The 72,089-nt window shown below is 34.9% G+C and overlaps 3 protein-coding genes across 3 annotated transcripts; 2 read left to right on the top strand and 1 right to left on the bottom strand.

Annotated features, from left to right (window-relative positions):
- Window positions 1-39,964: 39,964 nt before the first annotated feature.
- Window positions 39,965-43,017, top strand: LOC132633018 (probable WRKY transcription factor 40). Its single transcript, XM_060349203.1, has 5 exons — window positions 39,965-40,152; window positions 40,259-40,321; window positions 40,627-40,980; window positions 41,252-41,368; window positions 42,248-43,017. The coding sequence occupies exons 1-5, from the start codon at window positions 40,078-40,080 to the stop codon at window positions 42,689-42,691; spliced, it is 1,053 nt and encodes a 350-aa protein (XP_060205186.1). The 5' UTR covers window positions 39,965-40,077; the 3' UTR covers window positions 42,692-43,017.
- Window positions 43,018-44,147: 1,130 nt separating this feature from the next.
- Window positions 44,148-53,070, bottom strand: LOC132633017 (uncharacterized). Its single transcript, XM_060349202.1, has 5 exons — window positions 52,219-53,070; window positions 46,000-46,057; window positions 45,813-45,896; window positions 45,561-45,702; window positions 44,148-44,667 (listed from the first exon to the last, which is right to left on the bottom strand). Exons 1-5 carry the CDS (start codon window positions 52,754-52,756, stop codon window positions 44,293-44,295), a joined length of 1,197 nt encoding a protein of 398 aa, XP_060205185.1. The 5' UTR covers window positions 52,757-53,070; the 3' UTR covers window positions 44,148-44,292.
- Window positions 53,071-60,198: 7,128 nt separating this feature from the next.
- On the top strand, window positions 60,199-66,390 carry LOC132633016 (photosynthetic NDH subunit of subcomplex B 1, chloroplastic). The gene is made up of 6 exons (XM_060349201.1): window positions 60,199-60,916; window positions 61,806-61,996; window positions 62,122-62,379; window positions 62,820-62,925; window positions 65,862-65,947; window positions 66,079-66,390. The coding sequence occupies exons 1-6, from the start codon at window positions 60,320-60,322 to the stop codon at window positions 66,242-66,244; spliced, it is 1,404 nt and encodes a 467-aa protein (XP_060205184.1). The 5' UTR covers window positions 60,199-60,319; the 3' UTR covers window positions 66,245-66,390.
- The last annotated feature ends 5,699 nt before the right edge of the window (window positions 66,391-72,089 follow it).

Raw genomic sequence — 72,089 nt, 5'->3', positions numbered from 1 at the left:
TTCCTCGTTATTAGTTTCTATGACTTATTCAATGGAGCCTCTTTCTGTTTGGTGGTTTTGGTTTCAATACGTCGGTGTTTGATTGGACATGAAATTTAAAAATAAAAAAATAAAAACTTATAATTTAAAATAGATCATAAATATTTTAATGATTATAAATTATATCATTAAGACTAAAATTTAAATTATATTAATTTTAAATAAAACTATAATTATTTTCTTAAATACTACTCTCTGTGTTTCAATTTATCTGAACGTATTTCCTTATTAGTTCATCCAAAAAGAATGACTTCTTTTTATATTTGAAAACACTTTACCTTTATGCAATGATTTATAGTTACACAAAATATATGTGACTCATTTAGGATTACAAGTTTAAAAGTTTTCTCTTTTTTCTTAAATTTCATGTTCAATTAAATAAATTCACGTAAATTGAAACGAAAAGAATACATATTAAGAGAAAAATATGTCACCTAAATTGAGACTAGACAAGTGGCCACATGCTTTTCCAGCACGCAAAGCATCTCAACGAATACGAATCACGAGACCCTGTGATTCCACGTCATTAAAGATGAAAGGGGACCCACTTTGTCTTATGTGGCGAATTGTCGATTCTCACCACACAAGTGTACTGTTTTAGAATTGGATCCTCTTCTTTTGCAGCGTTCGTTTTCTCCGAGCAGTTGATTGGCTAACTGATTCCAAGCCCACATTGAACGGTCCCTCTTTGTTCGCTAAGGGGGCCCCATCATCTTGACTTAGAGGACCTAACTTTTGTGTAGATCGAGAAAGCCCATATTGGGTTGGACATCATTGAAGCCCAACTAACGTTGTCAGTATTAACGTGTTGTCTAGCTAATTTTATGGGGCAGATGAGACACTATCGGGTCATCTGGTACGCAGACTGAATTATCTCAAAATTATAGTCCTTGGACTAATTTATCTCATTGAGAGATGAGACAAAATAATCTCAAGTTTGATAGGATAAGGTGGAATATCACAGCATTATGTTTGGGCTTCATTTTATATTCTGTTTGGTAATCTACCAAATAGAGTATAAAATTATTCACAAACTTAATTTTATACTCCAGCTTATCCCGTGTACCAAACGACTCCTATGGGGGTCCCCGCCTCTCCTTGAGTAATACGGATTATTCTTTTCAGGGTCAATTTTGTCGCTTAATGATCAGAAATATTAGTAATTTAAACTATATAGAAGCATCGGTTTGCACCCATGCTTCGTCGTCCGTTAAGCATTAAAAAAAAAAGTGTGGTCCCTATATTAAACACCAACCAATATTAAAAAATAAAAATAAAAACACCAACCAATATTAAAAAAAAAAAAAAAAACACCAACCAATAATTAAAAAAAAAAAAAAAGTAAAAAAAGTAAAACCCACCATCTCCAAGCTCACGGGAAAAAATAATGGACCCCATATTAACAAAATTAAGCAATATAAAAAAAAGTGAATTCCATATTAAAAAAACAAACAATGTCAAAAAAAAAAAGTGCAGACTTTGTATTCGTAGCAAACACTAATATAATAAAGTTTAGATACGGAGCACAAACTACAATGTTATATTAATCGTGTTTTGAACATAGTATCCCATATTGACAAAATCAAGCAATATAAAAAAAAAGTGAATCCCATATTAAAAAAACAAACAATGTCACAAAAAAAAAGTGCAAACTTTGTATTCGTAGCACACTGATATAATAAAGTTTAGATACGGAGCACAAACTACAATGTTATATTAATCGTGTTTTGAACATAGTATTCCATATTGACAAAATCAAGCAATATAAAAAAAAAAAGTGAATCCCATATTAAAAAAATAAACAATGTCAAAAAAAAAAAATGCAGACTTTGTATTCGTAGCAAACACAATATAATAAAGTTTTAGATACGGAGCACAAACTACAATGTTATATTAATCGTGTTTTGAACATAGTATATATATATATGCATAAAAATAGTGCAAACTAATAATGTCCAAAAGGGTGGGCCCCATACTAAACAACACTAAGCAATATAAAAAAAAAAGTATATAAAGCATGGGTTTAGTGAACCCCATATTAACAAAATCAAGCAATATAAAAAAAAAAAAAAATTAACCCCATATTAAAAAAAAAAAATGTCAAAAAAAAAGTACAGACTTTATATTCGTAGTAAACACTAATATAATAAAGTTTTAGATACGAAGTACAAACTACAATGTTATATTAATCGTGTTTTGAACATAGTGTGTGTATATATATATATATATATGCATAAAAATAGTGCAAATTAATAATGTCAAAAAAAAAAAGTGCACCCCATATTAAAAAATCAAACAATATTCATGTAATTTCCAAAGTATCTTATTAAGTCAATAATGATGGATTCATTGCCACGTGTTGAGAAGATGAAGTTGAAGAGGAGTCCTTAAAAGTTTGGAAAAAAAAGAATTCTGAAGTCCCACCCATGTTTCTCCATAGTTGGAACAAAAGATGAAAGAACTTGAAAGATTCTTCTAGAATTATGTTGAGAAAAGCTAAATATCTCCATAGATTGGAAAAAAGTGCGGTCCCCATATTAAACACCAACCAATATTAAAAATAAAAAAATAAACACCAATCAATATTAAAAAAAAAAAAAAGTAAAAAAAATGGAACCCACCATCTCCAAACTCACGGAAAAAAAAAGTGCACCCCATATCCATCTCCAAACTCACGGGAAAAAAAAAAAGTGGACCCCATATTAACAAAATCAAGCAATATTCATGTAATTTCCAAAGTATCTCATTAAGTCAATAATGATGGATTCATTGCCACGTGTTGAGAAGATGAAGTTGAAGAGCAGTCCTGAAAGTTTGAAAAAAAAAGAATTCTGAAGTCCCACCCATGTTTCTCCATAGTTGGAACAACAAATGAAAGAACTGGAAAGATTCTTCTGGAATTATGTTGAGAAAAGCTAAATATCTCCATAATTTGGAAAAAAGTGTGGTCCCATATTAAACACCAACCAATATTAAAAAATAAAAAAAACACCAACCAATATTTAAAAAAAAAAAAAGTAAAAAAAGTGGAACCCACCATCTCCAAACTCCCAGGGAAAAAAAAAAGTGAACCCCGTAGTAACAAAATCAAGCAATATAAAAAAAAAGAAGTGAATCCCATATTAAAAAAACAAACAATGTCAAAAAAAAAAGTGCAAACTTTGTATTCGTAGCAAACACTAATATAATAAAGTTTTAGATACGGAGCACAAACTACAATGTTATATTAATCGTGTTTTGAACATAGTATATGATGGATTCATTGTCATGTGCGTATCAATCCATTAGTGAGAGCAAATGAAATTGCTTTTCTTCAAAAGGTTAAGTAGTCAAACCATACAATTTTTTTTTTATTTATATTAGCCTTCGATCTAATCTAGATATTAAACTGTTGTATTTGTTATTTTGCCATGTCATTTATTTGTTATGTTTACTAAAATAAATATACTTAAAATATTTATATTTTAAAATAAGATAGAATTTAATTACTTTTTTATTTTTATTCTTACTCTAATAAATGTGAAAAAGGATTAATGTCGTAAAAAAAAATATATCAAATGGAGATCAAATAATGAATAAGGTAAATTAGTCAAATTATAATTCTAATCGACGTTTTCTTAAAAAATCATGCAAAAGACAATATGACAAGTAAAATGAGCTAAACTGAGAATATTTACCAAAAACTAAAAAATAGTATTTCTTTGTTTAAATAGAAAATCAATTTCTACTTTGTTTCATTTTAAACATGTAAAATTAATTTAATAATTTGAATTAGAATTATCCAAATCAAAATTTGATAAAAAATAATAAGTATTTTACACCTTTAAATTAATCGAATTACAATTGAAAGTATCAACTGATGCTTAAATATTGCTATTGTTTTATCCCAAAGAGAGGAGAATAGTTTCCTTTTAAACAAGTCTTCTCTTTTAAAAAATATTAATAAATTTGCCGATTTTGTATTCGTAGCAAACATTAATATAATAAAGTTTTAGATACGGAGCACAAACTACAATGTTATATTAATCGTGTTTTGAACATAATATATATATATATATATATATATATATATAATCACTATTTAAAAACAATTACATACACATAAATGCACTATAATCTAAAGTATTGGATCCGTGCACAGCACGGGCATAGATCGTCTAGTAATTAATATATATAAAAGAAGATCTTTTGTTTTAGTCGTCCTTACACGGCCAATATTGTAAAATCACTATATTGTACTTTATGAGTTATTATTGACAAAGTAATAAATGTGGGTCCCTATGTGGACGATGTTGACGGTTGCTTTTTCCAAAGGCTTTTTGCTCCTATCTGTTCATTTCTTACTCAGCCAATTTGAGATTTTTTTTTAGTTTTTATATATCCAAAGAGATATAATTAACCTCTGATATCAATTATTTCCTCCGTCAAATTTTAATAGTCTCTTTAGTTCGAAATAATTGTCGCTTAAGAATTTAAGATTAAAGTTGATAATTATGTTCAAATTTATTATTAAAATTTTAAAAATAGCTCTTTCTAATATTACACAATTCTCAAAAAATCTAATATATAGGGATAACTTAATAAATTGTACCGTACATTTTCTATTTTTCTCAACGACGTGAAAAGAGGTAAAACTACAGTTAAAAGCAAAGATTTTGTAGTCCTTAGTTGGATCTCAACCATTTAGTTGTGTGCTTGCTAACTAAAAGGATTCTCTTCCAAATCTACCCTTGTACTTGTTATTTATTGCATGATATACCAAAGTATGTTCCAAATAAATCAAGATACTTCCAAACCTTTTTTTGGTAATATTGTACATGGCCCCTTTGTTCAACTTTTTGTAAGTGAAAAATGTACCGTAACTTTTTTTGTCATTTATTTAGCCCTACTTTATTACTTAGCTTGCCATATTCAATTTGGTAAATATAGTAAAGTTTGAGACCCTTTAAAATGCTTAAAAAGTTGTGAATAATAATGATGTCATCTAAAAGAACCAACTATCCATAAAGATAAATAAATAATAGTACTCCCTCCGTCTCAATTTATGTGGCACTGTTTGGCTAAACACGGAGTTTAACACATTTGTGAGCAAAAAGTTTGAGACTTTTGAAATTTGTGGTCCAAAAAAAGTTTTAGATATTAGTGTGGTTGTAATTCACTTCATAAAGTTAAATTGTTCCTAAATATAGAAAAGTAACATATTTTTTTGATAAACTAAAAAGAAAAGTGTGTCATATAAATTGTACATAGTGAATAGTAACTTTGAAGAGTTCATTTGGTATTGAGAGAGAACTCTGTAAATGATACTTTCACTTTGTAAATTTTAGGATTATAGTTAGATTTATCCTGATCTTATCTCTTAATAATCTTTTTATTTTGAAAATATAAATTAAGTATGATATTTTAACATAATTTTGCATAGTAAAGAAAATTAAAATTGATCCTTTAGAAAAATAAAAGCGAGAAGGAACAAAATTATTAGGTACGTCGTTGCATTGAGACATGATTTACTTATTAAAATTTAGTTGATCCTAACATTCTTGGACTGATAACATAGTTATAATATTATTATGACGTAAATTATCAAAATAATATTCTACTTAGATTTTTAAAAAAGAATGGAAAAGAAATGTCATTTCCTCACATGCATCTTTTGAAAAGAAAAAGATAGTTTAAATTAAGAAAAGTAGTAGTTTTTCATATTTTGTATGATTTAATTAGAATTAGCATATATTAATATCATTTTAAAGTGTCAATTTTTAAAATTTAAAATTTTATCTTTATTTACAAGTAAATTCACCTATTTCTCAATAGAAGAATAAATGTAAAATGTATGGTTTGATATTTTTTTCTTGAACTAAATTATATATTATTATTCTTTTTTTTTTTTGTGTAAAAAGTACTATAGTTCATAAAACATGGTTTTTACTAATCATGCATATGTAAACCACTAGTCCTTCTAGCAATTTTCTTTTTTTTTTGAGATTTTGAATTGAATCTTAGTTTTTTCTAGTGCAATAGCTTTTAGTAAATTATGGTATCAAAGCTTTTCAAGAATTAATATATTAGTATCTTTGAAAAAAAAAAAAGAAGTTTTAAGGTTTATTCGATGTTCTTAATTAAGTGGAGGAAAGAAGAGGGGGGGGGGGGGGGGGGGGGGTCAGAGGAGAGTAAAAAGGAGAGAGATGTAACTGTGCCTACTAAGTGATCGGCTCCTTAATCTATTTTTAATAACTTTTATCCTTTTTAATAATTTTGATTTAACAATTTTGTAACTTTTGAAGTTTAATTTTGTTATTTATCTTTTCTAACTCTTAAACCATTTTAGTTTAGCTAAACATAGGCTTTTACGGATATCAATATGATCTTTTTTTTGAAGAAAATGATGCAAGAATTTGTGGTGAAGAATTAAAAGGATCCTTTTACTTATTAAAATCTCAGCTGAAAAATAATAGATTTCTTTGAATCACTATGAAGAAGAAGCAAAACACAATGGTCGACTACTCCTATAGTCAGTTTGAAATTATTTTAATTACTTCCAGCTATGTTAGCTTACAATACATCAAATTATCTTTTTTTTAATTAAACTATTATAAAGTTTTTTACATTGATCTTGGGCCCGGACTCAGCACGGGCTTCACAAGACTAGTAACAACTAGGGGAAAGGACACTATGTGTCAAATGGCCCAAAGTAATGCCACATTTGGCTAATATTTGGGCCTAATACCCTCAGGAGTCCGCTCGGCCCAAAATAATGCCAAGGCTGGGCGGCCCAACAGCCCAGGCTGCTACAGCATATATACATATGTTGGATTATATATACACTTTATATACAAAAATTATACATTTTATATACATATGCTGTAATTAATCATACGTTTATTTTACATAAATTATACGTTAATTATACATTTATTATACACATATTATGCAATAATGATATGATTTTTTTTTTTTTTTACATATACATACATATTATATACCACAATGATATGGTTTCTATTATACATTTTTTATACGTATGATACATTTTCTATACAAGACTGATACAGTTTATATACACATGCTGGAATTATATATACACTTTCTATACAAAAAATGATAAATATTATATACAAAAATGATACAATTTTATATTCTATACAGGACAGTTGCATTGTGCTGATACACATTATATACACAAATGATACATATTATATACAAAAATGATACATACCTTAGTGATTCATATTTTATACAGTTTTTATACATTACAGATAGGTACTGATACATATTTTATACATAAATGACACATATTATATATAAAAATCACCTCAAACATTTTTGTGTTTGGGTTTTTATTTGAAAATTGTCTTATTTAAGTTTTGATTAATGGATGAGATTAGGTTAGAAGGTATAATTTGGATTTGGGAAAAATTGGATTAAAGGGTGGAATTATTTATGACCGACCGTCCATATATGTCCTTTTCCCTAATAACTATATATACTCTCCATTTGATTTTAATAATCCCAAGAAGAGACTCTCTCCATTACTCAAGTAGGCTTACTCATATCCTTCAAAACAAATGAACCTTCACTAATAGGGTCACTTCCAAACTATGCAAATTGAACAACTTTACCTCGTTAATAGCTGGGGTCACTTGTGCACTCACCGTCAAAATGGCTCAATTTTGTCATTATTCACTAACGGATCAAGTTTGGAGGCACTTATACCTCTAACTAATCTAATTAGTCCCGTTAAAAGATATGTGTCCCAAATTAAATTTAACAATTAGGTAGCGTTAAATTAAATCAGATAATCTGCTTATGAAACTCACTGTATATCATTATTTATTGATATCTTTTATCAATAAGCACATAAGTCTCTAACAGTCAAAAGCAAAGGTGATTATTAGTTCTATTTTATTTAAATCGATATGTGAGTTGATCATTGTATGGGATAATCAATTCTCAGATACTGTAAACAACAAGGTAGTTAGTATTTTTTTCTTAAGCTCATCAAAACCATTCAAGAGGGAATTTTATGACCTTTTTTTATGGTATGTTGAGAAAATGAGAGCCACATACTGTGGGGAAGACGGCCGAATCTCAAATTAATTACACGATATATACTGAAGGGACCACGACAAAAGCTTACTTTAAGAAATAAATTATAAAAAGGCCAAAGGTTTAGTGCAATGATACCAATACTCAAGTTAATAGTAATTAAAACATAAAATAGTGATATAGTGGAGGTAGGAATTAGTCCAGAAGATTTGTAATATAAAGTTTGAGAATAAGGATATGTGCCCTATTTATCCGTTCTATGAAGATAATAATGCTAGTACAATTCCACTGGCTTCGGTTAAAAATTCTTATATTCTTCGGTAGCCATCATTTACAGTGTGGATGGGCGACACGCTTTAAGCAAAGAGTTTGAAGGGAGTTTTGAGAAATGACATCTTTATTATTTTGTTCTATTTATTTGAGGATTAGTAATTTCAAAATCATTATACTACATTGAGAGCAGTGGTGGATTCAAAATTTTCATTAAAGGGATTAAAAAATATAAAATAATAAACAAACGAAGAAGCTAAAGGGTTCAACATCTACTATATATACATAAAAAAATAATTTTCACCTTGTATATACAGAATAATTTTCGCCGAAGGGGGTTCAGAACCCCTAGCCATTACCTGGCTCCGCTCTTGATTGAGAGTCGTATAAGTAATTCCAAATTGCTTATATCAAAATAAAAAAATTCAATCAAATGCGAAATAAATTAATTTCACATTTTATCTCGAGATTATCCCTCATCTTTGTACTCAAACAAGGAGTTAGGACATTTTGTTTGACCCAGGGGTGACCAGACAATTTTTTTCTATAAAGTCCGATAATTACTAAAAGGAGTGGTCTATGAGATATTGCGTTCTATACTACCTTGTCTGTCTCAAGTTAGCTGCTTGTTCACTATTTTAGATTATTCTGAAATTCTTTCTGCTTTTGCGAAAATGAGAACTTCTGATCACACTAAAAATGAGAACATTTTCTTCAAATTTGTCGATTTATTTACGTTACTTTATGGAATACTAAATATTTTCGAACTCTCTCTTTTACATTAAATATTGTTCTAGTATTCACGCAGAAGTATAAATATGGTGTCATTGACAAAATTAAAGTGTTTATCTGATAATTGGTGCGCTAACTTAAAAAGACCATCGATGTATTTGGCCAAAATAATCGTATAATCTCCCTTATGTGCACTCTGAGGCTGGAATAGATGCCTATAAGAAGGATAGAAGTTGCCATAGGCCATTACCATTCATATATAAGGAATCGTGCCCTAATATGCTCAGGCGTGGAGGGTATTATATCCAAATCCGTCTATTATATCCAAATCCGTCTTAGACATAGATGGTTTGTTGTATATAGCCAAGAAGGAATACTACAAGTCCCACCGCCCCCACAAAGTGGCTTGACTTGACCCTAATATGTGGACCACATTCTGGGGCAGTAGCTTTCCCTAGCCACCAGTTCTTCACCACATATTCTCATAGATAAGATCGTAAGAATATAAGATTGTGTTACACCGAAAACTAACTCAAATAATATTAACAGAGTCCCGTGGTTCCATTATGTATAAATTACAACTAAAGATTAAACTAGAGCATTTTTTCCAAGAAGAAAAAAGAAAAACAAAGAACCAAAAGAAAACCACAAAATAGGTCAAAAAAGCGACATTCTTGTTCCCAAAATGGTGCAGTGACACAGACACCCAAATAGCTAATGGTGTACGGTCAAACCTCTATATAAGAGCATTTTTGAGTCCGAAATTTTTGAGCTGTTATAGAGAATGACTGTTATATACCTATAACAACATTGACATTTAAATAATACTTCGCTGTTATAGGCAAAAAAGATGCATAAAATCTAATTTTTATTTTTAATTGTCAAATTCTAAGCTTAATCACATTTTGTTAACGAAGGAAAATCGTTTAATGATGAAAATATATATATTCATATTATATTCTCTAGTCATAAATAGTGTATTAAATAATCAAATATTTGGTCAAAATTTCTACACTAATTATTGGTAATCATAGATATTCTATTTTTATAAGGATAGTTAACTATTATATTACCAAAAAAAAGGTAGATAGCTATTATATGGGGGTTAATTTTACGAAGAGCGTACTGTTATAAGGTTGGTTACTGCGGTTACAGGTGAAATGCTGTTATAGAGAAATAAAATATAACATAAAAAATCAATTCCGAAAACACTTGGCTGTTGTATAGAAAGGTAATGTTATATGCGGATGCTGTTGTAGAGAAGTTTGACTGTATATACAAACATAATCGAACACCCAGAAAAGATAAGGTGTTTGAAGATGATCGATGGGTGGGAGGCAAAAGAAATTGTAACGGAAGGATAGAATCACTACAGTATCACGATCAATTCATTTGAACAAAAAAAGAGGTGTTTAAGTGAGCTTATTAACTGGCTTAAACTGTGATAAAAGATATTGGTGTGGTTAGGAACTTGCGTTAAAGTTAATTTAAATCCAACATGGACATAATTTACATGGCATATCATTTCAGCTGATCTTAGCAATTACACTCACCTTGCCATGTCCGAAAATAGAATCCGAAAATTCAGCTTCTTGGCTAAAAATGCAAGTGATATGGAGTGGATTTCGCACTTTGCTCTAGGAAACATAGAGTAGAGACAGAGCACTTTACTGTTTTGATTTTCAACGGGCTTCCGAAATGTTGTCAATGGGCTCCAATAACTCCTGCTATAATGGGCTTGGATATGAAAAGGCCGGTTGATGTACATAAATGTTCCTAGGCCACCATTTAGATTTTGTCACTATCTTTAAAAGTTGGGTAAATATAGCTCTAAGAAATTACCGTTCCACATAATATTAGACTAGAGTTCTAATGTATGATCACATGTTACTCAATTTTATAAACAAAACATTAGACTATGAATAACTTACAAAATTTTAGACCAAGGTCTAATGCTTTCTCATACGATTTCAGTTTGCACAAAAGAGATCTTTAGACTGTGGTCTAAAATGTTCATAAATTGAAGAGAAAGAAAAGATGATCATTTATTAAACACCTGTCTAAAAAGGAATAATTAGTGAAAATTCCTGGAAAAGGCCGCATCACCAACTAACTATAGTTGCGGATAAAAACAGGCCCCCAATGCATGGGTTCTGAGTTTAAAGCACTCTATAGTCCAAGTTTTAAGGGCCCATATATTTCCTTAAATGAGAAACTACGACTCCAGAATCAATGTGAATTTATTTGACCATTGGGGAAAGTAAAATTAAAATATAGAGTTCAATGAACAATGATAATATTTCTATTTGTCTAGAAAAATAATCACATGATTTTGATATCTATACAACTAATAAAGAGTTGATTTAAAAAAAGAAAGTTGTTTCCAGTAAAATTAAAATGTAGTCCTCGTCTGGTCCCCATCAATTAGCATTAACCTTATGCAAGTTTAAAACTAGGGTTGTCAAATTTGGCTCGTTTAATTGTACTTTTTTCAACTGACTTAAGTTTTGGCGGGTTAAGTTGATAACAACTTCATTACTGAGAAAAAATATAGATCAAGTAAATTATACAAAACAAATCTATATAGATCCAAATAAATTTTAGACGAATTGAATCATAATCCATCTATTGACTCAGTTCAATAGAATTCGAATAAAATGACCTAACTCGTCGATTTGACATTCTTAATTAAAACTTTCCCAGAGAATATATAATTTGTTCACACTCTCTATATACAAGCAAAGTGCCAAGTGTACTTGGATAAGTATGTGTTCTCATGGAGATAGGGATGGGGGACCATAATGTGTCCATACTATATACTCCATAGTCCACAAGAATTTATGAGGCATTAGTTCAATTTCATTGACTTGCTATTATCTCGAAGAAATCAGTGAGAATTTTTTTTTTTCCTAATCTTGAAAAAAAAACTCTTCATTTTTTATATATAGATCTCAATAACAACACAGATTCTATATATAAGGCATAGGTTCAATTTCATTGACTTGAAATACAAAATTTTTAGTCGCTTAAACTACTGTTGGAGAACTTCTTAATTTTTTTTATTTTTTTTTCAAAAAAACAAACTTTGCAAAAAGAAAACGTACTGGCAAGTTGTTTCAGATTCGAAAATTTATGAGCATTTTGTGAGTGGACAATGAAACATAAAATAAACTCCTAGCCAGAACCACTTCTTAGCAATTTTTTATGAAAAAACATTTTGAATAAAATATAAACAAACGTTTGCTTTGCCCCTATATAGTTTATGATCATTGACATCGACAACGTGCTACCCACAGCACGCTAATTAATTTAAGGGATCAACAACAAAGAAGCAAGTGCTATATTTATGTTATAAAATTTGTTTCACGTGCTGCTAAAAGTATCATAGGTTTCACGCAACTAAATTTTGTTTAAAGAACTTATCTGCGCACGCAACTATTAATTTGGTGACTAAAAGTTGCAATCAGCAGACTGCATAAAGATAATAATCATGGAAGTTTAATGAATTTACCTTTTCCTTTTATAATAAATTAAATTAATTGTCGCTTGAATTGCGTATCTAATAATTGTGAGTTGCGCTTGCAGCAATCAATATAAAGGCGAACGTAGAGACAAGGCACTTCACAGTAAGTAGACCGCTAGTTTCGTATTAAAAAGCACATCAAAAAAGTAACAGAAACTACATTAAATGAACAAAAGTAAGCTGCTACAAACACTCAAAAAAAAAAAAAAAACTTTCAAGTTTCATCACCAAACATATCATGTCAGTTTTTCCCCACCAACAGCTAGGACTTTAGCTCGACAAATGAAGAAATGTGCTAAAACTCCTTCACTAAAACGTGCACAAAAACACATGTATCCTAATTATTTTGTCTAGCTAGGTACTACTAACTCCAAATCAAGAATCTTTCTAGTTAAAAAACAAAAAGATAAGGTGGGGATCGATTTAATTTTCTTTGTAGAAAGTCTATAGCTTAAAGGACGTAATTTTCCATGTGTTGAAAATGACCATATTTTATTCTGTTCACTTGTAATTGACTTAGTCTAGTAGACTATTGATGATGAGGAAACGTGGGCGTATCAACATGCTTACACGTGTATAAAGCTTAAGGCCGTGACCAAAAGTGTTATTGAAAAGTTAGCTTTAATTTCTTCATTTACGTCAACGCTTACAGTGTAATATTTCGTGTTAGTATTTGACAATTTTCGACAATTCCAACAAACCCGTGCGCTCCTGTTCCGATGTCGGCTGTATTATTTATTTGTTTTTTACGTGTTTCATTTCACACGTTAGATTAAGCAATTGAATAATTTAGGAAAAGTAACACTCTATGTATATTTGGAAAAAATATTTACAAGAGCAGCTCTTGAAAATATTTTCTGTAGTCCAGAACGACATTTTTCCGACATATGAAAAAGGAGATACATTGTCATATACAAGATTGGGAGATGTATCACCACTATGTCAAAATTAATTGCTGATTTGTTTTTTAATAATCAAACATATCAACATTTTGACGTAATGGATAGAGTAATTTACAGTAGCATTTTTAAAAATCTCTTATATGCACTTGTACACGTGACAAGATATATTCTATAACTTTACACTTAGCATTACAAATTGAGGGAAAATAGTGAACATAATCCTTTACTATTTGAATGGAAGAAAGTCATTCTGCAAAGACCTCTTATATGTATTATTTTTAGATTTTTGTATATGTAAAAACGAAGATTATTAATGAAAAAAGACATAAAAATAAAAATAAATTTAGAGAAAATGATAAAATCATTGATTTTGCAGTTTATACCTAGATTTGCAATACTCCACAAGTAAAACAATATGCTAACCAAAATTGGCTCTTATAACACAACTTTTCTCCAAATGTAGTTTCCAATTGCAATTGAACTTTACAAAATGATCTAACTTTACCATCTGTCAATAGTTGAGGTAAAATATACATTTGTCATTATCGTATTAGTTTAAATATGCCATTATTTATTAACATCAGAAGCATTCCAACACGTGGCACTTTCTACAAGAGAAAAAGGTCAAATATGTCCATTAACCATGCAAAAATGACATACATATATGTATTCGCCCCTAAACTTTGGAGAAGGACGTAATCTGGCAGCAGCAACATTGTCTTTTTCAAAACTCAGAACCTCCAACGACAATATCTCTATCCCCAAAGTTCAAATCACCCACCCTCAGCTCAATCCCTATATTTAGCTCGCTCACCTACCAATCATAGAGGATGGAGTAAGCTCAATTGGAAGCTCGCTTCCCATCATTCGCTTTGGGTGTACCACACAATACATAGATGAAAGTCAGAGGGCTCATACAATACTTGTCTAACCACACCCTTCGCTATGAGATACCGTAAATAGGAAAAAGCCTTCAAACCACACCATTCACCCCTCCCCCCCCCCCCCCCCCCCCCTAAAAAAAAAAAAGGGAAGGAGCCTATGATGCGCCATTAATTTCCTATGGTTAGTGTAATACTTCTTTCTCTTGGGGGTCTCCTTGTACTTGGCGAAAGCGTGACACATTAGCCTTCAAGTAAGTAGTGCAACAAAGGGGTTGTTGCTCACCCGACACGATCAAATTAGGCTATTGGCATTTACTTCAGCTACTAATAAGGGAGTTGGGATTTGGCAAATAAAGATCGAGGCTTCGTTTAACTGCTTAGGTAGTAAGAAAAATTTACAAATAAAACTCAACAATGACCAACTAAGTGCATTATCAAATTAAATTTCTACCTCTTCTAGAATTCCATCGACACAACTTTAGCATCTAAATCATTTGTAGCAGTATTGTGGCGATCAAGGTAAGGTTTCAGTGGTTGAGGTTGTCTTAGATAGAGGTAAAATGGTGATTGGGAAAAATGATAAAGATGAAGGTGTGAGAGATTGTTTGAATGTAGTGGTTTTGTGTGAAATTTTTATGTGTTCTTTCGGTGAGTGCTTGCTGGCCATTAGGGTATAAAGTGGTGGTAGATTAAAGTGACAATGATCTTCAAGCTGTTTCTTTGGGAATGGAGATAGGTAATAATTGTTATGGTGGTAATTGATTTAAAATTATGATGCATGTGATCCAGAAAAATAAAATCTGTATAATTTCACAAAGCTCTGACGCAAATTTGGATCATTTTGCATAATTCGGGGACAAATTTAATTTGATCCTTTTATCTTGTGAAAAATGCTCATGTCACGTCCCAAAATACCCCTAGACGTGATTGGCACCCAGCACACACCACCGGCCAGGCGAACCACATTTTCATATCTTAACCATTTACGAAAGCACTAAAAGAAAATAAGTGCAGGTGCAACAACGTTATTAATGATAAAAATGCGAAATAGTCGCCCACCAAATCGATAATCGATTTATGAAAACCAATCAACGCTACGATAAAAAAAAAATCTCTAGCCCACATCCCACGCTAAGACCATGGAGCATCTAACAGAGTTACATGAGTTTGAGTATCGGGCATGTAAACCCAAAATAAAAGAAATAACTGGAAATAAACTAGATAAAGCTGAAATGGCTGCCTCCACGAACAATGCGGTGGCTCACCTCAGCAACAAAATCTACTCACGAAGTCTTCAATTACCAGCCTCGTTCTCAACGACAGTATCTGCATGGACATGCAGGTAAGGAGTGAGTTATACATAAATATAACCCAGTAAGATCCTCGACCCGCCACTTCAAATACCCCTGGAACAAGTGTTAGAAAATACAAACACACAACAAGCACAAAAAATATTATGCACATGAATATATCATTATATAATAGCAACCAAGGTTCAAACCACTGTTTATCAAATATATTATATATCTCAACACAATTTACACTACGAACTGTCATAAGTGGCAGTTAAATAATTAGTCAACACTATGAATCTACGGCAACATACACAATGTGCCAAATATGTCAGGAAGCATACAAAATGCCCCAATATCATCAAGAAGCATACGCAATGCTAAGGGAAGCATACACAATGCCCCAATATAATCAAGAAGCATACACAATGCTAAGGGAAGCATACATAATGCCCCAATATAATCGAGAAGCATACACAATGCTAAGGGAAGCATACACAATGGCCCAATATCATGGCTCACAACTATATCACATCACAAAATAATTTATAAAGAGAGTTTTAGATTATTTGAAAATAAAGTATATGCGGTTGGCCTTAAGGACCACCGATTCTGCCAAGCACACGCTCGTCCCAACACATGGACCAGGCAGACAAAACATATTTTTAAAAACGGGTTTTGAAAAGCAAGTACCCAAAGCTTAAAGCCTCACTTACCTCAAATTCATAATTCAAGCACACTTCCCAATAAATCAAAACTGCGTTCTCGAGTCTCCGGATTGCCTCAAACTACACAAAAACGGATTTAGAATGGTCAAAACCCTTAGGGTAAACCACTTCTATATTTTTAGAGGCTTAAACGGTTAAAGTCAAATTTTAAAGGATGAAAACCCCCTCTGATCAATGTGTTCAAAACCCGACAAGACTTATGTTTTCGGAAAGGCCTTAACGAGAGGATTCCAACGATATATCCGACGCTATTTTCCCTTTCAAATCAATGATTTTGGTTGAAGAACCCTCGAGCTAAACTTTCTCAATTCCTCAAAATATCCCCATGTTTTCTCCACAAAAATTCACCCATAATTACTTAATAAACTTAAATAAAAGATTAGAAGCATTACCTTGATGATTAGGGTTGAAAATCCCTATTTTTCTCTTTTCTTTTCCTCTCTTTTTCTCCCTTTCTTCTACTGCATTTTTTTTTCTCTGTTCGGCTTCTATTGCTTTTGCTTCTGCAATTCACGTCTGACTCTCTTATTCCCTTTTACTCTTTATATATTTTTCTTTTTTTTTTCTTTTTGTGGGCTTGGCCTACATCTCTTTTTCTTTCTAAAGGACCCTTAATCCTCCTTTTCTTTTGTTTTGTACCACTTAATTCTTCTATATATATTTTTTCTATTTTGATTAAATGCCAAAATAACCCCTAATTTAATATGGGTTATTACATTCTCTACCACTTAAAATGACGTTCGTCCTCGAACGGGTCTAATTCATGCCTGTCGCGTCAAATAAATGAGGATATTTATCTCGCATATTCGCCTCGGACTCCCAAGTAGCCTCCTCGGTTGGGTGATTACACCATAACACTTTAACTGAAGCTACCTTCTTCGACCTCAATTGTCGCACTTGCCTATCAAGAATAGATATCGGACCCTCCTCATAAGTCAAATTTTCATCGAGCTCCACATCCTCTGGTTGAATCTTATGGCTATCATCACCAACATATCGTCTGAGCATAGACACGTGAAATACAGGATGAACAGCAGACAGTCTCGGAGGAAAAACAAGTTTATATGCCACCAACCCAATTCGATCCAAAATCTCATAAGGACCGATGTACCTAGGACTTAACTTACCTTTCCGACCGAATCTCATAACTCCTTTCATAGGGGATACTTTTAGAAAGACTTTTTCCCTTTCGTGAACTCCATATCACGTACTTTCTTATCTGTATAGGACTTTTGTCTGTTTTGTGCTGTCCGAAGCCGTTCTCGTACCAATGCAACTTTTTCCAAGGCTTGCTGAACCAGATCTGGACCTAATAGTTGTGCTTCGCCCGGTTCGAACCATCCAACTGGTGAACGACACCTGCGACCATATAGAGCCTCAAACATCGCCATCTGTATACTCGATTGGTAGCTGTTATTATAAGAAAACTCTGCCAAAGGAAACTGATCGTCCCAATGACCACCAAAATTAATCGCGCAAGTTCTAAGCATGTCCTCTAAAATCTGAATAACTCGCTCAGACTGTCCATCAGTTTGTGGATGAAAAGCTGTACTCAACTCGACCTGTGAACCCAACGACTTCTGAAAAGACTTCCAAAACTCAGCAGTAAATTGTGCACCTCGATCAGATATTATAGAAATAGGCACACCATGAAGTCGTACGTACTATCTCACGGAGGTAAATATTTGCTAACTGCTCTGCGGTATGAGTAACTTGAACTGGTATAAAATGAGCGGATTTGGTGAGTCTATCCACAATTACCTAGACTCAGTCATGTTTCTTGAAAGTATTCGGCAGACCAACTACGAAATCCATCGTAATCCTTTCCCACTTCCACTCTGGGATAATCAAGTTTTGCATTACTCCGCCGGGTTTTTGATGTTCATATTTGAACTGCTGAAAATTTAAGCAACTTGTCACATGTTTCAAAATATTAGCCTTCACACCTTTCCATCAATATAATCCACGCAAGTCTTGGTACATCTTCGTAGCACCTGGGTGGATGGAGTATCGCGAGCTATGAGCCTCTTCAAGAATTAGTTACTTCACATTACCCACCATAGGAATACACAGTCTACCATGACAACGTAACACGCCTTCGCCATCAATAGAGAATGACTTAACGCCCCCATTTTGCACTCGATCTCGCAGTCTAGCAAGACGGGGATCTTCATATTGGCAAGCCTTGACCTACCCCACTAAGGACGATTGTGCCACCATAACTGCAAGTAACCTGCCTTGTACTGTATGATCAATCCGAACTCCGTGGTTGGCTAATGCCTGAATATCCTTAGCCATAGGTCGTTCTTCAGCAGTGAATCGGGCCAAGCTGCCCATAGACTTTCTACTCAAGGCGTCTGCCACCACATTCGCCTTACCAGGATGATACAAAATAGTAAGATCATAATCTTTAAGTAACTCTAACCACTGTCGCTGTCTCAAATTCAGATCTCTTTGCTTGAATATGTATTGCAAACTCTTGTGATCAGTATAGATTTCACACGGCTCACCATAAAGATAGTGACGCCATATCTTGAGTGCAAATACAACTGCGGCCAATTCTAAGTCATGAGTTGGATAATTTTTCTCATGTTTCTTTAGCTGTCGAGACGCATAAACTACCACTTTACCATTCTGCATCAAGACACAACCCAACCCAACTCGAGATGCATCACAATAAATGGTGAAACCACCCTCATCAGTAGGTAAGGTCAAAATCGGGGCCGTAGTGAATGCAGTCTTTAATTTCTGAAAGCTTTCTGAACATTCATCTGACCACTGCAATACCACATCTTTCTGAGTTAAACGTGTCAATGGAGCAGCTATCTTCGAGAAACCCTCCACAAACCTTTTGTAATATCCAGCTAGTCCCATGAAGCTGCGTATCTCTGTGGGAGTAGTGGGTTGAGGCCAATCTCGAACTGCTTCAATTTTCTTTGGATCAACTTGAGTCCCATCTCGGGACACCACATGTCCTAAAAAGGAAACTGTACTCAACCAGAACTCACATTTTGAGAACTTGGCATAAATCTTTCGTTCCTTAAGTGTCTGTGGCACAATTCTCAAGTGTTGTCCATGCTCAGACTCACTCCGATAGTAGACCAAAATATCATCAATGAACACAATCACAAAATGGTCTAAGTATGGCTTAAATACCCTATTCATGAGGTCCATAAATGGTGTGGGGGGCATTAGTCAGCCTGAATGACATCACCAAAAATTCGAAGTGCCTATATCTTGTCCGAAAAGCTGTCTTGGAGATGTCCTCAGTCTTGATTCTCAGCTGATGATAACCTGATCTCAAGTCGATTTTGGAAAAATGAGTAGCACCCTGCAGTTGATCAAACAAATCATCAATACGAGGCAATGGATACTTATTCTTAATAGTCGCCTTGTTCAGTTGCCTGTAGTCAATGCACATTCTCATCGTGCCTTCTTTCTTCTTCACAAATAACACAGGTGCACCCCAAGGCGATACACTAGGCCTAATGAACCCCTTATCAAGTAGCTCTTGGAGTTGAACCTCCAGTTCTCTCAACTCGGCTTGAGCCATACGATATGGACGAATAGAGATAGGTTGAGTCCCTGGAACTAAATCAATGTTGAACTCGATTTCTCTCATCGGGGGTAGGCCGGGTAAATCTTCAGGAAAAACATCCGCAAATTCGCGAACAACAGGAACACTATCAATAGTAACATTCTCCGCTCGAGTATCATGAACGATGGCAATAAAACCCAAACACCCATGATTAATCATTCGGCGTGCCTTTACATAAGATATTATTTTTCCTTGAGTCACAGGAGTCATGTCTTTCCATACTAAAGTTTCTCCAGGAAAATTAAAACGTATAAGCTTAGCATAGCAATCAACCGATGCATAACATGTTGCCAACCAATCCATGCCCATAATCACATCGAAAGCGGACATTGGTAACACACATAGATCAACTACGGTGTCCCTGCCCTGAACAGATATCACACAATCTCTATAAACCCTATCCACTAATATACTCCCCCCACTGGGGTTTCTACCACATACGGCACATTAATAGACTCAACTCCCCGTTCTAAGAATATAGCAAAAGAAGGAGATACATACGAATACGCAGAACCAGGATCAATAAGAGCATATGCACCATGAGAACCAATAGTAATAATACATGTGACTACTGCATTAGATGCCTCGACATCCTGTCTGGTCATAGCAAAGAATCTCGGCGGTCCACCCCCTCCCTGAGCAACCTGTGCACCCTGTCGACCCTGTCCACGAGCACCCCGTGGAGCGGTCCTAGCTGGCTGAATCTAACCCTGTGTAGCTGTAGTAGTTCCCTGGGGCTGTGTAGTAGCTCGACTAGCACTAGAATTTCCTTTAGGACAATATTTAGCAATATGCCCCTTTTCATCACAAGTAAAATAAGCCCCATCTGCCCCAAAGCAACGACCACTGTGATTTCTACCACAGTTAGAACACCTCGGATGATAACCTGACTGATATGAGCTATTACCCTTCCTCTGCATCTGCTGCTGGCCCTGTCAAGCGGAATAACCACTAGAAGACTGCACCACTGATTCTGACTGAGTAGATCTGGACTGCCCATGATAAAAACCACTCTTGCCCCCAGATGGAGCACCACTAAACCCACCTGTGTTACGTGGCCTTTTGCTTTCACGCTCAACTTTGTCCATCTGTAGGTAGGACACGTAACGGAGAGCAGTGTCAACAGGACCACGATAGCGATGCTCAAGTCCATCCACAAATCCTCTCACCTTCTCTCTCGGATCCTCTACCAAATAAGGTACATACCTGGATAGATCTGTAAACTTGGCCTCATATTCTGTAACGGTCATAGTTCCCTGCCGCAGATTATTGAACTGACGTCTCATGTCATCTTGCTTGCTTAATGGAATAAACCTGTCCGTAAACAGTGCTAAAAATTCTGACCAAGTAATAGGTGGTAACCCTGCTGGGCTACCTCTCTGAATCGAAATCCACCAAGACTCTGTAGAGCCTGAGAATAATAAAGTGGCAAATTCCACACCACGAGTCTCCTTCAGCCCCAACGTAGTCAATATCTTTTCACAACGATCAATTAACTTCTGAGGTTCAATAGAAGTTGGTGAAGCATCAAACTCTGGTGGCTTAAGATCCATGAAATTCTTAAACTCCTTAGATTGCCCTGCAGACTGGACAACCTGTTGAGGGGCCAACTGAGGCGTCTCATTAGCTGCAACATTCAACTGAACTTGAGTTTGTGCTTGTGAAGTAGCCCGAGGACCTGGAATTCCACCATGATTAGGCGCCAATGCCTCCAAAACATTCAATAATCTGGTCACCACATCTGCGGGCATAGCAATAGTAGGGGCGGCAGCTGGTGCCGGTGGAGTGTTCTGAACCACTTGTTCCTGCACTTGCTCTGATGCAACTCGGGACTGACCCCCATTCACAACTTCAGGCTGAGGAGTGGCCTGAGTCCTAGTCTGAGCTATAGTCTGATGAGCACTAGCTTGTCTACCACCGTGGGTAGCACTCTGTCCAGCATCACGTTTAGCATATGAAGATGCGCGTTTCTTAGCCATCTGCGAAATAAATATTACAAGGTTAAACTTGATTCAACTCACGCACGAATAAGGAATGAAAGAAGGGAAAACTTCCTAGATGTCCAGTAGCCTCAAGGTCATAAGTATGGGCGCCTACATACCCATGAACAAGATTCTACTAAACACTTCTCCATGACCCGGGACTTAAAGCCTAGGCTCTGATACCAACTTTGTCACGTCCCAAAATACCCCTAGACGTGATTGGCACCCAGCACTCACCATCGGCCAGGCGAACCACGTTTTTATATCTTAATCATTTACGAAAGCACTAAAAGAAAATAAGTGCAGGTGCAACAACGTTATTAATGATAAAAATGCGAAATAGTCGCCCACCAAATCCATAATCGATTTATGAAAACCAATCAACGCTACGATAAAAAAAAAATCTCTAGCCCACATCCCACGCTAAGACCATGGAGCATCTAACAGAGTTACATGAGTTTGAGTATCGGGCATGTAAACCCAAAATAAAAGAAATAACTGAAAATAAACTAGATAAAGCTGAAATGGCTGCCTCCACGAACAATGCGGTGGCTCACCTCAGCAACAAAATCCACTCACGAAGTCTTCAATTACCAGCCTCGTTCTCAATGATAGTATCTGCATGGACATGCAGGTAAGGAGTGAGTTATACATAAATATAACCCAGTAAGATCCTCGGCCCGCCACTTCAATTACCCCTGGAACAAGTGTTAGAAAATACAAACACACAACAAGCACAAAAAATATTATGCACATGAATATATCATTATATAATAGCAACCAAGGTTCAAACCACTGTTTATCAAATATATTATATATCTCAACACAATTTACACTACGAACTGTCATAAGTGGCAGTTAAATAATTAGTCAACACTATGAATCCACAGCAACATACACAATGTGCCAAATATGTCAGGAAACATACACAATGCTAAGGGAAGCATACACAATGCCCCAATATCATCAAGAAGCATACGCAATGCTAAGGGAAGCATACACAATGCCCCAATACAATCAAGAAGCATACACAATGCCCCAATATAATCGAGAAGCATACACAATGCTAAGGGAAGCATACACAATGCCCCAATATCATGGCTCACAGCTATATCACATCACAAAATAATTTATAAAGAGAGTTTTAGATTATTTGAAAATAAAGTATATGCGGTTGGCCTTAAGGACCACCGATTCTGCCAAGCACACGCTCGCCCCAACACATGGACCAGGCAGACAAAACATATTTTTAAAAACGGGTTTTGAAAAGCAAGTACCCAAAGCTTAAAGTCTCACTTACCTCAAATTCATAATTCAAGCACACTTCCCAATAAATCAAAACTGTGTTCTCGAGTCTCCGGATTGCCTCAAACTACACAAAAACGGATTTAGAATGGTCAAAACCCTTAGGGTAAACCACTTCTATATTTTTAGAGGCTTAAACGGTTAAAGTCAAATTTTAAAGGATGAAAACACCCTCTGATCAATGTGTTCAAAACCCGACAAGACTTATGTTTTCGGAAAGGCCTTAACGAGAGGATTCCAACGATATATAGAAGTCCAAAATTCGACGCTATTTGCCCTTTCAAATCAATGATTTTGGTTGAAGAACCCTCGAGCTAAACTTTCTCAATTCCTCAAAATATCCCCATGTTTTCTCCACAAAAATTCACCCATAATTACTTAATAAACTTAAATAAAAGATTAGAAGCATTACCTTGATGATTAGGGTTGAAAATTCCTATTTTTTCTTTTCTTTTCCTCTCTTTTTCTCCCTTTCTTCTAATGCGTTTTTTTTTTCTCTGTTCGGCTTCTATTGCTTTTGCTTCTGCAATTCACGTCTGACTCTCTTATTCCCTTTTACTCTTTTTTTCTTTTTCTTTTTTTTTTCTTTTTGTGGGCTTGGCCCACATCTCTTTTTCCTTTTTTTTTTTCTTCTAAAGGACCCTTAATTTTCCTTTTCTTTTGTTTTGTACCACTTAATTCTTCTATATATATTTTTTCTATTTTGATTAAATGCCAAAATAACCCCTAATTTAATATGGATTATTACGGTGTTAGAAAGCTTCCGTTGTTAGTAGTATAATGGCATATTAGACTAATGTCATAAAGGCAAGGTATATTTTACCCCAATTATTAATATATATGAAAACAATGACATATTTAATTTGAACTTTTTCCTTTTGAAAATTAGTAGCACAAGAAAAAGAAAAAAGAAAAAAGAAAAAAAAGGTTATTGTTGTCTGTTGACTCCACGCCCTTGTATGCACACATGTAACATGATTTACAAGATTACGTGTGTGGTCAGTGGACTTGAATGCAGGGGCGGATTTAAGTGGAGGTGAGGCGAACACCCTCGGCAAAAAATTACAGTGTATATATAGGATAATTTTTTTTTATTTACGTACATATATTAACTTTTGAACACCTTGAGCATATGCAAAAAGTTAGCTAAAGTGGTCTAGGGTGTTCAAAATTGTCTCTAGCATCCTAGGTTCAATTCCCTTCGGTAACTTTTGTTATATTTAGCTTTTGTTATTTTTTCAAACCCCTGAGTGAAATGTAACATAAAATATTAAGATATATAATGGATGAAGTACATGGTATAATTCAACTAAAACAACTGAGATGTCATGCAAAAATTGTAATTTATATAGATGTGTTATGCGGTACTTAAATTTAAAAAAAAAATACAATTCAGTTAATAAAATTTCCTCTCAAAACATCTTTCCTCTCAATACATGCACATTATATATACCCCTGTTATAAGAAAAATGTACAATGTTTCCTCTCAAAACATTTTATTTGGACAATCGTGTATCATCACTTCATCAGTATTATGAAAACAAGTGGAAGCCAGCTGACTCAGTCAAGTCATTTGTCTTTACAATTCAGCTTAGTGCATGCATGATATCAAAGCCTTTTAGCATAACACTTCAAATTGTCTAGATGAATTTCTACCAAGTTCTTCGATCGTGTGACGTTGTGAGGTTGAGAATTAATTTCTGTATGTTATGCCAAGTTGCTGAAGACCAAATTAATATTTAGGCTAGAAAACATTGCATTATAAATTTGGACGACTTTTGAGGAAAAACAAAACCACGTACAACCGACGTTGTTGGCTTATTGTTTGGTTTGAGCTTTTGACGAAACAAAACGGGAGAGAGACTTTATATGATATCATGCATGCCATCACAACATACCTTTCACTGTTGCAACTTGCAAGTAGTCTCTTTGCCACTATGTTTATAAAAAGAATTGAAAAAAGGAATTAAAAATCAACTTTGCAAACATATCAATTATTACTCCCTCCGTCTCATATTAATTGGTCACTTTCTCTTTTGCACACCTTTTAAGAAATTATAAATAAAATATGTATTTTATTACCTTCCCCTATCTAAGCCTATCAAGTGGGTCGGGTCAGGCCGGGCCATATAAATGCGGGTCACATGGGGCCGGGCCGAGCCATAGTTAGTGGGCCGGGTTGGAGGAGGAAAAGGGGTGTCCGGCCCACCCCCTACCCGGGTAGGGGTACATAGTGGGCTAAGTGGGCCGGGCCGAGTTTTAGTTAGTGGGCGGGGCCGGATTTTAATTATTTTAAAAAAAAATTTAATACTAAAATTTATTAAGTTTGATACTTTAAAATCTAGTTGTTGTCAACTTTATTTTAACCATCAAGTTCCTTAAATTATACTTTGGCTCTATTTTCAATCTATAAATACCATTCATTTTTCTCCATATTATCTCACAATTCCCTACTCTCCTCTTTCCCTAAATTTCCTACTCATCTAAATCTCTCTCTCTCTTCTAACTTCCAAGTTCAAATTTCAAAATTTAAATTTAATGGATAATGATAACCTGCACCTCCTCCTCCAGTCTGAAGATCAATTTCAAGTCTGGTGTGGTTGCATTTTGAGCGAGTAGACGAGGAACATGTTAAATGTCAACATTGTGGTCAAATATATCTCCATAAGTCCGAACCGATTTTTGGGGGTACCGGTCCATTACATAGGGACTTGGACAAAAGGCACAAAATTGAACTTTGAAGTTTATCTCTTCTTTAATTTTCTCCATCGATACTAGTGTTTTGAACTTTTCATTTGTAATAAGTTAACCGTTCAAGTTTGTATGTTTTGAATTTGCAATGTTATCAAATTGAGTTTGAAGTTTTATTTTAAATTACTTATGTAGTCTTGTATCACATTCTCAACTTTTTATAAATTTTAGCACTTAAATAGCTGTTGGGAGTCTTCATTCCAACAACATATTCAAGATATACACAAATATACCACTAACATATACAAGATATACATAAATTAGGAACTTTTTTTTGCTATAAATAAGCTAATATTTTTAACCCAAAAAAAAGAAGGTTGAAATGAAATCACACAGTAACTAAATGGGCACAATGCACATGAGTTTTGATACTAAACCAAAGTTCTTAATTTAATTATCTCATCTGATCCTAAGTCCTAATGTCGTGTGCATATTGTCACCTCTCCATCATCGGCGGAGATATTTCAAATACGCTAAAAATATTTAATTATTATTATCTATAAAATATTTGAAACTAATAAGATCTTAGACATTGGTTGTTCTACATTTTCGTACTTCATCACAATCTATCTTCCAATTTCTCTGTGAGTTGATCCTTTTACTTCATTTTAACGATTCTGTAAACTCAGCTATCAGTAAGGATGACTAATGACACAATATTTTGACATAACTATCTTCCTTTTAATTATGCTAATTGATTATTTTTATAATAATATTCATGATGCTCAATAGTGTTATTATATTAATTTGCTCAAATCATGTTCACCAAAAGATATTTTCTCTGCCGCCATAATTTTTGGTGTTACCAACTTATTTTTTACAGCAAATAGGAGAAAAAAGAAGAAATGGTGGAAGTTGTGAAATCTGTCATATATATGTAAAAAGGCCTATTTATGATTTTTTTTTAAGAAATTAATTCGAAGTGGGCCGGGTCGGGCCCCCGGTGGGCCAGAACCCGGGCTGTTGGTGGCTGGGCTACCGGGCTAAATGGCATGTCCGGCCCAGCCCCCTAATTTTTTCCACTAGCCCAGCCCACCACCCTCTTACCCGGTTAGGTGGGCCGGTCCCGGGCCGACCCGGCCCAATTGACAAGCTTACCCCTATCTCTCTCCAATAAACACATTCTAATCAATATTGACTATTTTCAAAAACATTTAATACTAAGGGTAAGATGGGAAAAAATTAATTAAATTTATCTTTGTTTTATAAATGAACAAGTAATTTGGGACATGTATTTTTAGTAATGTGGCCAAGTAATATGGGACACAGGGAGTAATTGTTTTATTCAAAATGTACCTTTTTGAATTGTTTTTCTTTTTGAGAAGTAGTGCTTATTACGTCGTATGGTGGCAAATGTAAGTCCTTGTGGGCAAAATCCATAATTTCGAATCTTCTAATTATAATTCTAACTCAAATTAATAAAGACCCTACAGTTGAACGCATGCTCGGATAATTCTGTGATTCTGTTCAAGACCAGCCTACTTTTCCGTCTAGTCAACCGACCACAGTTTTGGGAATTTGGTAATTTCCGTATTTATTGCATTTCTTCTTTGAAAATAGAAAATTAGGAGCTCTCTCGTGGATTGCTTAAAACATAGTCTTATTTACACCATATTAATATATACGGAGTATATAACATATGTTTGTCGATCTACTTGTTAAGCTTAATTATTGTGTAAATATCAGATAAGTTTTACTTTCCTTTCTAGTACTTGCATTGCCAAAAGAATGCATATTTCCTAAAACTAGAACTCCTTAAATATATATGACACTTTATTTATGAGATCCACTTTAGATTTTATTCTACCTAGACATATGTTTCAACAACATTGGAGAGTACAAGGGTGAAAAAAATCTAATTCCTTTATTTAAATTGGGACATATTTATATCCCTCAATATTTTCGAAATAATATACATATTCAGAAATTAATTTAGAAACCTTTTAGTAAAACAAAAATCTTAATCAAAGAAATACGATTTAAACGACAAAAAGTACTTTTTTTCTTTCTATACTTTATTTAGGACGAATAGAAGAACTCTCATTGGAGCCTTTACCCCACATGTTTCCTTACGTAAGTATGCTAAACAACTCAAAAGTTAAAAAATCATCCCCCATATCTCTTTTTATTAAATTGCAAAATCAAACTAGTTAAACATTGTTGGCAGTTTGCCAAAAAAAAAAAAAAAAAACATTGATGGGTATATACGTTTTTATAGCGCATAAACTTACTCTCTCATTCTAAAATGATCTGTCGTGGTTACTAAAAATAGTTATCTCAAATTATTTATCGTTTTGAAAGTTCAAGGCACAATTAATTATTTTTCTTCATTTTACCCTAAGTAGTATTTTGTCATGAATGGAGATGACACAAAACAGAACAAACATTTAGTAGAGTGAGATTATAACTTAGACATAAATAAGGGTAAAGATAGTCAAATACCCCTTCTAATTAATATTTCTTAAGTAACATGTAAAATAAATAAATAAAAAGACAGATAATTTGAGATGAAGGGAGTTGTTTGTAATATGACGACCCTGTCGTCTTGGAATAAAACCAAAAATATTTTTTTTAAAATAAATAAAGAAAGAAAGAGAAGAAGTGTAAAGGATCTTTAGAATGTTTGGATGTAACTGTTGGAGGATAAGACTGTGACCAGTGACCACTCAAAACTAATTGAAGGCAGAGAATTAAGGTCTTGCAAGACTTTGGACCTCAAAAATAGATAGTATTCCTTATTGAATTTAGTTTAAAGATAATAAATAGGGAGAAGTTTGTCAAAGTTGTGCTTTCGGTGCATTAAGTTTCAAACTTTTGTCGACTATGCAGCACAGACAATGTTTTGCCCCTATTTTGACTAAAATTCGTTGTACAACTAATTGAGATTTTCAAGATTTTCTGGCGACTATGCTGCACCGACAACACTGTAGGAATAAGGACAGAGAGGCGGATCCAAGATTGAAGGTTTTTGAATTGAACCTATTATCGAAAAAGGGTCAAAATTGCCCTCAAATTATTCGAAATAACTCACATTTACCCCGTTTGCTTTTGATATTAAAACTATCCTCGCCGTCTATGCAAGGGACCACAAATACCCTTATTTTTAACCCCTTGCCACTTCAGCTGACCAGGCAATCCGATGTGTACAAAAAAGAACCGATAACCTACTTGCCCGCTTATTGACCCATTTATTACACCCGATCCGTCGGTTAATTAAAGAGGTAAAATGAAATTACATTTCACACTTAAACACTTCTCGATCTCTTTCAGAGGTGATTTTCCAACTGGAGTTTCGATTGGGCTAGGGTTTTGAAGAAGCAGGGAAAATGGTAGTTCTGGTATTGCAAAACTGGTGAGCAGTGCAGTGAAAATTACAGTCTCTTAAGTCTTGAGTTTTGACTTTTGAGATATACACCGAGACCCACCCAACATTTTTAATTTTCATCAGAAGAAGAAGATGGAGATGGGTGCGGAGCATTTTTCTTGTGTTTTCTTCGTGCTCTTCTCCTTCCCAAAAAGAAAAAGTCTATAGTGTGGGCGTATTTGTATCGATAATTTTGGTTTATTGTTTTGGGGTTATTTCTCCATTTTATGTTCAATTTCATAGTTCCTTGAAAATCAACAATTTTTTTTAGTCAAAATACATTTCTAACACCTAAGTTTGTTTTCCCTTTTTCGTTTGGGTCGGTTGGGCAAGGGGAAAGGAAGAGAACGGAATCCGGGAAAAGAAAGAAGTACCATATTTGTTTGAGTAATGCAATCTTTTAAGTTTTAAGAAAATGCAATTAGCCTTATTTAAATTTATAAAAGTAAACTAAATTTTGGATTTAAAAAAAAAAAAAAACATCAATTTAAAGGGAGGGGATTTTTGCCATGTTGGACTGCTTAAGTGGACCGCCATGTCAACTTATTTAACTCAATTGGATTGCCTAGTCAGCTGAAGTGGCGATGGGGTTAAAGATATGGTCCCTTGCATAGACGGTGAGGGTAGTATTGGTACCAAAAGCAAACGGAGGGTAAATGTGAGTTATTTCGAATAGTTCGAGGGTAGTTTTGGCCCTTTTCCGACTTATTATATTTTAAGGACCCATTTAGCTATCGAAATTATTCATTTTTTTCGGAATTTTTTTTCACTTTTTTTGAAAATTAGTATTTGGTCATGAAAATTTCAAATATAATGTTTATGGAATTTGAAAAATAATTAAAACCTTATTTTCACTTTCTATTTTTGATGCTTGCTTTTGTTTTTCCTTTTTCAAATTTTACCCTAAATTTTTTATTTTTATAAATTTAACCTCGTTTATTCAGATATTGGTATTGTTTACAATTATATGTTTTAGTTCTTGTTGGATTTTGTATGGGGTACAAGTGCAAGGCGAGGATAGTCCGCATAACAGTGTCATTCTTTCTAGCTTCACATATGCAACAAATGTGTTCAAACCTTATGAATGACGATACATTAGTGATAATTTATTGCATCAATTGATTAAATAATTTATTTTCTTCCTGTATAAACTTACTAGTACCGGGTGTTTACACCCAACAAATAAATAAATGACACTTGTCATCTTATTTAATTAAATATTAGTAATATTTAACCATAGTTCACCAAGTATTTTGCAGATGATCTTAATTAATAATATAAAATATTCTCACGCTATTTTAGTTATCTTCTAAACAATTAAGTAGATTGACTGTAATTTCATAATACTTCTATGCAGTAATTAACCACATCCCAAAGGCCATAACTATTTTTATTTTCCATTAGCAGTATGATCATGAAAATATCAGTCCATTCTTAGATTAGTTAGTTTTAATTTTTTTACATCATATTCATTTATTATACTTCTATTTCACCTCCAACATCTTAATTAGAGTCACTTAGTTAAGACTATGGATGTGATAGATGATACATAACCAAAAATCTGCAATAACTTTTTGGTATTGAAAAACAGAACGTCGGTCAAGATATTTGCAATAGCAAATAATATTTTGATAACTAGAAATTTGTAATAACAAAGATTGTTGTGACGTTCTGTTATTAACTTTGCTTTCTTCTTAAAAAATTTATTTATTAAAAAAAGAATTCTAGACCTTTATTTATTATCTATGGTTAACCTAACTGAGAAGAGTATAAATACCTGGTGCGGGTAAGTTTTACGCTTCCCTGTTCCTCAAAAGGGGCTTTGGTTCCATTTTTTTTTTAGAGAGAGAGAGATGGGGGTTGATGGGTCAGGGGAGGGATTGTGATACGTGAATTTGAAGTTTCGTTATGCTGAAAGTTGTTTTCACTAATATATAAGTTGTTTTGATGTAATTGTGTAATCGCTTGTTTTGATTTAATAAACTGGTTATATTTATGAATTGTTTTGGGTGGTTTTGCTCTTTTTTAGAAATTGGAGATATAAATCATATTTCAGAAAAAGTATATTCAAACAACCAAATATTATTTGAAAAAACTATAACCAAACACAACTTCAACTCCAACTTCAAAAATTCCAAATAAAGTGTTTTTTTTTTTTTGGTTTCTATGGTCAAACGCCTACTAAAATTATGAGTTCAGAGTTTGAACTTTTAGACATACTATTTGTTGTAAGTTCAGTGGATATTTATATATAAATTTCTATCACGTATCATAAGTATTAGGTTCAGATGAACCTGATACTATAAGGTTGCATCTGCCTCTGAACAGACAGTTTCTATCGTTGAATATTTAAAATCTGTCGTTAATTTTATCTAACAACAAATCAGGTAAATTATGAGGAAAAAAATGTTAGCTACGGGCTATTCAACGCTAAATTAGGGATGAATTTGTAGCTAATTATTCCCTTTTTTTCCGATGAATGTTAAGTCTAGTCTTTTCTTTTACGTACCTTTTTTCCTTCTCTCCTTCTCCAAACTCAATTTAAACTTATTGAGTTTTCCAAGCAAAAAGGAGTTGAAGAAACAAGATTCTTTAATCCTCATGTAAATCGTAAAATTGTGTTACGCGTGTTGTGTGATTGATGGTGATTTACAATGTATATAGAATTCTTTTGTCATTACTTTAAGATTTTTCGTTGGATGCTCAAATTCTTTCACATAATACTACAGATACGAATCATCAAATGTTAATTTTAATTAGCTTATTCTCCCAGTCTTCTAGTTAGTATAGAGCCTAAATTAATCTTGTGAATTTGCTATCAGGATTAACATTGTCCATAATGGATGTAAATCTAGATTACCAAGTGAGGCGTTTGAGAAAATTCAATAATCTCAATCTACACATGTAAGGAAAAAAGGTTACATGGGCGTCTAATATTCTTGTTTAGAAAATTGCATCAGATGTACATATTGTGTGAAGTATATCATTAGTATATACTACATATTAAAATCTCTTCAAATTAATAATTAATATATCGATTACGAAACTATATCTAAAATTGTTGATCAAGTATAAAAAACACAGGCAAGAAACATAGAAATAGTTTTAGAAACAGACGATGGGACAAGAATATTCAAGTGGGTTGTAGGGACCAGCAAAAATAGGAAAAAAAAAAAAAAAAGGAGGTGAACTAGAGGTCGTAATTGAACAACCCATTTGCAACTAAAATTAAGCAGAATCTAATATTATATTATAGCAACTAGTAGTCTAACACCTATGTTTTGGAAGTATAAGTAAAAGACCGCACGCTTGGTTGAATTGAATTTAGTTTGAATCCATTGGTTTTCTGTTCTTATAATTCCACCTTTGAGATGTTGAAAATTGTACAAGTCTTGTACTGCTATATTCCACTGTAAAATGGATGTGGACGACATAATAATTTTGTTAAGCTAGTTCATGAATGTTGAATGTGAACACACGTAGAAAATTAAAACAATTCCATGTACGTAACCATATGTTTTATGAGCCCATTGAGTGAGGTTCAATTCAATGAATGCTCACCAACTACTTATAAGTGGGGCTTAGGCCCCTGACTGACTAGTCTTGGTTCCTGGTGCATGCTAAATTAGTATTTTTTTTTTTTAAAAGTCTTCGTCTGGACCTAGGTTTAGTTCATTATTTACATATTTTTTTTATTTCACCGTCATTAGTTCATGACCTCAGACTATATGACGCATAGCTATTACTGTATTAACTACCACCGCCTCCTCCAATTTGAAATTCTTTTTACCATTCGGTTAGTGACAGAGTTAAAAATTTATATAAGGAAATTTTACACATTATTAGAATATTATATCTACAATTTGAATATGTGACCTAAAATATTTTTGGACCTTCTTTGGCGCTTGATCCCTAGTATGTAGTACTATATATTAAGGGAATTTACAATTCATATGTAATCTAGAATTTTTATTTTATTTTATTTGTGCAAAGCAATTTTTTTAATGGGGGAAATTTAATTTGAACCCCCTAATTTGGCTGGTGTTTAAATTTTGACGATCCATTAATTTGAATTTACGTTGTGTACGTTTAATAAAGATGGTCAAACATTTCTTATCAAAATAATTTCTTTTTTCCAGCTTAAACTTCAGACCTTTAATTCCAATAATCCCAGCAAGGTTTTATCTTTCACTCCATTCTAAATTGAAATTGTGCTCTTCATATTTATATATTTACTAGTTTTCGGACATGTGTGTTGCACGTGTATGCTATGCTAATCAGTATAAACTTCTTAAAACAATAGAAATAATATTAGAATAAGTGTGTGGTGATTAGTTACACAAAGTTTGAAAGAGAGGAACGAATGTTGATCGAGATTGATAAATGTTGAGTGTATATGATCGATATTTATTGTTATTGCAAAGCACAATCTAGAAGAAATGCTATCGAATGAAGATGAAAGGATACCTCAAGAAAAAAGAAACAATTCCTTAACAATTTTAATTTCTTTTCTATTATTGAAATCATGAAATTGGACTAGATAGATTTAAAAGTTTTTACCAATATGATCGTTTGGCTTGATTGTCTTAGTTTTAGATATAAATTTACAAAATTAAAAATTAAACTAGTCATACAAAAACTCCAAAATTAACAATATATATGTATATCGTGCCATCAACAGTAAACACCTTTGATAAATATAAAGCAATGAAATATTAAATCTGGTTAATCAGATCAACTTGGTATGTTAGATTATCGAAAAGAAATTTTTTCATAACTATCTAGCTAATAAAATAAGTGGGTTCTTTCAGGTGTGATAATAAATAGATTAACATAATACACCTTGAAAAGATACTTTTTACCATCTTAATGCGTTTAAATTGTCTATAGAGACTAAAAATACAATATCTAAAATTAAGTATCTCACTAATTAGTTCCTATCAATTAGAATCACAAAATTCCCTAAAAGTTTTTGAATTTTATTCTGGACTTCTTCTTCCCCCACCAGTCCGTTCACCGTTTTTCTGATCCTTCGCTCTCTTTAATTTGTTGACTTTAGCTCAAAAAATTCTCCTCTCGTCATCGTATTCGTCTTAATTCCTAAACATAATGAAAAATTATCAATTCTAATCCAATACAATGGGTTATATATCATGTAAATAATACTATATTATTGTTATATATAAACTATATTTATATAAAATATTGTTATGTATATATTGAGCCGACCAAATCAATCAATGCAAAAGATACGAATATTAAAAGAACGGAAAATGAATGAAGAAATTCTCACATCCACTCAATTTCAAAAGAAAACCAAATTAACAAAACAAACTGTGTAATATAAAACAAAATATGAAAGTTAGAAATACAAGCAATGGACAAAAAGAGCAAAAGAGAACCAAAAGTAAGTGTAAAATGAAGGGTAAGCAACTTAAAAGAAACTGATAATGCGCTTAATTATAAAGGAAAGCTAAGTAAGGAAACTAATATGAAAATAAAGTACTTTTGTTGCAGAAAGTGCAGAGTAAACAAAGCATTGAGCATTTTAATGAAAAAAACATATAAAGATTTTGACAATGCAATTTGAAGTGTTGGTTTGGGTTTATAGAATGTAAAAGAATGTGAAAAGTTATTTAACTGATGGAGGGAAAATACATAAAAACCCTCCAACGTATACTCGGATTAATTATGATGCACCCAATCTTTGCGGGCGACTTATTAACCCCCTGGCCTTATTTTTTCTGTATTTTTGTACCCCTTTTCGGCCATTTTTGTGTCAACCAGAAGCAGCAGCGCGTGAGGGTATAGAAACTACTTAAAATCCAACCAAATACACCTCAAATCTCAACCAAACCGCCCCAAATTTCAGGTTTCGAATTCCTCTCGACGTTTCAGTTCTTTTGAGATATTACCCATTCAAATCGGAATTCGTTTGTGGCAACCCGAAACTTCGAACTCGAAGCTTCAATGGAGCTCGTCAATGGCAGACTGCTTTGCTTTGAATTTTTCACCTTTCCATGGTTATTACGTTCTCTAGCTTCGACGTCCTTCTCCAATAGGTTCAATCCAACAAATGAATCCAAAAAACACTGGCTTACCTTTCTGGCTTCTTCAAAATTTCAACAATGGAGGTTTTCAAAACTTTATCACTTCCAAGCTTCTCTAATCACTCAATAAAATGAGTTTTAGCTCCAATCTATCATGACAAGCTGATTTCAACAACACATGGGCAACACCCAGATTTCAATCCGCAGCTTTCGGACAATGAAGAAACCAACAATGGTGGTTCACGTTTTCAAGCCACATTCAGTTTTCAAATCTCAAAGTTCACTTAGGATCAGCTCAAATTCATACTTCAAACAATAACTCCCAATTTAAATCACAAAAATCAAATAGATTTGCATAGATCTAAATCACGTTTTCAACAAAAAAATTGTTTTGAACTTTTAGATCTGTTCGTGACTAATATAAACTCAAACAATGACACACTACTTCAAGAAAATCATCAACAACAGTGGTTTCTATTTTTAGATAGGGTAAATACATAAACCCCCCCCCCCCCAACGTATAGTCAGATTAATTATGACGCACCCAACCTTTGCGAACGACCTATTACCCCCCTAGTCTTAATTTTGTTAGTATTTTAGTACCATTTTCGACTGACGTGGCAAAAAAAAAAATTATGGCGAGTCACTAACAGTGACGTGTCAGTGACGTCAATCAGAAAATGGTACTAAAATACTGAAAAATTAAGACTCGGGGGGGGGGGGGGTAATAGGTCGCCCGCAAAGGTTGGGTGCGTCATAATTAATCTGGCTATACGTTGGGGTTTTTTTTTATGTATTAATCCTTTTAGATATTCTAATTTTGCAATTTTTTTTTTTGGTAGTAATCAATCCAAGAAGACCTGAGCAAACTGAAAAAAAAAAATGATAAAGAAGAAGATTGGGCGCGTGTATCACACCTAACACTAAAAAAGTGGGGGTCGTGTAAAAATGGCCGAAAAAGGGTATAAAAATACAAAAAAAATAAGGCCGGGGGGGGGGGGGGTGTAATAGGTCGCCCGCAAAGGTTGGGTGCGTCATAATTAATCCGAATATACGTTGGGAGTTTTTTTTTATGTATTTTCCCACTGATGGAAGGTGAAAGAAAGGACAAACTGATGGAAGCGAAAGAACCAGAAAATTAAAAACACTGATAACTTATACTAATTGTGTAGTAAATACATACTGATACGATTGTCTTTGATGTAAAAAACTGAGGGATTTCTTTTTCTGGCTCAAGGGCATATAATTTGTATTTTTGATGACATGTTTAGAATGATTTTCTTGATATCTACACCAACCGGGATGTTTTTCAATGAGAAGTAAAAAAGAATAGATACATAAAAGAGGAGTAATTTAAAAACCAGTTAAGAGGTTACGGGATAATCCCACAGGTTTTGACAAGTCAATTGCATAAAATATTTGAAAAGATAAGTAATCTTTGTTAGAAAATGAAAATGATCATGGAGAAGTGAAATAAATAAAAGCAAAGGAAATGTAAAACAAGTGGAAGCCAAGTCAATGTCCAAGTCAATTTTAGAGTTGAAATTTGAAAAAATTGATTAGTAATCATAGACATATCGTTAAGCTCTTTAATCTGGCCCTAATCCATTCTGTAGCTTGAATTGGATAACTCACGGAAACACGTCAAATAGATTAATCTTGTTACCACTAACCCCACATAGTTAAATGAGTTAATTTGTCCTTATCTTAATTTGTTTTTCTGACTTCATTCCCAGCTATGGTTGAAGCACAAATTTGACACGATGATTACCGTTCATTGCACCTAATCTCATTTAATTTTTCACTTTCTGCATAACGTAGAAATCAAGTTAATCCCTATGAATCCACCGTTTTTATAAACATATTCCTAACAATAAAACCTTGTGCTTTTTTTAATGAATACCACTAATTGTATTTTGTTCAATTTCCAATCAGTCACTTCTATACTCGGACTGTGCAAATAGCTTTTGCATTTGACTTATATACACTGACAGTAAAAGTTTTACAATGTCATATCAGATAAACAATATCTACGAGCAATCCTTCTATAAGTGAGATCTATAATTTTGACAATATAAGGAAGGTCATCTATTACAATATGCAAAAATGGATGATGGTACAAAAATCTTTTACTTAGTGGTCGTTTGGTAGTTAGTCAAAATTATCGCGGGATTATAATCCAGGACTAATTTATTCCACTTCTTGGGATTCCCAGATGGGATAAAATAATTTCAGGATAAGTGGGATAAGATGGGATATCCCACCCTTCGGATAAGGCTTCATTTTGTACCAAACAAGTACCGTGTTTGGTAGGAGGTATAAATTTATTCTGATCCCAGAATAAATTTATACCACCTACCAAACACGGTACAAAAAATTAGTGTTGGGATATCTCAACCTATACCATGCACCAAACGACCCCTTAATGTTTGTGTCTATAAGTTAAACTCGTTTTTACGCTCTTACGGTAACTAAAAGATAACTATATATAAGTACCGTTCATATTTAGACTAGAAAATAAAGCATATAAATCATTACAACATGTGTAAATAAACAGATAGTAACATTGAGAATATTATTACTAAAAGAAGAAAAAAAAAAGAGAAATTCATAAGAGCAAAACTTGCGCTTTTTATGAAAGGCACCAAAAATAACTTATTTTCAATCTATCTTGGAAAAGTCTTCTCGTATGAAATGCATTGACAATTTTCTAGGATTCTTAATTTCCCCCGCCGCCCACCACCCACCCCCCCTCCCCACGCACCTCCACATCATTCTCAAGTAAATTCAACATTTTCTGATATTCCATCCTGCCGTCCATGTATTCTGAATTTTCTCTATCTAGAAAATTAAAGAGATAGGTCAAAAACACACCCCAGCTATTACTTTTTTTGAGTTTCATACCTAAACTGTCAAAAGATTGAGAAAACTATCTAAATTATCACTATCTAGTTTGCAAAACACACCTGAACTAAATGTGTGAACTCACTCTCCAAAAGACAAGTGAAGCTGAAATTTTCTCAAAAAAATTGTCTACATGGCATAATTAATGTTATGATGACACCTGCATGAAAATTAAAAAATAATTTTTTTATAAAAAAATGTATATATATATATTTTTAAAAAAACTGCATCATTTTTTTAAAAAAAAAATCAGCATTTAAAAAAAAAATATATGAAAAAAATAATAATGTTTGTAAAAAAATATCAAAAAATTTAGAAAATCAGAAAAAAAGATGATTTAAAATATCAAAAAGTTTATTTTAAAAAAAATGTGAAAACTAAATAATCAGTTTTCTTATTTTTTTTTTTTTAAAAACTTTTCCATTTTTTAATTTTTTTTTTAATTTTCTATAATTTTTGATATTTTTTTACAAAAAATATTATTTTTCAGTTTGTTTTTTAAAACAAATAGTTTTTTTTTAATTTTCATGTAGGTGCCATTGTGCCATTATTTATCCACGTGGACAACACTTGACAACATTTTTATATAAATGGAGAGTGTAGATCACATGTCATTCAAGAATAATTTGAGGTGTGTTTTGCAAACAAGATAGTGATAATTTAGGTAGTTTTCTCAACCTTCTGACAGTTTAGGTATGAAAATAAAAAAAAAGTGATAGCTGGGGTGTGTTTTTTATCTTTATCTCAAAATTAAATGTTCATATATGAAAATTTCATTTTCTTCACCAGCCATATAATTAAGTATAGGTTTTATTGATCCACATAACATTGTGAAGTAAGATCAATTATAAAAAACAATTGAATTATTTTTTGTCAAACAAGTTTTAACTAAATCTAGAACTTATCAAATTATTCATATCTGTTTCTTCATCCAAAGAAGATTTAAATAATCTCCTTCCCACTGTCGTGAAATACACATACAGAACGCGTATTGTACAAATGAATTGGTGAATTAGTATGCCTATTTGTTTTATGTATTTGTTTTTTTTTAAAAATGGTAAGTCACAAAGTTCAGACCTTGCCAGTGGATTAAATAATACAGGAGATGACGTGGAAAATGCTATTGGAAACGTGACAAGAAAGTAAAGCCCACATTACCCTACTTAAATAAATAAATAAATAAACAGTACAATACTATAGCTTTTAATTAGTAAACAAGTAAGTCGGCTGACGTGACAAATATAGATAGGAAGATTGAATCAAAATTTTACCTTTTTATTAATGAAGACTATTATCTTATCCTCCATCCCCTGCCCATACCATATGAATTAATTAGTCACTAAAATAAAAAAAATCTTTCCATCTGTTTTGTCTTATGCAATGTGTTTCTTTCTTATTTCCTTGGTGCATGCTTGACTTTGACTAGTACAAAGAAATTCAACAAATGATATGGGCCGACAAGAAAAAAAAAGCAAACTCACTAAATTACTTTTTAATTTTTTCCTGAATATACCAATATTACGTCCCATCATGAGTTGTTGCTGTTATTATTATTAAACGTTTTTCACAACTATAAATAAGCTGGGGCAAAGCTCCAGCTTCCAACTCTCAATTACAAACATTTTTATTCTCTTCTCTTCTCTACATTTTCTCCCTATAAGTTGTTTCTGAGTTAAGTAGAAATCATCTACGAAGAAAATTAAAGCAATGGAATTCACCAGTTTAGTTGATACTTCATTGGATCTGAATTATAGACCTCTTCGAGTTCCTGATGAAGTACCGGTATGTGGAGATAAACAAATTTACAATATTTGATCATGCATGAAGTCTCCCCAATGTATATATGGTTTAATTTGGATATTTTCTAATTCATTCCTTTTGCTTTCAGAAACAAGAAGTTGAGAGTAATTTCATTGGGCTTGGAAGAGATCTCATGCCAATCAAAGATGAGGTTTGTAAAATAATCTTCTTCTTCTTAATTCTTTCATCTCTTTGTTGGCAGAAGTGGATTCAGAGTATGAAGTTTATAGGTTTCTATAGCAACATTAAGTTAATAATATAACAATACCTAAGTTCGTTCAGAGTCAAATATTTATAAATATTTTAAGAGATTTAAGTTATTGGTTCACCAGAACCTGTAACCCGACATCTATATCGATCCACTAATGTTAATAAGCGGTACAAATCATGAATTCTTCCTGTCCTATTAATTTCCTGATTAATTTTTGCCTTTTGTTTTGTGTGGTCTATCTCCAGGCTGGTGATTTATTAGAGGAACTAAATCGAGTTAGTGCTGAAAACAAGAAACTGACGGAGATGCTAACAGTTATGTGCCAGAATTACAATACATTGAGGAACCAATTGACGGAGTATATGAGCAAGCAGAATAGTGTTGGTGATGATGCTAGCGCTGGATCAAAAAAGAGAAAAAGTGAAAGCACATCCAGCCCTAACCATAACAATAATGAAACTATGAAATCAGTTCAAGCACTACACTCAGAGAGCAGCTCAAGTGATGAAGATTCTTCTCCGAAGAAACAAAGAGAAGAACACATCAAAACTAATACTTCTAGAGTTTATGTGAGAACTGAAGCAGCTGATACTTCTCTTGTAAGTTTCCCCAACACTGAAATTGATTATTAGTTCTTGATCACTTGTTAATTCGCTACTAAAAAACAGAAATTAGCAACGGACAAATTCTATAGTTAAACAGGAAAATCTATCGCTAATCTTATTTAGCACGGATAAGAGACAGATTAGCTATGAGCTATTTAGTGTCGAAGTTCATAGCTAATGTCAGTTTTTCTTTGTGGTGTTATTTGTTTAAGTTGTATTTCAATTCGTAATGAGAAAACTAAAGGCAATGTTAATGTTATTGCAGATAGTGAAGGATGGATATCAGTGGAGGAAATATGGTCAGAAAGTAACAAGAGACAATCCCTCTCCAAGAGCTTATTTCAAGTGCTCTTATGCTCCTACCTGCCCCGTCAAAAAGAAGGTACTTTCAATTTCAGATCCCAATTAAAATGTTTACGCGTTCTGAATGATAAATTTCATGAATTGATTAGGTCCAATACGTTAAATTGAAAAGCAAAAATGATCTCAATAGAATATTTAGGATCCATATGAAAAACTTAATCTTTGGATTGTTAATTCATTCTTCCTGACAATTAAACTAAGAATTATAGCTATGTCACTCTCTAGAAGATGTTAGGAAATACATCAAATATCCCAAGTCTTTTTCGGCTGGGAAACAACTCAATAAGTAAGAGTAATTAAATAATTGGCTTGCCCGACCTTCCTTGAAGTTTCGTAGTTGTACACTAGCTGCAGCTTTCAGATATTTTATGGATTGTATAAAATTTGGTGGCCCAACTCCAGAACGAGTTTTGTAGGTTCGAATGTAGTAACTGATGGAAGAATATAAGCATTGAGTTTATATGAATCCAACGTTTTTCACACGGAGCATAAGAATATATGTGAAAAATTAAACATAATTGTTTTTATTTTATTTTAAATTACATATTATGAACTCATAACTTTAAAAATATAACTTTACAAGAACCTGAAAACTTAACCCTTCAAAACAATATTTTGTATCCGCCTCTAGGTCTAACTAAACATTAATTTCAACTTGAACTACGCGTACATATGAAAAATATTTAAAATGACTTCGACTTGAATGACGTGTACATATATTTAACTGACTTTCGATCTGAACTACGTGTATATATGAAAAAAAAAAACACTTAAAGTATATACATAGAATAAAATTAAGCTAATTCTAAATTCAGGAACTCTACATCTCGAATCTTTCTTTTTTCCAACTGTATCATTCTTATTTCTAACAATTTGCAATGTGGTTTTATTTTGTCAGGTGCAAAGAAGTGTAGAAGATCAATCGATTCTAGTAGCAACATATGAAGGAGAACACAACCATTCTAAAATGGATGCTGCAGGCCCCGTTACAACTTCCCCATCTAGCCGTTTAAACGCAAAAGGTACTATTGGGAATACTACTTCAATGCCATGCTCCACTACTCTCATCAACAACTCAGGACCAACCCTAACTCTTGATCTGGCAGAACCAAAAGCATTACAAAATGACCAAAAGAAAGTGAATAGTACTACAAGTACTAGTACCCCAAGTGGTCATAAGCGCAAATCACCTGGAAGTGATCATCATCAAAATAGACCAGAGTTTCAGCATTTCTTGATAGAACAAATGGCTTCTTCATTGACCAAAGATCCAAGTTTTCAAGCAGCCTTAGCTGCCGCCATTTCGGGAAAATTCTTACAAAATAATCAGACGGATAAATAAACCAAACTATATTATAAATGAGTTTTTCAATGTTTTTCAAGTTGATACATTGAAAGGTTCCAGAGAAAGACAGCCACCCCACATCCACTAGGATATGTTGTAGTAAAATGTAAATACTGTTATTGTATTTTTAAGAATAGTAGGTTGGAATTGGAAGTGCACGTGGAATGGGATATTGATGGATGGGCTCATTTTCCATGGCAGCCTAAATTGGTTAGGTCTCAATTTGCACTTGTTGAGTCTCGCAAAATCGAGACTTTGGTGCCCTTAATTGTTGAATTTGGTTGAAATTTGCTGAAATAAGATTTAAAAATAGATTTCTGGTCCGTGCGTGCTTTTGTTAGACTATAAATGCACATTTGGTATATCTTTAAATTTTACTCACAAATTGACTTTACGTGGTCGATTCTAACTTGTTATTCATCCTTTTAAATGACCCAATTTGTTGATATTTTATACAATAGTAGAATGAGATTTAAACTCTGTTGCTGAAAAGAAAAGAAAGATATATATAAGATATAAAAATACTCTTTAACGGCGTAAGATAAGGAAAAATATCTTTGAACGATCTTAGTCCAACCAGCTCATTTGCTACATGTCTTTTTTTATTGGTTTCTGTTCAATTCGACTATAAGTCAAGAAATTGAGGCCATATTGAAGTCAAAAGAAGAAAAGATCACACGTGGAACTGAATTTCTGGTTCATTGGAGGAGGAAGAATTTGGTTAGACCCTATAATGAAATCGTGAAAGGAGGTATTGTGGAAGGATAATTTATCGAGCTAAGGATCAAAATAATCCAGGGTTGTGAGACATAAAATAAAATAGCCCCTGGTCTCTAACTGTTAACATCAGCCATTTGTGTCATCAGTATTCACAATCTAGTGTTTCAAATTTTATACATTAGAAACGCAAGCAGTAATTACTTCTGGTGGTTGAACAAGAAAGTACAAGTTTTGTAATGCAACCTAGAGACTGTACATAACATAATGTTGAAAAGTATTAGTCAACTACCATTCCCTAAGCTAGTCGTCAACTTTCAGTATTCTACACATTTTGCATTTTCTTTTTTCCAAATGTACTAATTTCTTAACCTGAAAGGCTGGAACACTGGATTTGCCACATTGTTCTTCTGCCAACTAGGTTTTTTCCTTAAACCGACTCCACATTAAGAACTTACTTGCACTCCTGTTTACACCAACCAAAATAAACACATGAACCATATCTTCACAAACACTTCACTAAACCATGGTCGAGTAATACAGATACTCATCTTGATTTATAACTTAACCATGGTAACATTTGATTTGATGTAAACATCGATTGTGGGTAAGATTTTACCTCTACTTCACCTTGCCCATTTTGGCCTTGTCCTGTTACATTAAGATTTTTCATCTGTTTTCACCCCGCACAATTACCAACCCTAATAGTTGCAAAGAGGTCATTTGCAGAGAGATGTACACAGTAATGGCAAAAATAATAGCAAGGTCATTTGTACACAAGCACTTGCGGCCCTTTCAACTGTATCGCAACCAAGGGCGCAAAGCCACCAAATCTACTAGGAGTATAAATTACATTGAGCTGCTACTTTGAACACATTTCACTACGAGGATAAATTGAAGTCATCAATAGCTCTTATCAGGCCCATCTCAGTTTCATCCTTGAGTTGTTGCTTCACTTCAGTCTTGGCTGCAAGGCCATCATCTTTATCCGTTCCATCACTTGCAGCTACACAATCATGAAATCTGAAGCAACTGATGAGATGGTCGTTTGTGATTCCAGCTACTTGCATGAACGAGTACACAACAGTAGGTCCAACTCCTCTGAATCCTCTTTTAACTAGGTCTTTACTTATGCCTTCAGCTTTTGATGTCTTCATTGGCACCTGCCTTGCATATCGTAACTGACTAACTATAGGTTTGTTGTTGTTCACAAAACCCCATATGTATTTGTCAAAAGATCCAAGTTCATCGATTATCTGAGAGGATAACAAGAGCATGACATCAAAAATAATTCTCAACTAACAACTCTAAAAATACTACTCACTGACAGTTACTATTAGAAGAGCCAATTCAGGACTTTCTCTTTGATGACAACCTTTTTGGAAATTATGTAATATTTAATTACAAAAAAAATAGTAGGATTTAATACTCTAGTGTAGTTTTAAATATGTAGATTCTATTTCAAAAAAATTAAAGGGCTGCTACCCAAATTTTAAGAAGATATTACATGGCTCGACCCTCATAATCATGACCCTCTACACTTTTTTAATTTGAGACGGGGTCTATTCTAATAAAGTTTTATTCCTCTTTCTCCTTTCAGAAGCTCTTTCGACATTTAATATGCCTAGCCTCCAAAATGCCACCTACTAAAAGCACAACTAATGCTTTATGTTTCATAAGCATATCATATCTGTAATTTCTGACTTTGACAGCATATCACATGCAGCTGCCGACTATTTTGAACATTTTGGACCCAGTACAGAAACCATCAGTTTCCAGGGAAGCAGAAATAGCAACAGCAAGACTTTCTACTCAAGGCAGCTGATACAATAAATGCAGACCAGTTAACTCAAAAACTTTTGAGCTTTAAATAATTTGCGGCTAAGAAGCAATTTCCCGTTGCAATCTTCTTTCATTACCTAAAGAAGGTCCAAGCTTCCTTTTACTTTATGTAAAGTAGACAGCCATCTTGGTGGAAAATCTAAGAACCGACATTTTGACTTGTGAAAAGTTGAAGGTTCAAGAACCAAGAACTGAGAAAAATTCAACTTTTTTATCCTAACCAAGACAATTTCTCCTAGCCGTACAAGGAAGTTTTTTTCTTCTTCAAGACAAGGACAACCCAACAAGAGAGAAAATTTGCATGTACCTTACAGGTTTGGCGTGCATTTTCAATAATTGCCCGCAACTTCACCTCTGACAAAAGAGAGCTGGCAGGACTTCCTGGTGGTGCTATCTTCTTGTCATTTAGTTTTGAGACTGCAACTGGGTCAAAATTTTGAAAGACTTCTCTGCATAACAAATAGTTCAAATTGAAGCAGCAGCTTTTGTAAGGCAACCAGATATGAAATGATAACCCATTTTCTGGTACTCCAAAGCACTGGTGCAGAGCTTAATGTACCTAAATGTATGTCTTTTACTGAGAATTGCTGGCCATGAGAGTTCAGCTAATGCAGTGCATAGACTGAGAAGTTCAAAGAGCTTCCTGCAAATTAGTAGTAACCCAGACTGAGAAGACCATCACATGATATTGCCTTGTTTATTGCAAGCCGCAAAAGAATAAGAAAATATGAAGTAGGAGTACTCACTTGTCATCATGGACTGGAACTCCCCATTCCTCGTCATGAAAAGCAGCATAGGCTGGATCTTTTGGCAAAATGAAACCAATTAACAGAGGGAACTTATAAGATCATAACATCTACAATATTAGGATAATATATCCTGCAATAGGGATGACCAACAACAACAACATACCCGGTATATTCCCACAAGTGGGGTCCGGGGAGGGTCGGATGTACGCACCTTACCCTTACCTTTTGGGGTAGGGAGGCTGTTTTCGATAGACCCTCGGCTCGAGAGAACAAAGCAAGATAAAAGGAAAAAGAAGCATGATATCAAGAAAAAAATATGACAACAAAGTAGCAAGATAAAAGCAAAATAAGAGACATATAGTAGTATACCTTGAGAAAAAGAATCTACACGATTACTAACTAATACTACTAATAAGGAGCATACTCGGCTACCTACTAACCTACTATCCTAATCTTCAACCTCCACACTTTTCTATCTAGGATCATGTCCTCAATAAGCTGGAGTTGTGTCACGTCTTGCCTAATCACCTCCCCCCAGTTCTTCTTCGGTCTACCTCTACCTCTCCTAACTTCTGTTATAGCAAACCTCTCACACCTCCTCTTCACATGCCCGAACCAGCTCAATCTCGCTTCCCTCATCTTGTCCGCCACAGGAACCACTTCCACCTTGCCCCATATAATTTCATTCCTAACCATATCCATCCTAGTACACCTACACATCCACCGAAGCATCCTCATCTCCGCTACACTCATCTTCTGGACGTGAGTGTTCTTCACTGGCCAACATTCTGCACCATACAACAAAGTTAATCTAACCACCACTCTGTAGAATTAACCTTTTAAGCCTTGGTGACACATTCTTATCGCACAGTACCCCGGATGCGAGCCTCCATTTCACCCACCCCGCTCCAATACGATGAACAACATCATCCTTAAGCTCTCCTTCTCCTTAGACTATGGACCCAAGATACTTGAAACTATCTTTCTTAGGTAGGACTTGTGCATCGAGCTTCACTTCCACCTCCGTCTCTTGCGTCACGGAACTTGCACTCTAGATACTCTGTCTTAATCCTGCTTAGCTTGAAACATTTAGACTCCAGAGTTTGTCGCCAAACTTCCAGTCTATCGTTAACTCCACCACGTGACTCATCAATCAGAACTATGTCATCTATCAATAGCATACACCACGACACCCCCCCCCCCCCTTTGAATATGTCGTGTCAATTCATCCATCACTAAGACAAATAGGAACGGGCTAAGGGCTGATATCTGGTGCAACCCCATCATGACCGGGAAGTGCTCTGAGTCACCCCCACTGTCCTAACTCGGGTCTTGGCTCCATCATACATGTCTTTAATAGCCCAATTATACACCGCAGGTACACCTTTAGACTCCAAAGATCTCCAACATAATGGAAAATCCAAAAACTGGATCACAAACAGAATCTATCACAAACAATGGACTAACCCCAGTCGCCGACTTACTAGTATTAGCTATACGAGTCTCCTGTATCCTTTCCGCTCTGTTCAACCCATTTTATTCCAATACCAAATTATTTGTTTTTAAGGTCAAAGTTAGGCTTCCCCAAAAGTAGAGATTCTATAAATCTCACACTTACCCGTAAACGGACATATACTACCAGAATACGACTCCTGAAGGTACTTGAATCATTTAATATTCGTTTGCTTAGAATCCATACAAACACAGGAAATCGACCATGATCAACTCGTTGGAAGGCGTACAACTTGTTTCATGATGTAGGACTAGAATATGGAGTTAGAGAGCAGGATCACAGAACATCATATATGTTTGACAAAATGGAATAGAGATGCAGATACACTATTCGTTTTGCAAGCTTTGTCTTTTTTCAGTGATAGTGGTGTCTAGACCAGCTTGTGCACATCTCGATTATTCTATCAAGTACCTACTACCTTTCCACTAGGACATGTATCGGATAACTCTGCCCACCAAGGTTTAGGCAAGATGGAAAAGATCACTTAGTGTTTTTTCTTGTATCTGCCGTGATTAAACCTAAGACCTCAAGGTTCTTCTACTACTTCATTGACCACTAGGTCACGCCCTTGGGTGCCTATGTACCTGTTCTAGCTCTAGTATTAGGTATGATGCCTAACACTTTGACCTTTCTTGATTGTATTCATTAGCTTTCCTGCCCATAAAGGAAACAATATAATTCTACAATAATTCTTCCCCTCAGCAGGATACAGGTAATAATGGATTTATTTTCCCTGATTCTAACATGGTTCTTCTACCCGTTCTTACTTTTTTTTTTTTTTTACTATCATAGTTCTTCTATATTTAAACTCAAAAATCTCATCATTAGGAGACATATTTTAGTTTAATTTCTAATTACTAATTAATAATTACCTTGAGCCGAGGATCTATCGGAAACAACCTCTCTAACTCCACAAGGTACGGGTAAGGTCTGCATACACACTACCCTCCCTACACTCCACTTGTGGATTATAATGTGTATGTTGTTGTACTAATTAACAATTGGCTAATATTTTTTATTAATAGAATTTAAAGATCTTGAAATTCTCAGTATAGATTGTAGTATCTATATATCTAAACCTAACAGAGTACGTATAATAAGTGCAAAGAATATAGAACCGTAGGATTAAATAAATGGAATTTATAAACATAATATTTATAATAAGAGCAAAGAGTCTAGAACTGTAGGACGAATATAGATTCTCAGTACAGTTAATAATCGTACTGAAACCATTACAAGAACCCCCAATCTTGCAATGTACAGTGTCTAGAAGTTCATGGGTTCTATTTAGCAATAATTTTGGTTTAAGTTGGGAACTGCCAAGAAGTCAAAAGGAAACTTTTGTCATATGGAGCAGTTTCAGAGTTGCTAAGTCCATCAGAAGCACTTGGAAGATGATTCTCCAATGTATTATTTGGAGCATCTGGAAGGAAAGGAATCAGAAATGCTCTGAAGGAAGATCAACTCCCATACAACATTAAAAGCTGGATGTTTACTATATCTTTTTGCTTGGAGTTACCATTTTGTTGTAAATAGTTCATTAGCTTAGACTTTGTGAGCTCCTTGAGCAGTTAGGGTTTTTGCTTACCAAGAGACTTGCCTTTTTGGTAATCAATTGCATTCTCTACATGATTGATTTAATGAAAGCTTACCTTATTTGATAAAAAAAAAAACCCCGATAATAAGGTTTAGAAACAACTCCTTCATCTCATAAGAGGCCGTAGACTCAAAAACCACGGGAGAAGTGGCAAATGAGAATTCTTAACAAAGGGGCCATAAAGCAGCTAAGAATGCCACGGACACTAATTAGAGAGAGCTTCTCCAATGATGGTTTGATAATACTTGAAAATAGTTATGTTTCAGAGAGGACAGACTGGAACTTCTAAAAGGTCATGCATGTCAATCACTTTAATCTCCAAACATCAAGTAGATGAATCCATCACCCCTCTGACCATGTTTTAACAAAAGAAAAGATAAAGAGGAGTAAAACTAAGCAAAGGGGAATGAATTTTAAATGAGATGCCGGTGATGTGTTTAAATAGAAGGATGCTAATGAAAAAATTATGCAACCTTCTCTACAAGTATTTATCATTAATATACTATACATAAATTAATAAGGTTAAATAAGAGAAATAAAATAGCGCATCAGTGTAGTTTCATTGATTGAATCCTCAACATCTATTATCTTCATTTGACCCGTTTCATTCAATTACTCAAAAAATTGAGATTCTTTAACACCAAAGGTTCTTTCCTTTTCTGCTGGTATACAAATTTCTAAACAGACTAAAATGCCTCATGCATATATTGGACTTTAATATAAGCACTTTCAGTACTATAAGGATTCATTGTAAACTGACTTGTTTATGCGGACCTTCAGCCTGGTGCATCCCTTTTTATTTAGTCAGGTCTGAACCAGACAATGTGTGCAAAGTCCATAAAAGGATATTATGAGACCTAAAACCAAAAGGTCAAAGTGCATGGAACAATAAAGTTTTTTCCCAACGTTTTACAGTTTCCTCGAATTCATCACAGAAAAGGGGAATTCTCCTTAAACTTTTACGTAGAACCTCACCAAACCAGCATTTGTTCATACCTGTCCTCTAGCCAACTGCTAGCTAGTCTGTGTAATAATTATCAATAAGACACACATCAAACACATCAGACCTAGCAAACTCACCACTAATCAGTTCAAAAGAAATTCATGAAGCCAGTGGTCAGTTTACGCACTAACCGGTGTCACATGATGAGACATGTGGGAGTACTTAAAGTCTAAAGTTAAAGAAGAATGCATACATAGTAAATCATGGCTACAAACTGGTGTCAACCTTTACAAGAGGATCCTCTTTTAATGCCTAATGAAGTCAAGTTTACAGCTCGGACACTCTCATTAGGGATATATGACATCTACAGATGCTGATGACCTTTCAATTGATGAAGGAGAAAATCCCCTCTATTTCACCATTCTTCCACATTGTCTGGACATCACACAAAAACACTATTTCACCATTCTTCCACATTGTCTGTTCATCAAACAAAAAAATGAAACTTAAGTGACTTCCTGAGGGCCTGAACAGGTGCATGCTACTAGTTTAGAATTAATTTCACCTTCTTCGCTTGCGAGATATTACACAGGAGTTGAGTTTACCCTTTGCGCACACGAAGGGTAGCGGCTGCGGGTTCCCATGTCATCAAAAAAAAAAAAAAAATCACCTTCTTCCCATACTAGGTCAAGTGGCTTTTCTTCATTCCCTCAAGCAACACTGACTGTGGAATCAAATTCCTACTTCATGACCTCAAAGAAAAAGGGAAAAGTTGGAAAAGGGGATGCAATTAAATTCCAAGTTCAGGAGTACAAGAAATAGGATGGTAAATTCTTAGTAAGAACTGTCAAAGATGAGCATATTTGCTCAGACTAATTAGAGCTAGGCGTTAGAGGAAAGCATATAAACTGTCAATTAGTAAATCTTTTATCTCTAGTTTCTCTTTAGTGCACCCATGATAGCCCTTTTGTATAGAATATCTGAGTGTCTTTTAAAGAGAACCATATTTTTGTGTAGGTTTCACTACTTTTTGATATTCGGCTAGCATACGTGACTTTCCATCATTTGTATTTAATGACGGTGTTGTTCGGCCAACTTGTGAGGGTTTTCCCCATCATTAATCTTTACTTACCTTATATATATAAATACAGAAATAATTGTCAGTTAGTAACCAGATTGCTCATACCTTAAACCAACCATTACAGTAATGGCCTTAGTTTCAAACTTATCCATTATAAGAGATAGGCAGGATACAGCAGAAACAAATACACTAGGTGATTTCTTCCTATCTGTCCTAGCCTTGGTGAACAAAGTTACCTAGTACCTCTTGTTGGTGGGAGGTGACAGGTATCTCATCGAGGTGCGCATAAGCTGGTCCAGACACCATAGTTACCAAACAAAAAAGAAAAAGATCGGACCAAGATATAATTAGGGATTCAATTCTCATTAGACATCAGCTTGGTGGAATAGATGTCCATGATAAGTCATTGTGGGAAAAGAAAAATTATCCATAAATGTTCTCCAATTATTAACCATGAAGTAGTTCATAATCACAATTAATAGCATTAATACTAGATTAGGCGAGTGAATGATATATGCATGTCAACAACACTGAACAACGTTTCCAATAGCAGAGACAGACAAGCAAACAAGCTGGTATCCAACAGCCTAGCAGTATATACCTCAGATGGTGGCAGGCCTGAATGATGACAGCACAAGAAGCACGAGGATTTTCAAAATAAGACCCATGGGTTAGCTAATACTAGGAAGTGGAATCGGTCTCCCCAACTCAGCTGAATGCAGAACTAGTTCAGTCCATCATTTGTCATTTAGTCGTCCCAATTTAGTAAGGAAATCCAAGGCCTATCTACTCTTTGACATATTTGTATTCTAGCAAAGATCTACATATTTCCATTTTCAACTGCCCGTGGCCTCTCCCGAGTGCTTGAACGCGCTATTTCACCTATCAGGTAGGTCAAATGGCATTCCGCAACTGACCTAATCAGCTCTTAGGCCTACAAATAGCTATAAGGACCAAAACTCCAGTGCAAGAAATGCTATCCCACAATTATGTAACAAACTTAACAATGACATTGTCTTATCAAAACACTGTAACTACACATATTCATCAAATAAAATGCAACATTAAAGAACCAGACATACCAGTATTTGGTGTCACCCAAGCACACCTTTTCTTCATCACCGAACCATCTCCGGTAGCAGGACTAGGAGACAAACTCTCAGCTTCACCAACAACAGGTTTCCCAATTTTCACAGACTTAACAACTTTCGGGCTACATTGCTTCCTTCTGCCCCCCGTCGGGGTCACACTACTACCACGGCTCAATCTCCCCGTCGATGCTCGACTATGAGAAGAATCCGTTGAAGCATCAGATGAACACGACGCATTTAGAGACAAATTAGGCCTCATCATCATAGTCCTATGGTCTTGTTGTTGTCTCAAAATAGAAGGCACAGCTCCACTTTTCTTAGAACCAGCTTTTGACAACGGATCAGTTCCCTGGAATTTCTTACCCTTAGACTCTTCACTTTCAGGTGTTTTGTTGTTAGTAGTCTTAACGGGCTTTTCGATGGGCTTTCGTAATTCAATGGATCTGGCTTTGTTACCTGCCGGGCCGAGTACTGATCGGACTTCGGAGTCAACATTGTTTGTCGATTTAACCCTTGGGCCTCCAGACATTGAACCAATTACAACTCCTAGTAACCACAAATTCCACGAAAAACTAGCAAAAGTGAGTGAGAATCATGATATTTCAAGTTTTCAACTGTGCTAGGGTTGAACAGCGAAGGTGCATTGTAATTGTGTGGACTGGAGGATATAGAATTAAAACCCTAGAGAGTGAGAGAGCACATTATCGGCGAGAAGAAGGAGACTGGTTTAATGAAAAAAATGTGAGTGTCCGATCTGGGAAACCAAGGGCGACTTCTTTTAAGGATGTTTCTAGAGAGAGAGAGAGAATGGTACTACGGCTCTTTCTTCATTTGCATTTGAGCGTGATCAACCAAAGTCACCACTTATCTTTTGCCACCTAATATTAATTTTGGACTACCTTCCGTTTTAGCTGACTTGTAAATTTTTTTTATTAATTATACTTTAATTACTTAATGATAAAAATAATTAATTTTTTAAAAAAAATAGATAAATAAAAAGAAAATTTTATTTATTTTCTACTATATTAGAAGCACCAGATGGTGCACTTTTTCGTCGTCCGTTTGTGCGCTTAAAAAAATTGTGAGTCCATATATTAAACACAAACCAACCAATATTAAAAAAAAAAAAAAGTGTAGTCCCCATATTAAACACAAACCAACCAATATTAAAAAGTAAATAAAGTGGAATCCACCATCTCCAAATTCACGGAGAAAAAAAAAGTGAACCCTATATTAACAAAATCAAGCAATATAAAAAAAGTGAATCTCATATTAAACACAAACTAATCAATATTAAAAAAAAAAGGTAAAAAAAGTGGAACCCACCATCTCCAAACTCAAGGGAAAAAAAAAAGTGGACCTCATATTAACAAAATCAAGCAATATAAAAAAAAGTGAATCCCATATTAAACACAAACTAATCAATATTAAAAAAAAAAAAGTAAAAAAAGTGGAACCCACATCTCCAAACTCAAGAAAAAAAAAAAAGTGGACCCCATATTAACAAAATCAAGCAATATAAAAAAAAAGTGAATCCTATATTAAAAAAACAAACAATGTAAAAAAAAAAACCAGATGGTGCACTTTTCGTCGTCCGTTTGTGGGCCCAAAAAAATAGTGGGCCCACATATTAAATACAAACCAACCAATATTAAAAAAAAAGTGGAACCCACCATCTCCAAATTCACTGAGAAAAAAAAGTGGACCCCATATTAACAAAATCAAGCAATATAAAAAAAAGTGAATCCCATATTAAAAAAATAAACAATGTCAAAAAAAAAAAACGTGCAGACTTGGTATTCGTAGCAAACACTAATATAATAAAGTTTTAGATACGGAGCACAAACTATAATGTTATATTAATCGTGTTTTGAACATTAAAAAAAAGTAAAAAAATGTGGAACCCGCCATCTCCAAACTCAAGGGGGAAAAAAGTGAGCCCCATATTAACAAAATCAGCAACATAAAAAAAAGTGAATCCCATATTAAAAAGACAAACAATGTCAAAAAAAAAACGTGCAGACTTTTGTATTCGTAGCAAACACTAATATAATAAAGTTTTAGATACGGAGCACAAACTGCAATGTTAATTGTGAGCCCACATATTAAACACAAACTAACCAATATTAAAAAAAAAATGTGGTCCCCGTATTAAACAAAACCAACCAATATTAAAAAAAAAAAAAGTAAAAAAAGTGGAACCCACCATATTCAAACTCAAGGGAAAAAAAAAGTGGACCACATATTAACAAAATCAAGCAATATAAGAAAAAGTGAATCCCATATTAAAAAAACAAAAATCGTGCAGACTTTGTATTCGTAGCAAACACTAATATAATAAAGTGGAACTACCATCTCCAAACTCACGGAGAAAAAAAAAATGAACCCCATATTAACAAAATCAAGCAATATATAAAAAAAAAAAAAAAAAAAAAAAGGCAATCACATATTAAAAAAAAACAATGTCAAAAAAAAAACGTGCAGACTTGTATTCGTAGCAAACACTAATACAATAAAGTTTTAGATACGGAGCACAAACTACAATGTTATATTAATCGTGTTTTGAATATTAAAAAAAAAAAAAGTGGAACCCACCATCTACAAACTCACGGGGAAAAAAAACTGGGTCTCATATTAACAAAATCAAGCAATATAAAAAAAAGTGAATCCCATATTAAAAAAACAAACAATGTAAAAAAAAACGCATAGACTTTTTATTTGTAGCAAACACTAATAATAAAGTTTTAGATACGGAACACAAACTATAATGTTAATTGTGGGCCCACATATTAAACACAAACCAACCAATATTAAAAAAAAAAAAAAAAAGTGGAACCCACCATCTCCAAACTCACGCGGAAAAAAAAAAATGGACCCCATATTAACAAAATCAAGCAATATAAAAAAAAGTGAATCCCATATTAAAAAAACAAACAATGTCAAAAAAAAAAAAAAAAACGTGCAGACTTTGTATTCGTAGCAAACACTAATATAATAAAGTTTTAGATACGGAGTACAAACTACAATATTATATTAATTGTGTTTTGAACATTAAAAAAAAAAAGCATAACCCACTATCTCCAAACTCACGGGGAAAAAAAAAGTGGATCCCATATTAACAAAATCAAGCAATATAAAAAAAAAAGTGAATCTCATATTAAAAAAACAAACAATGTCAAAAAAAAAAAAAAACGTGCTGACTTTGTATTCGTAGCAAACACTAATATAATAAAGTTTTAGATACGGAACACAAACTGCAATGTTATATTAATCGTGTTTTGAACATAGTATGTATATATATATATATATATATATATATATATATTATATGCATAAAAATAGTGCAAACTAATAATGTCCAAAAGGATGGGCCTCATACTAAACAACACCAACCAATATAAAAAATGGACCCCATATTAATAAAATCAAGCAATATCAAAAAAAAAAGTGAACCCCATATTAAAAAAAAAATAATGTCAAAAAAAAAAAAAAACAGACTTTGTATTCGTAGTAAACACTAATTTCCAAAGTATCTCATTAAGTCAATAATGATGGATTCATTGCCACGTGCGTATCAATTCATTAGTGGGAGCAAATGAAACTGTTTTTCTTCAAAAAGTTAAGTAGTCAAACCATACAGTTTTTTTATTTTTTATATTAGCATGAGATTTAATCTAAATATTAAACTGTTGTATTTGCTATTCCGTCATGCCATTTATTTGTTATGTTCACTAAAATAAATATACTTAAAATATTTATATTTTAAAATAAGATAGAATAATGTGAAAAGAGATTAATGTCGTAAAAAAATATATATATCAAATAGAGATCAACTAATGAATAAGGTAAATTAGTCAAATTATAATTCTAATCGACGTTTTCTTAAAAAAACATGCAAAAGACAACATGACAAGTAAAATGAGTTAAACCGAGAATATTTACCAAAAATTAAAAAATACTATTTGATCGTTTAAATAGAAAATCAATTTCTACTTTGTTTCGTTTTAAACATGTAAAATTAATTTAATAATTTGAATTAGAATTATCCAAATCAAAATTTGATAAAAAATAACAAGTATTTTACACCTTTAAATTAATCGAATTAAAATTGAAAGTGTGAACTGATGCTTAAATATTGCTATTGTTTTATCTCAAAGAGAGGAAAATAGTTTCCTTTTAAATAAGTTTTCTCTTTTAAAAAATATTAATAAATTTTTCGATTTTGTATTCGTAGCAAACATTAATATAATAAAATTTTAGATACGAAGCATAAACTATAATGTTATATTAATCGTGTTTTGAACATAATATATAGTGTATATATATATATAATCACTATTTAAAGATAACTACATACACATAGATGCACTATAATCTAAAGTGTTGGGCCCGTGCGCAGCACGAGGCCATCTAGAATTATTAAGAAGAAACGGAGGGGGGCGTACGGGTTTTTCTTTTTGCTCTTTCCTCTCCTTGAATTATTGTATTTCTCAATTTACTTTGTATATTTTTAAAGTGGGTGTTGTCTTTACGAATTAAAGGGCAAATATTTTTTTGAACTTATATACTTTGGAAGAATAGAATAATGTTATTTGACTGCGACTTTAGAATAACAAAAGGATATGCTAACTACTAACCTTAAAATATCTTTTTTAATGAAATCATTACTGAACCAAATTTAAAAAAAAAAAAAGCAATAAAGGGGGATTGCCAGCTTAAAACACAATTAATTAAGGATAAGCATGAATCTGATTGTGGAGCTTAATTATTGCTCATCTATTACTGCAGAAAATGATATAGGAACTTGATTTTGATATAAACTCTGATTGAAGCTAAAATTTCAATTTGTGATGGGTACGTGATAATGGAGTGGCAGCTACATCTATTTTTTCTAAGAACATTTTTTATGATTAAATTGTACCTTACCCCCTTAATTTTTTGGGCAGGGAAACAATACCTTCCACATTTTTTCAAAGCCAAATGAAATCCTCTTTGACCCAAAAGCCAACAGAAAGAAGTAAAAAAACTGTTACCGAAATTTAAAAGATGTAATTATTATCGGGAAATTTTAATAGCTCTGTTGGTTGGCTATCCGAACTTTTACTTTGTTGGTGACAGTTCGATTTCCCATCGAGTAATCCCCTTCCCCCGTTTTCCTTTCCCTACCACCAATTTTTTTTCCTTAAAAAAACATGTAATTATTATCCCTTTCAATGATATAATTAATTTTCTCCTCCAAAAGGAAACTTCTTTATAGAATCAAATAAGACATGAAATTAAGAATATATTCATAGAGAGAGGGGAGAGAGATTTACCTTTAGGAAGCAAAGGCCAGAGAGAAATCTTCTTGGATGAATACTGAATTTTAAAATAAAAATTTAGCTTTGAACAACATGCAACATTTATTTTTGTAATCTGCGTTCTTTGAATATGTTTCTCTTTAAATGAAAGAAAATTAATTATATTGTTGTAATCCTTTGTATTAAGTATTAGTGTAATAAATCTTCATTTAAAAAAAAAAAGATATTTCTCTTTGAAGGAAAAGAAAATTAATTGTATTGTTGTAATCTTTAAAGTTTCCCTCCAAACAAGGGCTGGAAATAATGACATTTTGTAAAATCTGACAAGAATTTTTTGCATTTTTTGTTGACGTTTGGGTCAAAAGGAGTTCCCTTTCTCATTCAAAGGGTGAAACGGATAAAGATGAAATTTACTTATTTTGTATCGAGGAATCTAACCGCCCATTTGGGCATGATTTTTTTTTTAAATAAATATTTTCAAAACTTTGTTTGGTTATCATGGGAATGCTTGTTTTGTTAGTTTTCCAAGTGATTTTTTTTTTCACTCGAAAAATATATAAAAAAAAAAATCAAGTGAAATTCATGTTCAAAAACAAATTTAACTATTAAATACCACTTTTTTTTTTTTCAAGTTTCAACCAAATCTATGCCCAACACCTACTAAGCTAGGTTTCATTTGTAGTCTTCCCTTTCTATTTCTTTTTCTTTTTTGAAACGAGAGGGGTTTGCAAAAGTAATTAAAAGAACTTTTTTTTTTTTTCATATCTAAGCTTGTAAAGAAGTATCATTTGTTGGTAAGAGTCTAGAATCAAAATTATGGATGATAGTTGTTTGATGACACGTCAAGAGACTGTAAGATATATTAATTTGGAAATTAGGTGTGATATCAAATAGTCTCTCAATCTCTATGCTTGAAGAATTATAAGTTATTAATGCTAGTATTAGTTAACCACAATTAGCTTTTTGCTTAGTAAGCTCTTAGCTGGCTCAATCATAAAAATATATAGGTGTGAGCTAATTTTCTCGCTAAACTCGTCTCTTATCATTTCTCGGATGTAAGGTTCCTAATGTTTTAATTTTAAAAAGTACAATTCTATTTTTATGACCCTTCGGCCAAGTTGCTTTGTCTGTTTTGTAGATTGACGTCTGATAATAACTTTTCCTTCTCTCCTGTCGAAATCATGTTCCTTGCGCTAGTTGTACACTATGGTTTTCTTCCACGGCCTAAGAAAGAAGGCTAGTAGCTTTCCTTATTCATAAATTAATTAGACTATTAGATTTTATAAGGTCATGCCGAAATTAAAAAAATAAATGGATTATGAGCCCGTTTGGATTGACTTATAAGTTGCTTATAAGCTGTTTTCAGCTTTTCTGAGTGTTTGGTTGGCCAGCTTAAAGTCATTTTGTGCTTAAAATAAGTTCAAAAAAATAATTGAGCCCATTTGACTTAGCGTATCTACCCTAACTTTTTTTTTTTACCTTATAAGCTGTTTGCAGCTTATAGGCATAAGCCCATCCAAACAGGCTCTATGTTTGAGTTATAAATGGATATCTTGGTACACTTTTAGTTTCATAAATTGAGTAATAATTGAGAAGACGCATTTAAAAAAAAAATAAAAAATAGTTTCATGAATATTTTCACATGTTAAGATCATAAAAAGAAAAGAAAAACAAAAAGTGCAGCGCTGATTTATAAAAGAGGTTACCTTATAAGTGAAAAGATCAGTGACGTATCTAAGCTAGTTAAGTAAACAAGGCCTAAGAATTTACTTTTTACCTTTCAAGATCTCGTCTCTCACCCTGTATATAATCTTTTTTACCTTTTGATTTTTGATTTTTTTTTTAAATTATTTTTATTATATAGGGGAAAGGGGATTACAATGTGGGGATTCGAACCTTCACCAACAAGGTGAGAGTTCAGGTAGCCAACCGACTGAGCTATACTAGATCCCTACTTTTGATCTCATCATTGACTCTGTATCTAATCTTACTTTTTTGACATAGTAGACAAATTGGCGGAGTTCCTTTCCTTTTCATGCATCTTTTTCCTTGATTGCATGTTAAGCAATCTTTTATAGGAAACTGCCGCTGATTCTCCCTATGATGGAGCAGCAATATAGAATTGCTAGCGCTTTGTATTTTTTCTAACAGAAGTAGTAAAAATCACGAATCTTGTGGAATGGATAGGATTTCTCCACGTATAGTATATTCACCCTTATATTAAAATTTACGTGAACTAGATAACTTTTGCTCAAACCTTATATTTGTATTAAGAAATTCACTAAATATATATGAATATTGGATTTGATTATGAATTTAGTTATTATTATACATTAACTTGAGATTGTTATAGGAACCAGTGGTGGATTAGGATTTTTACTAAGAGGTTAAAAAATATAAAGAAGTAAACACACGAAAAAGTTAAGGGAGTTCAACATCTACTCTATATACATAAAAAAATAATTTTAACCTTGTATATGCAGTATAATTATTAGTCGAAAGGGAGTTCATGTCTACTAACTCTGTCCCTGATAGGAACCCATAAATCTTAAATTTTGGATCCAAATTTTCCAAGGCTTACACCGTGAATCCGGATAAGTTAGAGAACCACATACGGTTGGTTGGAAACCAAAAACAAAAATAGAAGTAGTAGAAGAACAAGGCAGGAACAAAGGGAAAACATTGGGACCTACTTATCTAACAGCCTTCACACATTCAAATCCAACGTCAGCTTCTGCTATAGTTTTTAGCTATCCTCAAAAAAAAGCTGCAGAATTTTATGATACACTCAAATGGCTACTACTACTACTACTCTACTGCCTAAGTCCATTTCTCCTTTCTTAACTAATCGACCTTATTTTCCTATAACCCTCGTCACAAATGTACCTTTCTTGATTAACAATCCATTGGACAACACTGTTTGTACCAGAAAATCAGGGATTCTTCGCCCTAATTGCAAGAAAAATAATCCATGGCTTGACCCTTTTGACTATGGTGATGATCCTGAAATGGAATATGGTTCACTTTTTGCTGATGGTAAACAAGAAGAAGATCCAAGGCCACCTGATAATCCTGACAACCCATATGGTTTCCTTAAATTTCCAATGGGATACTCTGTTGAAATTGCTTCATTGGGTTTGAAAATTAGAGGTGATGTTAGGAGATGTTGTTGTGTGATTGATGGAGGGGTTTATGAGAATTTGCTGTTTTTCCCAACAATTCAGATGATTAAGGATAGGTACCCTGGTGTTCAAGTTGATATTCTTGCTACACCAAGGGGAAAACAGACATTTGAGCTGAACAAAAATGTGAGGTGGGCTAATGCTTATGATTTGGATGATGATTTCCCTGAACCAGCTGAGTACACTGATATGGTTGGAATTCTTAAGGTTTGCGCCATTCCATTAACATTGACAGATCGTTATTTAAACAAGTTGTTCCCATTCCATTAACATTGACAGATCGTTATTTAAACAAGTTGTTGCATTCGACGTTTGATTCTTGATGTATACATGTGATCATATTGCACTTAAAATTGCAGAAACATCACACATTATATGGCAACTTGGTCAATTATGAAGATTTACCTATAATTACCTTATGAGTAACCTGATTGTGTAAATATATATTATAGCATGTTCGACCAAACTTTTAGAAAGCTAAAAGTGTGTTTTTTAAATGTTTATTTTAGAAAGTTGAGATGTTTGACCAATCTTTTAGGAAAATAACAAGTGTTTTTGAATGGCTAGTAGAAACCAATTTTTCAGAAACTAAAAAGAAATAGTTTTTCTTTTGAAGCACTTTTGGGTCAGTACTACTCTAATATTGACAAAAGTGTTTTTCAAATTGCTTTGTCAAACACTAACGGCTACTCTGTAAAAACACTTCTGACAAAAGGTACTTTTCAAATAAGTAGATTTAGAAGTTTGGTCAAATAAATAATTAGTCCGACAGTGCATATATAGAACATAAACTTCTTTCTTAATTGTGTTGCTAAGTAACATCGATTCTCTCATATATTGTGTGCTCCTGCGTCCCTAGTGTCGTAAATTTTTAATAAAATATTAACTATACATTTGCAGATAATTCAAAAGTTGAGTAAACCATGTTTGAAAAAGAATTGCTTACACCAGCTTCAAGATATCAAGCACATAATTTAGTCAAATGGAGACAAAATGTACTATCTACGTTTGAGCTTCAAGCTTCCTGCATTATGAATAGAGAGTTAGACATTTTTTTGGCTAAGTTGTTTGCTCTAATGCATGGCTTACATTGCAGAGTAGGTACTATGATATGATCTTGTCAACCAAATTGGCAGGGATTGGACATGCAGTATTTTTGTTTATGTCAACTGCCCGCGACAGAGTTAGCTACATTTACCCAAATGTGAATTCTGCAGGAGCAGGATTGTTTCTGTCAGAAACTTTTACACCAGACAGCATGAATCTTTCCGAGGGAGGATATCATATGTAAGTATATGTTCTAATTGATAATTTTTTTGATAATTTATTCTTTCGAAATAACTGAAGATTCATTTCAAAATAGGGAGTTTAAAAATTATAACAGTTCCGTTTTGCACGCTTTTCTTATATAGGTACCGTCAGATGGTTGATTGGTTGGGCAGACCAGCTCGTAAAGTACCACGGCAACCTTTACCCCCACTGAAAGTTTCAATCTCAAGAAAGCTTAGGGGTGCTGTAGAGGCAAAATATAAGAATGCTGGTGCACAGAAAGGCAAATATATTGTGATTCATGGGATTAAATCAGATTCAAAAGCTTCTATGCAGTCAAAGGGTGATCCTGATAGCTTGCTCCCAGTTGAAATATGGGCTCGCATAGCAGAAGACATTAGGTATGATGTTAGTATTTTATCCTTTGTCGGAAATAGTGCTGGATACATGGTCATCTAGCTTTTGAGTTCTCTAATTAGTTGTGTTGAGAATGTACTTAATTAAATAAAGTCTGTTCTCTCTAACAAATTAAGTTTTTCGAAGAGATGGTCACATATTTCAACATGTTATAAGAGCAAGCAGAGGTCCTAGCATCGAATCTTGTTGTTGTCCATTATCAAAAAGAACTTCCACATACTTGGCCAATGAAAAAAAAGAATCAGGCCCTCACGTGAGGGGACGTGTTGATAATATATTTAAGTAAATAAAAATAAAGTGTGTTTTATCTAACAGATTAAATTTTTAGATGAAATGGTCACACACTTCAATAAGCTGATTTGTCTTTTTCATCAAATGCAAGAGAATTTGATAACTAATGGATTGTGAACTGTCATTTGATCAGGGGAGTCAAGCCAGTTTTTGTTATTCCGCATGAAAAAGAAAGAGAAGTTGTGGAAGATGCAGTTGGTTTAGATGCTAGTATAATGTTCATAACCACCCCTGGACAGGTTTGTTTTCTCGACCAAATCATACATATTATCAATGACTAGATGCACCAGTGTTAAGTTGAAGAACCATAAACTGAGAAATTGGTGAAGTCAGAGATATAGGGTGTGTTCGGTACGGAGGAAAACATTTTCTAATTTTCTCATGTTCGTTTGGTCAAAAATTTTGGAAACATTTTCTTTAGGAAAACAAATTTCTTAAAAATAGAGAAAATGACTTTTCTAATAAAAGTAGGGAAACAAGTCCACAATGTATTCCACCAAACCCCAACCACTCTCACCACCCTGCCCCCAACAAAAAAAAAAAAATTATTTTGAAATTAAAAGTTTTGATTTTTTTTTTTATTTTTTGCACCACGCCAACCCCCACCCCCCAACTACCAATCCCAACCACTTCTGCAACCATGCACCACCTTACCCCCCAACCACTCCCACAACCCATGCACCACTCCAACCACCCCACCCTCACCCCCACAACACCCCCCCCCCACTCCCTCCCCCCACCAAAAAAAATTAATTTTGTTTTGAAAAAAGAGTTTTGATTTTTTTTTTGATATTTTGCACCACCCACCCCCCAACTACCAACCCCAACCACTTCCGCAACCATGCACCACCCCACCCCCCCAACCACTCCCACAACCCATGCACCACTCCCCCCACGCCGCATCCTACCCTCACTCCGCACCCTCCACCTCCACCCCCCTCCCCTTCCCAAATTTAAAAAAAAAAAAACTTTTGGGTTTCTAACCCACCACATCCTCCCCCCTCCCCCACCCCGCACCCTACCCCACCCCCACCATCCCCACTCAACCCACCCCCAATTTTTTTTCTTTTTTTTGGTTAAAAAAGTTTTAAAAGCTTCTTTTTTTTTTCACCCCACCCACCCCCACGACCACCCCCCTCCCGACACCCCACCACCCCTCCAAAAAAATTACTCCTTCCGTTTCAATTTATGTGAACCCATTTGACTAGACACGACATTTAAAAAAGAGTGAAGACTTTTGAAACTTGTGGTTCAAAATAAGTTTTGAATATTTGTGTGGTTGTAAATCATTTCATAAAGTGAATTTGTTTCCAAATTAGGAAAGAGATCATTCATTTTGGCACGGACTAAAAAGGAAATAGGTTCACATAAACTGAAACAGAGGGAGTAATTTTTTAAAAAAGTTTTGAAAAAATTTCTTTTTTATTCTCTACACCCACCCCCGCACGCACCCCCTACCCCCTCCCGAATTTTTTACTTTCTATTTAATTTTACCTTTATTAAAAATTATAAAAATTGAAAGTTTGCGTGGTTATTGGAGGAGGTGGGTGGTGTAAAAATCAGAAAAAAGTAACTTTTAAAACTTTTTTTAAGAATTTTTTTTTGGGGGGGGGGGGGGGGGGGGGATGTGGTGGTTTAGAAAATCATGAAAAGAAAATTTAAAACTGCAAAAAAAAAAAAATGGGGAGGCGGGTGGGGGAGGGGTGGGATGTGGTAGTTTAGAAAACGGGAAAGGGCCAAATATACCCTTGCACTATCGGAAAAGGGCCAAATATACCCTTCGTTATATTTTGGATCCAAATATTCCGCTGTCATTATACTTTGGATCCAAATATACCCCTGTCATTATATTTTGGCACAAATATACCCTCCATTTTAACGAAGAGACACGTGTCATCGTACTATTGACCTATTTTAAATTATCTCTTAATTAATTAAATCCAACCCATAATGCTGTTCAATTAAAAAAACCATACCCATATCCGAAAAATTTAAGTCAAGCTTCTTCAATGGTTGCTTTCTCTCATTCGCTGAAAAATTAATGTGCTTCTTCTCTTTCAATGGCTGCTTCTTCTTCTTCTTCAATACAATACAAAGCATCTTTGTGTACACAAATTAAAATAATAGTATTGGTTTGCACAATGGACCTCTAAAATTGGATGACTATGGATGAAAATTTCCCTTGGTCCAAAGAACAGAAAACCAAACCAATGACAAGAATGAATATCCTTTCGTGCCTAATTCTATTCTTCTTTTATTTTCCAAGGGTAAGCACATATACTTTCCAAAACCACTCGGTTGTAATTGTCCTAAAACACTTGCATTACGCACAAAGACTGCATAAAAACGTACCGCATCCATTTCTCAAAAAAATCAAAATTGTTTGTTTACAAAAACCAACGCAAATCTATAACACCCATAATTGATTCTTCGTTCCTCATTTGTACACACAGCCATTGGACAATACAACTACTGCCGGAAAAAGGATTGCAGAAGCAGCAATTGAAGAAGCTTTGAACCTTAATTTTATGGGTCTTTTAATTGGATATGGGTTATAGGTGGATTTTAATTAATTAAGAGATAATTTAAAACAGGTCAATAGAACGATGATACGTGTCCCTTCGTTAAAATGGAGGCTATATTTGTGCCTAAGTATAATAACAGGGGTATAATTGGACCCAAATTATAATGGCAGGGGTATATTTGGACCCAAAGAATAACGAGGGGTATATTTGGCCCTTTTCCGATAGTGCAAGGGTATATTTGGCCCTTTTCCGTTTAGAAAATCCAGAAAAAAATTAAAAACTTCAAAAAAAAAAATTGGGGGTGGGTGTGGTATGAGTCCCCGCGGGAGAGAGGGGATGTGATGGTTTAGAAAATCCAGAAAAAAAATTAAAAACTTCAAAAAAAAATTAGGGGTGGAGGGTGGGGTGTTTTCCAGGAAAACATTTTCCTCCATACCGAACACCCCCATAATGGTGGCAATTTACCTCATGGGCTAGTAGAGGATATAGTCAAATGAAATAATCTACTTTGGTTGCATGTTTACTGGCAACTTTGTCTATACTCCGCTTTTTTCCACAAGAAAACAATGAAATATAGTAATAAATATTAGAAGGAAATGGCAAGATGAGCTCTAAAAAGCTAACAGTCTTCACAAATTTCTCTGCCTTAGCTTGCTGCTCTTATTGATGACTCTGCTGGAGTGATAGCTACAAATACAGCTGCCATACAACTTGCTAATGCGCGTGGAAAGCCAAGGTAATGTCATGTATTACAAGCTGTAACTTGGGAAATTCCTTTTGCTTTCTTTATGGGGAGGTTGATGCACTTCTTTTATTTCCCATTGGTTTTAATGACGTCTGAAATATATTTCGATTTTCTCTGTGCAGTATTGGACTATTCTGCTCTAAGGATAAGGCCAGGAGTTTTGTTCCCAATGCAGAAGAAAAGAAATGTGCGACTATTTCATCAAAGACTGGAAAATTAGTAGATATCGATGTTGAAGCCATAAAGAGCGCTGTCCAAATTTTCAGCATGCCCCTTGCGATCTTCTAAATATTACCTCCCCCCCACAACCACCCCTTCTCTTCCATATAGTAAGTACAGTTGTTATTCGACTTTCTCTCATTGTAATTAACAGAAGTGTAAACATATTTTTGCTCTTTTTCTCAATCTCAAAGTCTTCAGTTCTCTCTCTCTCACTTAATCTAGTATAACAATTTAGTTTCTGATCAAACAGTTTCCTGTTCAGGCTCTGGTTCCACAACTTTATTCTGTAATCGCTACAAGTTGATGTGTCCTCTAGACAAGAAATAATCCGAACAAGAAATTGCACGTAGTGATCTGCACATCCATTCAGGAATCATGAATTCGCCCAGAAATTATCCGCCCTAAAAGCCACCCCTACAAAAAAATAATGGTGTCTGATAAATATAACCAAGGCATTATTTCATGTTTTTGATAAGTCAAAAATTACCATTCTTTTCTTACACTAAATATAATGTACTTCAGGTACTCATGCTTGGTTCCAACATTTAGTCCAAAGTAATGGTGCAACATCCCTGAATTATTTTCACTGCATAATGTAAGTTAGTAAAAGCTAACAATCTATTAGTACCATTTATTAACAATCTAAATTTGTTATATCCCGTGATGTTAATGTACTGGGATTTTATCTCAATAACTACTCCCTCTTTTTGGAATTGTTCGACTGCATTCATCAAGTTCCCCAACAATTCCCAGAGAAATTAGTTAATCATAAACTCGATATCTTTATGCGTATTGTTCAATATTGGCTCGATCTCAGTTTGTTAGCTCTACATTTGCCATGTTACAGCGCCAGCGACATAAATTATAATAGGAGGTCCAATTCCATTACGACTGTGCAGAATGAAATGGTGATACAAGGCTTGCCAATAAGTCAATAACCCCATCTCTATCCCCTTAATATGTTAGTGGTATCAGAGCTTAGGGATGTGAAAAGCTAAGCGATCTGAATGTCAGTGATGCCAATGTGTTTGACAACAAAATGGTATCAATGCTTGAAAGTGACTGAGAGCGTCAGGTGAACGTGGTGAGTGCCTCAAGAGCTTGTCAGTCCATGTTGCAACGAGTTGAGAGTTGCTAGCTGTCAAAAGTCTAGGCTATCATTACGGAAAGAGAGCATGCCGATAAGTCGGGTGGCTAGTGAGACTGCCAGGTTTGCCAGGGGAGCAGCCATGTTTAGAAAGAGCCGTAAGTCGTGGACTATAAACTTGAAGGGCTTGATCATGAAAAGATCTTGCCGTAGGTGCATGGAGTGCATCTGAGGAGTGTCCTCTGAGACGGAGGGACTTGAACACCGCCCGAGGGGTTGGAGTGTGTCCGACCTAGATAGAGCTTGTCCTTACCCGAGGGTGTTGGAAAGCGTCTATGGTGAAGGGGTGGACGTTAAACTGGGTTGCCGAAGAGATGCAGGAGAAGTAGGCTGCGAGCCTATTGCATGGAGCATATTGGGCTTCCAGTCGAGAGTGCTACGCAAGGTGAAAACCGAGCTAGTACAAGAGGTATCAAGGTGAGGAATCAGAGTGGGGTTAAGGAAGGCCACTGAGTTGGACAGGGTTCCCAAACTCGAGAGGGTAGTCTGTCAAAAGCTTGAACGTACTGAGGTACGCCGGACCGGAGCCGCGAGATGGTAGAATCAAAGAGGGTTCTAGCCATAGGCCATGAGTATTGAGATACTACCGGGAGTCGGAGGATGGCAAGAGAGAGATACAGTTTTTGGGTAAAGAGCCTGGTGCAAAATTGTTGGCAAAGCCGGCACTTTGAGAAGGAAAAAGTACTTACCAAGATATGCTATGTGCCATGGTCGTGGGTGGTCGTCGGTGTTGTATGTCATCGAGGACAATGACGATTTCGAGAGGGGGAGGCAAGATGGGACAAAGGGATGTCACATCGAGCGATGCCAACCTATGAATTGTCAGGAGGACCAGAGCGCTGAGTAGCGAATCCTGAAGGGATTGATTGTCTTCCGAAGGGGTATTCAGATCCTTGACCCAGCTAAAGATGCGAAGGGCAAACTACAGTTGCGCCAATGCTTTAGTTGGAAGTGGTTAGAAGGAGTTGCCAGGAAGAAATAGAATCCTAGACGGTTGAAGGCTATGAGGTAGTTGACTTGAGTGTCACTACAAAGTAGACACCAAGATGGTGCGGGTGTGAAGGCACTTTCCAAGTAAACAGCGGAGCTGAACTGCTTGGAAGAAACTTGAGAGGGGGAGTGCCAAAGGGCATAGCTCCATTATAAGGGAAGCTCGAAGAAGGGTTCCCACCCACAAGATTTGAAAAGCTGCTAGTGTCAATATGTTAACAACTTAATTTCGATTTATGGGGTCGAGCCTTGATTTGCTTATATAGTTGACATAGCGGGATCTTGCGGAAGAAAACATACAAAGGGCCATAAGAAAATGGTTGGCAAAAGAAGGCCACATCGATAGATGCCTACCTTGCTAAACAAGGAAACTTTTTTTTCCACTCTCAATGGAGGAGTATTCGCCTATGATGAGGCGTTGGGCCATGCGAAGATCAGAAGGAGGACTATCTTCCGAAGTAAACGGTAAGCAGAAACTGCTAAGGTTGCAGTGAGACCATGGAAGTTACACCAATGGGTGCTATGGCGAAATTACCAAGGTGGGAGACAAAGGTTCTGGATCTGATGAAGGCCGTGAGGAACATGGTGTGGATGACAGGCGGTCACCACAAAGTTAGTCACCAGAGGGTGCAAGTGCGGAGGCACTTTCCAAGCGGAGTGCAGAGGCACGCTTGGGAGAAACTAGGGCGGAGAAGTGCAAGGGGCACGACTCCATTCTTAAGAGGAGATGAGATGGGTTTTGAACCCAAAGGATTATGGACGGAGGTGTCAGGCCCCGAGGGGGCAAACTCCGGGCTGACGTGGACGTGTCTGTGTCATCGAGGACGATGACGAGCTTGAGTGGGGAAGTTTGTTACAGGGGTGTTTTGACGCCCATAACCCCTGCGCGCCCAGGAGGGCCAAGCAGGTGTCAGTCGTGCAGGAGACGTGCGCAGATGAGTGACGGCCGCGCAGGCAGTGTCAGTCATGCGCGCAGACAGGGTCGGCCGCGCACAGGCGCACAGATAGGGTCGGCCGCGCACAGGCAGTGTCAGCCGCGCGCGCAGACAGCGTCGGCCGCACAAGCAGTGTCAGTCGTGCGCGAGCGTCGTGCATTAAAAAGGGGCTCCGGAGGGCGAGAGTCAAAAAGCATCTGGAGATGCTCTATGGCATGTTATAATAGTGCCAAGGAAGTTTTAGCAAGGATTTGGGATGAGCCCATAGGCCGTCGGCGGACGAGGCCACGCGCGAGCCTGAGTGTCAGTGCCGTGCGTTTCCGAGCTAAAGATGGAATCTAGGCATTTCAGGTGAAAGCCTTATTCCTAGAAGGGCCTTATATATGCTCACCAAGATTGAGGTCATTTGGAGTTGATTTACTCAAGGACTTGCCTTAGCCAAGGAAGCAGTGGCATTGTCGTAATTAGCTGATGCTTCCGAGGGCTATAACTCGTTCCGTGATTAAGGGAATGAGATGAAACTTCGTGGAAGTGTAAAGAAAGTCAAGGGGAGTAATTGAGAACAAGTGGCGCTTGATTTGGAGTTGGGAAAAGGGAGAAACGCCGATTGTGATTCTCTAGCAAAATCATGTCTACTGGAGGCAGTTGGGTTTTTTTTTATTTTAAGCATATATAATGGGGGGTATACATGGTGACAGCCTACCAGCCCTCCCCGGGTGTGTCGACAGCCGACTGCCCCAAGTGTGCTGCCTTGAGGGACAACCTCAAGGGCTTGCCTTGGCACCTCAAAGGAGTGTCAAAGGTATCCATAGGAGTTTGGGGAACTCTATGGACGGCGTGTGGCCGCGGGCCAGCGTTGGGTGCCATAATGGTGCTGGAGGCTCAGTATATGGAACGATTAGGCCCCGCGGGCTAATCTCATGATGGGATGAGACCTCTGTGCCGAATGAGCTATCGAGGGACTATGTCAATAGCCTCGTGAGATGACTTGTGAGCTTGGCAAGGGTTCAGCCATGCGAGCAAAGGTCCGTTGGATTAGACGTGCAGTCGTGGGGCGACGCTGCATGATGCGAAGGTAATGTGTGCGATGTGGGCTATGCTTGGCAATGCCATAAGACAACCGAAAGGATGGCATAAGAGACGCATATGGGCGAGGCAGATGCGCGGCACATGCAGAAAGGCCATGTGTTAGGCACATGCGTCGGGGTGCGTGGCATGCGCGAATGTTATGCAAGGTTGAGGCGAAAATAGGCCAAGGCATATGCGAGACGCACATGAGCAAGGCCAAGGATCGAACGTTGCCTTACTTGGGAAAGACACGAGCGAGGTGCGTAGGCACGAAGCGAGTGTCAAGCTAAAGGATTGGACTGGGCACGCGGTGTCGATGTTCAGGTCCAGGCGAGGGACTAGTGTGTCCGTAGCCAAAGTTAGAGGTGCATGTGGACGAGGTCCAGCAGAAGGGAAATGCGCCACAAGAGAATGCTAGTATGTCAGTCGACATCGGTCGGGCGGCACAACTGAAGCGAGCCTCCATGGCGAGCTTCGCCTTAGGCATTGGATCATGCCTAGGAACCTGGGAAAGGAGATGGTACACTCCCCAACTCAAAAAATTAGTCTATTATGTTGGAGAAGCCAACTCGAGTCTTAACAAATTAATATTTTCTTTAATCAATGAGGAATAGTTGACATTAAATTATCACCCCTATTTGAAGACCAACGACCTCATTAGTCTCGATTGGCACCAATTCGTTGATCCAAGCCATCACTCCTGTTGTCTCCTGGCACCCACTTACTTAATCCAGTGGATCACGACTGATATCTCATTTTTCTTTTTTGCACCCTACTGGTCACACGTCCCCTTTCTAGGTCCAGGCCACCATTTCTGGCCCTCTACGACCACTACCAGACAATCACTCCAAGTCTGAGTCGTGACCTCAAGCTTTGATCCACCTGTCTTTGATAGCAATTATTATAGACTGAATAGGATAGCATAATCCAAAAGACTAATGTATTAGGTGAGAGAACCCATTCAAGTCTATGAACTCATTAACATTTATCTTTTTAACCGATAAGGGACAATTGACACACAATATGATATTGTGTTGTTTCTTGGATTCGAATGGAATGGTTGCTTAGAATGGAAACCCCAGTGCCTTACGTCCAGTTTGACATTTGTTGTCTGTCCAATATCCTCATGGGTTTGGGCCGCCTGTTAGGTTCCATTTTTTTTGCACGGATTGTCCTTCTTTTGGGGTGGTCTTTAAATTTTAGCCCTCATATTTGTTGTCTTTAAATTTTGTCCCTCATATTTGTGGTCTTTAAGTTTTGCCCTTCGCTTGAAAAGGTGGACGAATACCTGAGGTTCTGGGTTCGAATCCCCGCTCAAGCATAAAATAAAAAAATAATTTCACAAGGCAAGGCTGGGGGACGTGTATGCCGGATCCGGCATACACGCCTTAAGGAAAAACTAAAGTTATGCCGGATCCAGCATAACTAAAAGTCTGCCCCATAAAACAGAACTTTTCCTTAAGGCATAGTTTAGTTATGCTTTATGGGGCAGACTCTGAAAGTCTAACATGGCACTTGTCTAGTCTATGAAACTTCTAACATGAGTTTGAACATGGAACATGCTTGCTAGGACAAGGCCCCCAGCATACCTTTACTGCATAAAGTAAACTATTGACTAAACCCTGAAGAGAATGGGGCTCACCCAAAAGCTGATACGAGAGTTGTCCTGCTAAGCAGATGCGTCGTCCGGTAATTCAGTACTTGCATCGTGAAATGCAGGCCCCCAAGGCAATAAATGGGGACATCGGTACTTTGAATGTACTGGTATATA

Source organism: Lycium barbarum, chromosome 3 (genome assembly GCF_019175385.1).
Source record: "Lycium barbarum isolate Lr01 chromosome 3, ASM1917538v2, whole genome shotgun sequence".
Lineage (NCBI taxonomy): Eukaryota > Viridiplantae > Streptophyta > Magnoliopsida > Solanales > Solanaceae > Lycium > Lycium barbarum.
This window is presented reverse-complemented; position numbering and strand designations above follow the sequence as displayed.

Coding starts and splice junctions, on each gene's coding strand:
- LOC132633018 (XM_060349203.1), top strand. CDS start 40,078: ATGGAATTCACCAGTTTAGTTGATACTTCATTGGATCTGAATTATAGA. Junction 40,153..40,258: donor GAGTTCCTGATGAAGTACCG/GTATGTGGAGAT, acceptor TTTTGCTTTCAG/AAACAAGAAGTTGAGAGTAA. Junction 40,981..41,251: donor AAGCAGCTGATACTTCTCTT/GTAAGTTTCCCC, acceptor ATGTTATTGCAG/ATAGTGAAGGATGGATATCA.
- LOC132633017 (XM_060349202.1), bottom strand. CDS start 52,756: ATGTCTGGAGGCCCAAGGGTTAAATCGACAAACAATGTTGACTCCGAA. Junction 45,703..45,812: donor AGTAAAAGACATACATTTAG/GTACATTAAGCT, acceptor TTTGTTATGCAG/AGAAGTCTTTCAAAATTTTG. Junction 44,668..45,560: donor ATGCACGCCAAACCTGTAAG/GTACATGCAAAT, acceptor TTATCCTCTCAG/ATAATCGATGAACTTGGATC.
- LOC132633016 (XM_060349201.1), top strand. CDS start 60,320: ATGGCTACTACTACTACTACTCTACTGCCTAAGTCCATTTCTCCTTTC. Junction 62,380..62,819: donor CGCATAGCAGAAGACATTAG/GTATGATGTTAG, acceptor TCATTTGATCAG/GGGAGTCAAGCCAGTTTTTG. Junction 65,948..66,078: donor AATGCGCGTGGAAAGCCAAG/GTAATGTCATGT, acceptor TTCTCTGTGCAG/TATTGGACTATTCTGCTCTA.